Here is a 72,089-nt window from a genome sequence, read left to right as displayed (position 1 = left end):
ATATATAATCACAATGCACTGTTGCACCTCACTACAGCTGCCCCCCTCTCTAACCTGGGATGATGCTGCCACTGCTGCTGGCTGGGAGGGCGGACCCGGCAGAGGAATGAGAGGAGAGAGTGCTGGCCACTACCGCCGACGCATGCACTCCTGCTCTGGGCTTCCCGGGGCCACCACTGCTGTAGTGACTCAAGACAGCTCCAAAATTAGTAACTGCCGAATCCCGCTGCCGCTTCCCCCTGCTGCCACTTCCCCCCGCCATGTATGGGTGATTGGACCAGCGAATCCAGCACTGGATCCACTGCCAATCACAGCTGTCTCACTGACAGGGCATGCTTGAAAGCCCATCACTTTCAGCGAGGACCTTGTATAAGTGCTGCTTTCCCTTCTTTTGCTAATGGGATTTTACAGCCCAGCATTTGGCCCTGCCCCCCTGCTTCATCCCTGTTCCCACTGTCTATGGTAGGCACTTGCTATAAGTGCCTCCCAAACGAGATTACTAGACTAAAATGATTAGAATAATATAAAGAGGATACATATGACACAGAATATGTGTCTTATGTATCTTCTTTGTATTATTTTAATCATTAATGACAGGGGAAGCACTGCCTTCCATGACTGCATGTCTCTGGCTGCAACATAACAGGCTATTCAGAGATCATAATTCAATTGACTAGATCTCTATTATTGGATTAAAACCTGTTAATGAAATAATAATTTTTATATTTTCACTACTGCTTAATCAGAATAAAAATTATCCCATCGATATACCTAATCTGAATTAAGACTAGGATATTAAAATTTCAACTATGATTGAATAGGAGATAAATAACTCTGAAGGGACTAGATAGAAGTGTCTGTTCTTCCAATTATTATACAAAAAATTAGGAAATAAAGAATAGTACGTGTATCCTGAGCAAAGAATTTATTTTTTATAATTTCAGGCTGGCAAACACCCTATAGCATGTCTAAATAAAGATTTATTTTAAACTAACAATAATAAATGTTAAATTTTAATACTAACACATTATACATCACGAAAAGAGTTCACCACCAAGGAAACATTCTTAGGTTGAGACCCACTAGTAGTCTTACCGAACCGCCGAACCTGAATACTGTATTTTGCTTTCAGCACACCTCCAACCAAATGTATCCATTTTAGTTTTTATACTAAGATAATTTTTTCTAGATATTGGTTGGTTACCATCTAACATTATTTTCTATATATACCAGTGCATAGACTTTTACGTCAAGTACCTCTCCCACAGTTGTATATCTATACACCAGGGATTTTCATTACAAATTACTAACATTTCTCCTCTTTATTATGGAGAGATAAATGGGTGAGACTTAATTAAATTCAGAATCCTGCATAGACCTTGTGCTCTTGAGGGTTAGTCATTCCACAATTTAAACTGTGTTATTGGGCATTACAGTTAAAACATAGTTAAGACTGAGGAGATAATGTAATAGAGTGTGAGAACCAGGAAGTGCGGGACTTCATCACAGTATTTTTAAAGTAGCAATTAGTTACACAGCAAAACAAGGTTGGTTTTGCTGTGTACCAGATTGGCACTTTAAAAACTTTGAAACAGACAAGAATTATTCATACACAACACATGCTCTTTTAGGAGGGAAACTGAACAAAAGATGTCCCTTTTGTTCGAGCTGGGCATATTCAGGATACAGTATATATATATATATATATATATATACATATATAAATAATTATATGGTGTAAGTGTTGATGAGAATTAATCTATTTACATTTTTATTATTATTTTTTAATTCTTCAACTTCAATACACTCTTGAAATTCAATTTGAAATTGGTAAACCCTTATTCATAGCATCTTCAATGAAAATTCAAATAGTAAAGCCTTCTATTACTTGGGAAGATGATACAGGATCTGCGTAAAAAATAAATATATATATATATATATATATATATATATATATATATTTCTATTTAATATAGAAGGCACTCACCAGACTTGTAATGAATATGCAAAAAATTGTTTATCAAATTTCACATCAGCAGCTTAATCATGGTTGGTCGACGTTTCGGTCCCAAACCGGACCTTTTTCCAGACCAGTGTGTACAATCGTCAGAATCACAAACCAAATGACCCTCAGTGTGGAACAACAAGTACCCCCACAGGGCCCGCCCATTAATCCATCTACCAATTACAATCCAAGATGCTATATCAGCCAGATTATATACTTGGTAAAAACATATAGCTCATCTCACCTCTCAAAGATGCAAATCAGCCTTTCTATATGCAACGCATAAAAGTAGTATAGTTGCGCTAACCTCATTCCCTATTTGGAATAGATCAACAGGTGGAACGCAAGCCGCCGGTGACCCGCATGGGACTTCCGCCATCTCTAATTACCATACCATCACTTCCGACTACGTCGTTCAGCACTGGGTAACCAGTGGAATGCACGCCGCAGATGACCCGCAAGGCGCTTCCGCATCTCATAATAAAATGTTGTCACTTCCGGATGTTCATGTGAATACCGTAGCACAGCGTGAACACGCCACATATTACCAAATATAACTTCAAGTATTAGTATAATTTACATAACGCTAAAAATGAGTGGCTATAGCTGTGTTTACAATAATGTATCACCCAATCAGAGCTTTATAAGTAAGGCCGCCCAAGTGGGTATCAGTAATTCCACACTGGTTTAGAACAGCATAATGGAAACTTGGTATCCAATACATATATAGACATACAAATAATATATTACTAAATAACATATTATTATTAAAAATTCCTATTGTTGGACTGAATCACTGGATAGCCATGGTGGACAACCCTGTCATGGAAATAGTCCCTGAATAATCAGAGATCACAAGTTTGAAATTATTAGAACACAATGTCCAATATACTCAAAGAAAAATACTTAAATGATTCTGTTCATTCAGCCCTCTTGGTGACACAGTTCCCAGATAGTGTATCCAATAGGCTTCTCTTTTTAGGAGTAGTAAACCTCTGTCTCCCCCCCGTACGGTATTCACATGAACATCCGGAAGTGGCAACATTTTATTATGAGATGCGGGTCATCTGCGGCGTGCGTTCCACTGGTTACCCAGTGCTGAACGACGTAGTCGGAAGTGATGGTATGGTAATTAGAGATGGCGGAAGTCCCATGCGGGTCACCGGCGGCATGCGTTCCACCTGTTGATCTATTCCAAATATGGAATGAGGTGAGCGCAACTATACTACTTTTATGCGTTGCATATAGAAAGGCTGATTTGCATCTTTGAGAGGTGAGATGAGCTATATGTGTTTACCAAGTATATAATCTAGCTGATATAGCATCTTGGATTGTAATTGGTAGATGGATAAACGGGCGGGCCCTGGGGGGGTACTTGTAGTTCCACACTGAGGGTCATTTGGTTTGTGATTCTGACGATTGTACACACTGGTCTGGAAAAAGGTCCGGTTTGGGACCGAAACGTCGACCAACCATGATTAAGCTGCTGATGTGAAATTTGATAAACAATTTTTTGCATATTCATTACAAGTCTGGTGAGTGCCTTCTATATTAAATAGAAATATATAACGGGACCTTGTGGACACAAGCTTTCTCCCTGGAATTTTGGCACCCCAGTAGATGATATTGGATATACAGTGAGTGCCACTTCATTTGTTCCGATATATATATATATATATATATATATATATATATATTTAAGGTTAGCCCATGTTCAGTGGCGGATCTTGCCACGGGCAAGCAGGACTTTTGCCCGGGGCGCCGCCTTCCGGAGGGCGCTGGCGCCATCCGGAGGGCGCCGCACCATGGCAAGATCCGCCACTGCTGCCCGCTGTGTCCCCGTCCGCCTCCGCTGCCCGCTGCCGTCCCCGTCCCTATCCCCGTCCCCGTCCGCCTCCTGAAGGGAACTAGACGCTATGCGTCTAGTTTCCCTTCCTGGAGAGTAACTTTGCTGAGCGGTGCGCAATGACGTCATCGCGCACCGCACAGCAAAGGTCCTCTCTACGAAGGGAACTAGACGCATAGCGTCTAGTTTCCCTTCGTGGAGAGGACCTTTTGCTGTGCGGTGCGCGATGACGTCATCGCGCACCGCTCAGCATTCAAGCGGCGCTTTTAATGTACAGGGGGCGTAATTGACCATGCCCCCTGTATTAGGCCACGACCCATTTCCTGCCCGGGGCGCAGAGCGCCCCTGAACCGGCCCTGCCCATGTTTCCAAATTACATGATATGCTTATTATTTAGTTATTGAAGTTCCTATTTAGTATTTTACATTTATGTTAGTTAATGTTATTCTATTGATATCTCTACAATACTTATTATGTACAGTTATTGTTATTGTTATGATATAACTATTTTTGTAATTACATTGTACTATCTACATTACATTATACATATATATTCAATATGAGCCGGTTCGGTTCTCAGAGAACTCCACCAAACATCCTGTTCTGAGACAGAATCCGACTCTGGCTCAGGACTTCCTGCCAGACTCGGAAACCAGAATGAGGCAAAACACCATAATCCTGCTATTGGATTCTCATGGGTTTTGGATTCCATATAAGCAGCCGCACGCCACCCCCATTTTCACTCCAGACTTGGAGAGTGAGGGAGATAGACCTCTGTCTCTCTGCGGGTGATGGTGTTGGCTGGGGTCAGTGTGTGCTCTATAGGGGTGCTGTTCTTGACACTGTGGTGTATCTGTGTTGTTATGGGTGCTGTCTTGGCTGTTACTGGTGTTTCATGTGCTGTTAGGGGTGCTGCAGCTGTACATGGGTGTTGCTGTCCTGGCTGTCACTGTGATGTACAGGGGGAAGGGACACTATACTCCTGTATACTGTGAAAATGCAGGGGTTCTGGCTGTAAAAAATCTGGGGTGCAGTGAAAATAAATGTACACTGGCCCTGTCTTGTATGTTGTAAAAATTCAGGGGTGTAGTGAAAATAAATATACACTGACCCTATATTTTATGCTGTAAAAATTCAGGGGTGCTGTTGTTAAAATAAATGTACTCTGTCCTTGTATTGTATGCTGTAAAAAATCTGGGGTGCTGTGAAAATAAATGTACACTTGCCCTGTTTTATATGCTGTAAAAATTCTGGGGTGCAGTGAAAATCAACGTACACTGGCCATGTCTTGTATGCTGTAAAAAATCTGGGGTGCAATTAAGTAAATGTACACTGGCCCTGTCTTGTATGCTGTAAAAATTATGGGGCGCAGTGAACATAAAAGTACACTGGCCCTGTCTTGTATGCTGTAAAAAATATGGGTTGCTGCTGTTAAAATAAATGTTCACTGGCCTTGTCTTGTATGCTTTAAAAATTCTGGGGTGCAGTGAAAATTAATGTACACTGGCCCTGTCTTGTATGCTGTAAAATTTATGGGGTGCAGTGAAAAATAAATGTACACTGGCCCTGTCTTGCATGCTGTAAAAATTCTGAGGTGAAGTGAAAATAAATGTACACTAACCCTGTCTTGTATGCTGTAAAATACAGGGGTTCTATTGTTAAAATAAATGTACACTGGTCCTGTATGCTGTAAAATACAGGGGTGCTTCTGTTAAAATAAAATAACACTGGTCCTGTATGATGTAAAAGTACAGGGCTGCTGTTAAAATAAAAGTACAGGGGTGCAGTTGTTAAAATAAAAGTACACTGGTCCTGGATGCTGTAAAAATATAGAGGTGCTGTTGTTAAAAGAACACTGGTCCTGTATGCTGTAAAAATACAGGGGTGCTGTTGTTAAAATAAAAGTACACTTGTCCTGTATGCTGTAAAAATACAGGGGTGCTGTTGTTAAAATAAAAGTACACTGGCCCTGTATGCTGTAAAATACAGGGGTGCACTGAAAATAAATGTATACTGGAACTGTCTTGTATGCTGTAAAATTACAGGGGTGTTGTGAAAATACAAGGGTGCTGGCACTGTCAGCGGTTGCGATGTCTAGCCCTGACCTTCACAATACTGTGTGGAAAGAGGAGGCTCCTACCACCATTTGCATACCCTCTGCAAGTGTTGGGTGGGGCACTGCCACTCCGGTTGCTGATATTGAGATTGAGGATGTCACTGTAGATGTAAACCAGGATGAGGAGGATATTGGTGTAGCTGGCACTGAGGAGGATGTTGGCAATGAGGATACTGATGGTGATGTGGTTTGTTTGAATAATGCAGCAGTGGAGACTGTTGTTGGCCATGGGATGAAAAAGCCCACTGTCATGCCTGAGCAAAATACCAAAAAGCCACCTCTTTGGTGTGGAATTATTTCTCCACAAATCTGGACAACAGGTGTCAAGCCATCTGTTGCCTTTGTCAATCGATAATAAGTAGGGGTAAGGACATTAACCACCTAGGAACATCCTCCTTTATAAGTCACCTGCAGCGCACTCATCATAAGTCATTATCAAGTTCAGAAACTTTGGGTAATAGCATAAGCAGTTCACTGACACCTAAATGATGTGGTTTGCTTGAATATTATTTGTTATGATTCAGAGTAGATACCTGGGCAGCAGTCTAGATATGAGATGGGTATAGTGGGTTGACCTGATATGTGGAATAACTGCAATGACTGTGCTACTAAGGCAACCAGTTAGTACAAGGTGGCGCTCACATGATTACACTTGCTGAGCAGTCCTTTAGCCTCCTGCAATGCTTGGCTTCACCTTTAGCAGCCACCTTGCAAAGGGTGAATTAGGTCCTCCCCATACTCAGATGCCCCCAGGACTTATGGATGGAGAAGGTGAGAATAGGAGGCTGGGCAAGAGTAAAACACAAGTGTAGAGAGATGCTCACTGAATACTACCTTGATAAAGCTGTCTAATTCACAAGCTGGGATAAGTAACAGAATGTTCATGAGTGCAACAATGCACAGGGTGGTATTAGCAACTTAAAATAGACTGTATATGAATGCAACAATGCATAAGATGGTATTAGCAACTAAACACAAACTGTATATGAATGCAACAATGCATAGGGTGGTATAAGCAACTAAGAACAAGCATTTAATAACTTAGCAGTGAGTTCATTAAGGAAAGAGGCAGAGTAAGGCAAGGTACAGATAACAAGTTTACTTAGCTGCAGGAGTCCCCTGGATTCCAGGCAAGGCAGGACAAAGCAAGACAAACCAAGGTAATGCTGGAGCTGTCTGAATGTTCTTCCAAGCTAGGTCTCACATACACAGTCAAGAACTCAGGTGACACAGGTAATGAACTCATGATTCTGTCAGGACAAGGGTATACAGGATTCAAACCAAACTGGGTATCACAAGTAATGTAATAGCACCAACTGCACAGGTTCAAAATACTACCATAGGACAGTGACCAGACACAGGTACAATCAGGAACAAGAAGCTATAACCGGTCTTAGGTGAAGGGCAAGATGGGTAATAAAGGGAGCGAGCCCCAATCAGTATGGCTGGAAAAGAACAAGCCTCCAAAACACTGATTACATGCAGCTGGAAAACCAGACACAAGGTAATAGGCTAATTATCTGACAGGTGAAACTGCACAAACCACACATACAGGAGACAGGCTGTAATTACACAGAACACAGACAGGAATGAGCCACAATGGTGGCTCATGACATTGCTTCTCCGTGAGGATGTAAACACTGAAGGGGGGGCCGGAATCTGAGGATGAGGATGACATCTTGCCTCTGTAGAGCTAGTTTGTGCAAGGAGAGACTAATTGCTTCTTTTTTGGTGGGGGCCCAAACAAAACAATCATTTTAGCCAAAGTCGTGTGGCAGACTCTGTCACTGGAATTATTGTTTTGTTAAAGTGTGTATGTCCTGTTTATACAACATAAGGGTGGTTGGGAGGGCCCAAGGACAATTCTATCTTGCATATCTTTTCTTTACCACATCATTCCAGGGGTGCTGCCCTATATTGGGTGCTGCCCCACTGCCATTTAAGTCCAGGAGTGCAGTTGCCTGTCTGCTGTGCTGTGTAATTCTCCAGGGGTGCTGTCTATGCTGTATAAGTCCAGGGGTGCTGCCATATAATTCCAGGGATGCTGCTGTACTTGATCCTAGGTTTAAATGAAAGCCTAGAGCAGATATGAAACAAGTTTCAACATCACAAACAGATTTGTGAAAACAGCCGCAAAAGTGGAAATGGAAATTGCTATTTTGACGAAGTGTTTTTTTAATACAGTGGGGAGAGACCACATTTGTGGCCAAAGTCAGTGTGACTCAGAAGAGACTGAATCATAGTCAAGCGCAACTGCTAGAGAGGTAAAAGTGAGATTTTTCTGCCGGAGCATTAGCGAGAGGTTCTTCTCATTTATTTAATGTTAGGGACTCACTGAAATGAATGGCTCCAATTAGTCAACCTTAATTTTGATTTTTTTTTTAATGTTCCACATTTTGGGATTATTTATTTAGAAGATGTGCATTTGTTGTACAGGGTTCTTTTCCTAAGGGCTGCGTAGGGTTATCACAAGACTTTGTGGTTTTAGAAGGACAGAGTGCCAGTGATCTTGCATTGCATCAGCTTTCCATTGCACTGCAGCACTAGATGGGCCAGGAGCTCCTGTGAGGCACAAACAGTTACTGAATAAGGCACCGTATGGAGTCTCATGGTGGCTTACAGCCAGGAAAATGTCTGGCTTGCCAGGCTGAGGCATTCTGTGGGCACAGAGGTTAGCATTGCTTCCTCCTACAGTCCTACTTTTAGTATGAAATGATTTTCGACTGTAGAGTGGTAAGCTCTACTAGGGCAGGGGCTCAGTAACAAAAAAATCACTGCACAGTTCTGCTTAGTACTGTACCGAACCCAGCTGAACTAAACTTGACTCATCCATGGCTGCTAAAACATCTAAGGGGCTGCTTTATTTAAAATTTAAATATGAAAAAAATAAGACACACAGGTATGCTCACATGCGTGTAACTGGGACACACACATATGCTCACGTGTGTAACTGGGAGCTGAGAAAAGCAAAAATAAGGCATCTGCCACAAAACATGTAAATAAAAATGCAATTAAAAAAATGGGGGGAAAAAGAAACCCACGAGATTTTTCACAAAATAAGTCTCCAGAATCCATGAAGGGGACAATATCCAATCTTGATCCTGTAGTATACACCAGTATATTTGCATCCCAGCATTAAATCCGAGATTATCTTAATTCCTAAACATAGAGAAGGGGGTACAAATTTAGAGGCTTTGGTCCCTAGTTTTTCATTTTGTCCAGTAATGTGGTAATTACTGTATATATTTGCTTGGTTGAAGTCCTTTCCATTCCACACCAATATAGGAGTGGAGGTGAAAGCCTGTGTGTTGTTCCGCTCTAACTTTTAATCACCTTCTTGACACTGTCCTCTTCCTCTTGACTCTTCTCATAATGTGAAAAGTCATCAAAGAAGGAGGTGGTATGTTTGTAGCTAGCTATGATTCGGAGAAGATTGGCAAGCTTTTTCCATAAGGACCATTTGTCGCTGAAATGATGGGTTTATTAAACTGTGTATGTCCTGTTTAAACAACATAAGGGTGAGTGGGAGAGCCGGGTGGGTGGGATGACCCAAGACAATTCCATTTTGCACCTCTTTTTTTTTTCTTTGCATTATGTGCTCTTTGGGGCCTAGTTTTTAAAACTGCCATCCTGTCTGCCACTGCAGTGCCACTCCTAGATGATCCAGATGTTTGTGCCGCCCACTTGTGTCGCTTAGCTTAGTCATCCGGCTACAGTACCTCGGTGCAACCTCTTGGTCTAAAAACAATATTGTGAGGTGTGAGGTGTTCAGAATAGACTGGAAGTGAGTGGAAATTAATGTTATTGTGGTTAATAATACTGTAGGATCAAAATTACCCCCAAATTCTGTGATTTTAGCCGTTTCTATGTTTTTTTCAAAAATCATCCAGATCCAAAACCAAAACCCGAAAGGGTGGTTTTGGCAAAACCAATCCATATCCAAAACCAAAACACAAAACCAAAAAGTGTCCACCACAAATCTCTAATATATATGTATAGCCTGTATTTCAAGGGAATTATGTATTGTTATTACAGTACTGTAGTTTGTATTTGTAAGGAGACAACTCTGTTTTTGTATTTTGTATTATTTATAGTTGATGGAAAAATGCAATACAAATTACTTATTTGAAATAGCCATCTTTTGCAGTCTAATATTAGTATTACATATTATTAAGTCAGTGTTAGCACCATTGTTTATAACTTTATACTTATAATTACTTCCCCAATTACAATTTATCCATTCAGACAATACTACTGTCAAAATAACACTGTTCGAGAGAGTGTCATAATTTATATGCAGTTCATTCATAGCTACCATTTATCATTGTACAACAGATCATCCCATTTATAACAGATTTTAATCACTTAATTTTCCCTATTCAGCAATATTGTCACTAAATAATATTTATGTTTGTAGCAACTTTCACATGGGGTTCATTCATAAACACTGTACTTAATTCCCTCATTATCAATTACTGTTATATATTGAGTTAACAACATGCCCTAACTATTATGATCCTCTTTTTAGCAATAATAGTACTAAACCAATGGTTCCCAAATTGTGTAACATGACACTCTGGGGTGCCTTGGGACACTTGCATGGGTGCTTTTGATTGGTGGTCCAGAACCAATTCAAATTATTTATGATCAGTTTAATAGGCAAAACCAATGCTGGTGGCTGCCAATTATAGGATATGTGGACAATCAGAATCTTGTCCCTCACCCCACAATTGAACCTAAGAATGACACAATGACAGAATGTCCTGGTTTAAAGGGATAGAATGGTAAGCCTACATACTGTATAGCAGGGGTGTCAAACTCAAATTCATCGGGGGCCGCATCAGCAGTTTGGTCCCCATCAAAGGGCCGGTTGTATCTGTAGGTCTATCCAAAATTTAACGCTCCACCTGCCTTATATGTGCCCAGCCATCTGCCCCCTTTTGAAGTGCCCAGCCATGTGCCCCCTTTTATAGTGCCCAGCCATGTGCCCCCTTTTATAGTGCACAGGTCCCCATTTTACACATTGCGGCAGGCACAGGTCCCCATTTTACACATTGCGGCAGGCACAGGTCCCCATTTTACACATAGCGGCAGGTACAGGTCCCCATTTTACACATTGTGGCAGGCACAGGTCCCCATTTTACACATAGCGGCAGGTACAGGTCCCCATTTTACACATTGTGGCAGGCACAGGTCCCCATTTTACACATTGTGGCAGGCACAGGTCCCCATTTTACACATAGCGGCAGATACAGGTCCCCATTTTACACATTGTGGCAGGCACAGGTCCCCATTTTACACATTGTGGCAGGCACAGGTCCCCATTTTACACATTGTGGCAGGCACAGGTCCCCATTTTACACATTGTGGCAGGCACAGGTCCCCATTTTACACATTGTGGCAGGCACAGGTCCCCATTTTACACATTGTGGCAGGCACAGGTCCCCATTTTACACATAGCGGCAGGTACAGGTCCCCATTTTACACATTGTGGCACGCACAGGTCCCCATTTTACACATTGTGGCAGGCACAGGTCCCCATTTTACACATTGTGGCAGGCACAGGTCCCCATTTTACACATTGTGGCAGGCACAGGTCCCCATTTTACACATTGTGGCAGGCACAGGTCCCCATTTTACACATTGTGGCAGGCACAGGTCCCCATTTTACACATTGCGGCAGGTGGTGGAAGGAGGGAGAGAGAGAGAAAGAGAGGAAGGGAGAGGGGCTGACTTACATTTGAAGCGGTTCTCGCCGCTCTTCAGCCGCCTCTCCCTCCTCGTCTGCGCGGCTCCCTTCTCCCTCCTCCGACGGGGTTTCGTTGAATGACGCGTTTGCGCCGTGACGTCACGACGCAATCGCGTCATTCCGCGAAACCCCGCCCCCCCCCGAGCTGGGCACTCGGGAGAAGGGGGTTTCATGGCGACGGCACCGCGGGCCATCAGACGAGGTCTGGCGGGCCGGATTTGGCCCGCGGGCCTTGTCTTTGACACCCCTGCTGTATAGTGTGTGTGTGTGTGTGTGTGTGTGTGTGTATATATATATATACACACACACGCACTATAAACCAAACATGTGAGTACAGTGCATGACAATTCAGCAATACTTAATTGTTTGTTTAGGGTTGTTCCTTTTGTATTTATATGATCTTCAGTCTTCCTTTCAAGGACATATAGCATGGTTTTGATGCATATGTCTAAGTTAATTTTCATCCTCCTTTTTTCAATGATTATTTAATTTGTAGTACAGAGTCTGCGACAATCAGGAAAATATTTTTACAAATGAAAGGCCTTTTTGTTTGGGTTGGGAGTAGATGTTCTGTAGATAATATATCCTTATACATATTTAATGTCATCTGTGAACACTTACAGGAAACATAAGACAATCTTATCCTAAGTCCTTTTTAACTTCTGTGTAGCAAGACACTATCTTACATGTTTCTTACCCTCCCTTCCTACATTGTAAATGAATGTGGCCAGACAGTGCTGAACCCAATCGACATTTAGCACTTTAAATTCAGGCAGCTAATGCTCCTGAATTAAAAAAAAAAAAATCAATCTGCCCAGAAGGGGAGAGTGTACAGCCTTAGGATCACACACTGCATTATTTCACATTGATGTTGATTTACAGTGATGCATACAGTACAACAGATGGGATTTAAAAGGAACACTGCAGAGTATACACTCTGAAATAGAGACAGATTTTGTAATAAGAATCAAAATTACAATATGCACATTTATTTGCTTATATTTTTAGACACAGCATCTGTAAAATGCCAATAATACCATGGGGTAAATTTACTAAGGTGGAGATTTTTAGAACTGGTGATGTTGCCCATAGCAACCAATCAGATTATATCTATTATCTGCTAGAAGCAGCTAGATAAATGGTAAGTAGAATCTGATTGATTGCCATGGGCAAAATCACCAGTTCTAAAAATCTCCCACCTTAGTAAATTTACCCCCATACGTTTAAAAAAAGAGTAATATCACAAACAGGTTCACCAGTACTTGTTTACTAGATAGCAAAAAATATCAAACTGATATTTGGGATCTAGAACAAAAAATAATAAAAGCCAATTATAAAGTATATAATAACAGGACCTACCTTAGGTTACATACAGTGCATATTAAAAATCTAAAAGTTGCATTAGTTATGTATCCCATGAGAGATCCAATACTGTACAGTTTTTTAAACTTTAAAAAAAAAATGTATTTACAGTATTGAAGAACAATGATAACATTTCACAGCAGAGATAGGGAACACAGTACAGGAGATGTGGTGGCATATTTAGGATGAAAGGTAAAAGTGATTCCTAAGAAAGACTCTGGACATCAGGGCCATAAGCACTTACACAAAGACACATACTGTAGAATTTAACTGCAGATAAGAACCACTTGGCCCCTCTAGTCTTCCCCCTAAGCACTTGCCTGGCACTAATGTATATGATACCACTGCAGCCAGGAGTGTGTTTCCTGGCCAGATCATATCACATACGTCCGGCAAGCCCCGCTGATTTCAGTTCTGTTATGGAGGAAATATGTTCTGCACAAGTGCAGTGCTGACTTTTTCTTGCTGCCACCTGGGAGTGATATTGTGGCCTGTGACTGCCGATATCACTCCCGACATAACGCTCCAGAATACCATACGAGATGAAACTAAAAAGAGCGAGGAGGGGAACATTGTCACCCCCAGCACAACTATGCTGACCTCTGTGTGTGTGCAAAGCTTATGCAGCAGGGGGGATAGATAATCAGTCCCCCCCTGACCCACGCGCCACTGTGCTCTGCTATAAGTTTTGAGGGCAGGGCTTTGTTGGGGGAAGTAAAAGGGGGTTCATCTTTTGGAACTGGGGGTAAAGTAGGGGGGTGGGATTGCTGCCCTATTATAGTTTTTTTATTGACTTGGGGGATATATTTAAATTAATAAAAGACCTGTATAGTGACAAATAAGGGGGTCACTAATCAGTGTGTGCCCAATGACACTGGAAGTAAGGGTGGAGACTGTGTCGCTAGAATTTATAATGACTAGGTGGGTGGGTCTCGATAATGCAGTGGATCTTTTTCCACTGGGTGGCTTTTTTTCATGGGTGGGTGGGAAGTAATTTTACATTGGAGGCTTATGGACATGGGGAATATGTGGGTGCAAAACAGTTTTTATTTTAAATACAATATTTACATATATTATTAAATTACTTTTTAATCTTTATTAAATAAAAAATGACAATTTCTGAGCTGTTCTTGGGGGAAAAAAATATTGGTTAATGGTAAAACTTACATTTAGGTTGAGAGACAAGTCCCATATGTGGTTAAGTTCTTAAAGATTGGACAGGTCCCAATATTGTACATCTCTGGAAGGTAGCTGTACATTAATTTGTTAACTTTCCCTAATCACTTATCCTATCATATAGAAAACACTTTATTTCCAGTGCCTTGGTATCAAACTTTGGACCAAAATCTTTTGAAATTGAGCCTTTACAATAATGCCAGTTCATGAATATAATTTATTAGCGTGCAATCCAAAGGTCTTGAGGTTACAAATACATATTTTTATTAAGTATTTTATATTTTTGCTAGAGATGAGCGGGTTCGGTTCGTCAAGATCTGAACCCCCCCGAACTTCACCTATTTTTCACGGGTCCGAGGCAGCCTCGGATCTTCCCGCCTTGCTCGGTTAACTCGAACGAGGATGAACGTCATCATCCCGCTGTCGGATTCTCGCGAGATTTGTATTCCATATAAAGAGCCGCGCGTCGCCGCCATTTTCACTCGTGCATTGGAGATTGAACGGAGAGGACGTGGCTATGTTCTCTGCCTGAAAAGCTCCATATCTGTGCTCAGTGTGCTGCAAATATCTGTGCTCAATGTGCTGCAAATATCTACGTTCTCTGCCTGAGAAGCTCCATATCTGTGCTCAGTGTGCTGCAAATATCTACGTTCTCTGCCTGAAAAGCTCCATATCTGTGCTAAGTGTTCTGCAAATATCTGTGCTCAGTGTTCTGCAAATATCTGTGCTCAGTGTGCTGCAAATATCTGTGCTCAGTGTGCTGCAAATATCTACGTTCTCTGCCTGAAAAGCTCCATATCTGTGCTCAGTGTGCTGCAAATATCTGTGCTCAGTGTGCTGCATTGTGGGGACCACCAGTATATAATTATAGTAGTACAGTACAGTAGGCCATTGCTGTATCTTGCAGCTCCATGTCAGACTCAGTTCTAGACAGTATCCTGATCACCAGTGCTCAATATCTGCTGCATTGTTGTGTGATCAGTATATATTATATATATTATATATAGTAGTACAGTGCAGCATTTTGGTGACCACCAGTATAGTAGTACAGTACAGTAGTCCATTGCTGTATCTTGCAGCTCCGTGTCACTTCAAGTATCCATATCTGTGCTGCATTGTTTGTGAGCAGTATAGTAGTACAGTGCAGCATTTTGGGGACCACCAGTATATATATATATAGTAGTACAGTACAGTAGTCCATTGCTGTATCTTGCAGCTCTGTGTCACTTCAAGTATCCATAACTGTGCTGCATTGTTTGTGAGCAGTATAGTAGTACAGTGCAGCATTTTGGGGACCACCAGTATATATATATAGTACAGTACAGTAGTCCATTGCTGTATCTTGCAGCTCTGTGTCACTTCAAGTATCCATAACTGTGCTGCATTGTTTGTGAGCAGTATAGTAGTACATTGCAGCAATTTGGGGACCACCAGTATACATATATAGTAGTACAGTACAGTAGTCCATTGCTGTATCTTGCAGCTCCGTGTCACTTCAAGCATCCATATCTGTGCTGCATTGTTTGTGAGCAGTATAGTAGTACATTGCAGCATTTTGGGGACCACCAGTATATATATATATATATATATATATATAGTAGTACAGTAGTCCATTGCTGTATCTTGCAGCTCTGTGTCACTTCAAGTATCCATATCTGTGCTGTATTGTTTGTGAGCAGTATAGTAGTACATTGCAGCATTTTGGGGAATACCAGTATATATATAGTAGTACAGTACAGTAGTCCATTGCTGTATCTTGCAGCTCCGTATCACTTCAAGTATCCATATCTGTGCTGCATTGTTTGTGAGCAGTATAGTAGTACAGTGCAGCATTTTGGGGACCACCAGTATATATATAGTAGTACAGTACAGTAGTCCATTGCTGTATCTTGCAGCTCCGTGTCACTTCAAGTAGCCATATCTGTGCTGCATTGTTGTGAGCAGTATATATAGTAGTACAGTGCAGCATTTTGGTGACTGACTAACAGTATACAGTAGTACAGTACAGTAGTCCATTGCTGTATCTTGCAGCTCCATGTCACTTCAAGTATCCATATCTGTGCTGCATTGTTGTGAGCAGTATATATAGTAGTACAGTGCAGCATTTTGGTGACCAACAGTATATAGTTGTACAGTACAGTAGGCCATTGCTATTGATATAATAATATTACAGGCATATAATTCCACACATTAAAAAATGGAGAACAAAACTGTGGAGGGTGAAATAGGGAAAGATCAAGATCCACTTCCACCTAGTGCTGAAGCTGCTGCCACTAGTCATGGCAGAAACGATTAAATGCCATCAACATCGTCTGCCAAGGCCGATGCCCAATGTCATAGTAGAGAGCATGTAAAATCCCAAAAACAAAAGTTCAGTAAAATAACCCAAAAATCTAAATTAAAAGTGTCTGAGGAGAACCGTAAACTTGCCAATATGCCATTTACGACACGGAGTGGCAAGGAACGGCTGAGGCCCTGGCCTATGTTCATGGCTAGTGGTTCAGCTTCACATGAGGATGGAAGCACTCATCCTCCTGCTAGAAAAATGAAAAGAGTTAAGCTGGCAAAAGCACAGCAAAGAACTGTGCGTTCTCCTAAATCACAAATCCCCAAAAAGAGTCTAATTGTGTCGGCGGTTGCGATGCCTGACCTTCCCAACACTGGACGGGAAGAGGTGGCTCCTTCCACTATTTGCACGCACCCTGCAAGTGCTGGAAGGAGCACCCACAGTCCAGTTCCTCATAGCCAAACTGAAGATGTCACTGTTGAAGTACACCAGGATGAGGATATGGGTGTTGCTGGCGCTAAGGAGGAAATTGACAAGGAGGATTCTGATGGTGAGGTGGTTTGTTTAAGTCAGGCACCCGGGGAGACACCTGTTGTCCGTGGGATGAATATGGCCATTGACATGCCTGGTCAAATTACAAAAAAAAATCACCTCTTCCGTGTGGAATTATTTTAACAGAAATGCGGACAACAGGTGTCAAGACTTGTGTTGCCTTTGTCAAGCTGTAATAAGTAGGGGTAAGGATGTTAACCACCTAGGAACATCCTCCCTTATACGTCACCTGGATCGCAATCATCAGAAGTCATTGACAAGTTCAAAAACTTTGGGTGACAGCGGAAGCAGTCCACTGACGACAACTAAATATCTTCTTCTTCTTGTACCCAAGCTCCTGCAAACTACACCACCAACTCCCTCAATGTCAATGTCCTCATTAGACTGGAATGCCAATAGTCCTGCAGGCCATGTCACTGGCAAGTCTGACGAGTCTTCTCCTGCCTGGGATTCCTCCGATCCTTGAGTGTAATGCCTACTGCTGCTGGCGCTGCTGTTGTTGCTGCTGGGAGTCGATCGTCATCCCAGAGGGGAAGTCGGAAGACCACTTGTACTACTTCCAGTAAGCAATTGACTGTCCAACAGTCCTTTGCGAGGAAGATGAAATATCACAGCAGTCATCCTGTTGCAAAGCGGATAACTCAGGCCTTGACAGCTGTGTTGGTGTTAGACGTGTGTCCGGTATCCACCGTTAATTTACAGGATTTCTTTAGGTAGTGTGTCCCAGGTACCAAATCCCATCTAGGTTCCACTTCTCTAGGCAGGTGATACAGAGAATGTACACAGACGTCAAAAAAAGATTCACCAGTGTCCTAAAAAATTGTACCCAATGTCCACTTAACCACGGACATGTGGACAAGTGGAGCAGGGCAGACTCAGGATTATATGACTGTGACAGCCCACTGGGTAGATGTATTGCCTCCCGCAGCAACAACAGCAGCGGCAGCACTAGTAGCAGCATTTCGCAAACGCCAACTCGTTCCTAAGCAGGCTACGCTTTGTATCACTGCTTTCCATAAGAGGCACACAGCTGTCAACCTCTTATGGAAACTGAGGAACATCATCGCAGATTGGCTTACCCCAATTGGACTCTCCTGGGGATTTGTGACATCGGACAACGCCACCAATATTGTGCGTGCATTACATGTGGGCAAATTGCAGCACGTCCCATGTTTTGCACATACAATAAATTTGGTGGTGCATAATTTTTTTTTAAATGACAGGGGCATGCAAGAGATGCTGTCGGTGGCCCGAAGAATTGCGGGCCACTTTCGGCATTCAGCCACCGTGTGCCAAAGATTGGAGCACCATCAACACTCCTGAACCTGCCCCTCCATCTGCTGAAGCAAGAGGTGGTAACGAGGTAGAATTCAACCCTCTATATGCTTCAGAGGATGGAGGAGCAGCAAAAGGCCATTCAAGCCTATACATCTGCCTACGATATAGGCAAAGGAGGGGGAATGCACCTGACTCAAGAGCAGTGGAGAAAGATTTCAACGTTGTACAAGGTTCTGCAACCCTTTGAACTTGCCACACGTGAAGTCAGTTCAGACACTGCCAGCCTGAGTCAGGTCATTCCCCTCAACAGGCTTTTGCAGAAGCAGCTGGAGAGATTTAAGGAGGAGCTAAAACAGAGCGATTCTGCTAGGCATGTGGGACTTGTGGATGGAGGTCTTAATTCGCTTAACCAGGATTCACGGGTGGTCAATCTGTTGAAATCAGAGCACTACATTTTGGCCACCGTGCTCGATCCTAGATTTAAAACCTACGTTGTATCTCTCTTTCTGGCAGACACAAGTCTGCAGAGGTTCAAAGACCTGCTGGTGAGAAAATTGTCAACTCAAGTGGAACGTGACCCGTCAACAGCTCCTCCTTCACATTCTCCCGCAACTGGGGCTGCGAGGATAAGGATAAGAATTACGAGCCCACCCGCTGGCACCGATGCAGGGCAGACAGGAGCGAGTGCTGACATCTGGTCCGGCCTGAAGGACCTGCCAACGATTATTGACATGTCGTCTACTGTCACTGCATATGATTCTGTCACCATTGAAAGAATGGTGGAGGATTATATGAGTGACCGCATCCAAGTAGGCACATCAGACAGTCCGTACGTATACTGGCAGGAAAAAGAGGCAATTTGGAGGCCCTTGCACAAACTGGCTTTATTTTACCTAAGTTGCCCCCCCCCTCCCCCTCCAGTGTGTACTCCGAAAGAGTGTTTAGTGCAGCTGGTCACCTTGTCAGCGATCGGCGTACGAGGTTACTTCCAGAAAATGTGGAGAAGATGATGTTCATCAAAATTAATTATAATCAATTCCTCCGTGGAGACATTCACCAGCAATTGCCTCCAGAAAGTACACAGGGACCTGTGATGGTGGATTCCAGTGGGGACGAATTAATAATCTGTGAGGAGGGGGATGTACACAGTGAAAGGGGTGAGGAATTGGAGGATGATGATGATGATGAGGTCGACATCTTGCCTCTGTAGAGCCAGTTTGAGCAAGGGGAGATTGATTGCTTCTTTTTTTGGTGGGGGCCCAAACCATAAAGTCATTTCAGCCACAGTCATGTGGCAGACCCTGTGGCTGAAATGATGGGTTTGTAAAAGTGTGCATGTCCTGTTTATACAACATAAGGGTGGGAGGGTACCTCTTTTTTATTATTTATATTTGCATCATGTGATGTTTGGGGACAATTTTTTGGAGTGCCATCCTGTCTGACACTGCAGTGCCACTCCTAGATGGGCCAGGTGTTTGTGCCACACACTTGTGATGCTTAGCTTAGTCATTCAGCTACCTCATTGCACCCTTTTTTTTCTTTGCATTATGTGTTCTTTGGGGCATTAGTTTTTAAAACTGCCATCCTGCCTGACACTGCAGTGCCACTCCTAGATGGGCCAGGTGTTTGTGCCGCCCACTTTGGTCGCTTAGCTTAGTCATCCAGCAACCTTGGTGCAAATTTTAGTACTAAAAATAATATTGTGAGGTGTTCAGAATAGACTGGAAATGAGTGGAAATTATGGTTATTGAGGTTAATAATACTATAGGATCAAAATTACCCCCAAATTCTATGATTTAAGCTGTTTTTGAGGGTTTTTTGAAAAAAAAAAACACCTGAATCCAAAACACACCCGAATCCGACAAAAAATTTTCAGGGAGGTTTTGCCAAAATGTGTCCGAATCCAAAACATGGCCGCGGAACCGAATCCAAAACCAAAACACAAAACCCGAAAAATTTCCAGTGCACATCTCTGATTTTTGGGTATTGCCCCTATACAGTATATAATAAGCAAAACCTGCATTCAAAACATGTAGACTGTAATACTAAATGTATCTTCTGAATTTTGGTGCTGATAGATTACAATCAAAATGAAATATTTTTCCATGGTATCCCCAAATACCAAAAAATAACATATGGATATTTTTAGTCTTATTCATTAGGACAAATAAATCCCATATACTGTAGATCTCTAGCCCACCCATGGCTAATGCAATGACATTGTACAGTGACATACAGTAACTGCAAAATTTGGAATATCAGTTTCAAATGTGCTAATACCCTTCAGAAGCATAGGATGTCAACTGGGTGTGTATGAATTATGGTGGCACCTGCATTTGTGTGCAAGAAATTGTGTCACAGCAGAGTATATATATATAGGCATTTGTAGTTATAACACATTTAAAGTCTCTTTGATGTTGCTGTGTCTGTGGGTTTGTGTAGGAGCACGATGAAGGCATTAGCACAGCACAAATGTTGCAAGGAATTGGACAACAATGGGGACAATGCAATTGCGTACATCTTCATGTCCCAAAATGCACATCACTCAAGGGAAAACTTGCAATGTTGGCACTACCATAAATGGCAGATAAGTGCACTGCTGGGCATTGTAGTGATTGATTGATTGATTGATTGATTGATTGATTGATTGATTATTTATTTATTTATTAACATTTTCGTATAAAGTGCAGCAAATTTCATTGTGCTTTACAATTGGAAACAACAATGATAAAACAAAACTGGATAATAACAAACAGTCACAGAGGTAGGAAGGTTCTGCTCACAAGATGACAATCTATAGGGAAATAGGCATTGATACACAAGGGTACGTGCTACCTATTGCATAGTTTACACAAGATTGCAAAGGTTCCTGGTGGGCTGTATGATATGGTCACCCAGCAATGATGAACCGGGGTCAGGAGAAAGGGAAAGTGAAGAAAATATGTGAGGATATGAGTGGACTGTATGGGATATACCTGGATAGGAAAGCTCAAGGTTATGTGAGTGGTTCAGGATCTTTATAAGCTTGCTTGAAGAGATGCATTTTCAGGGAACGCTTGAAGGTATGGAGACTAGAGGAGAGTCTTGTTGTGCATGGTAGGGTATTCCACAGAGTGGGTGCAGTCAGAAGACAGTCCTGCAATTGTGGGGGTGTTCCTTGTGGAGTAGGCACATCAGTGCTAAGACAAGGCTTCATTTTTTATATGAAAATGTATTAAACTAAAAATTGGATAAACAGCAATTTTAAAGTGCACACATGGATGTAACTGTGATTGATTTAGAATCAGGCCCTACAGTAGATGTCTTGGATAGTGAACTGGATTTTAGAGCACAGTAAAGCAAAGAATTTAGAGAGGCAAGAAAGGAAGAACAAAGTTGCCATGGCATTAGATGCATATTTGGATAAATAGTTTGGGATAGTGTTTTAAAAACAATCCGTGTTTTGCAGAAAGGCACACTGCCTGAAAAATGGGGTGAGGATGGGTGACAGAGGATGTATTGATACTTTTAATAGGACACAGTAAATATATAAGAGAAATCCTGCAGTACTCTTGAATAGTCCAGAGTTCACAGCAGACATAGGGGGATATGTACTAAGCAGTGAAAAGAGCAGAGAAGTGAGACAGTGGAGAAGTTACCCACGGCAACCAATCAGCATTGAAGTAACATTTATAATTTGCATACTTTAAAATTTTACAGAGCAGTTGATTGGTTGCCATTGGCAACTTCTCCACTGGCTCATTTCTCCATGCTGATCACTGCTTAGTACATTCCCCCAATAGAGTTATAGAGAGCAACTGCAATTTGGGAGAGGCAGCAGAGGTAGTCAGGGGAGGCGTTAGCAGTAGGAAAATACAGCCAAGACTAGGGGAGGGAGAAGATTGAGTAAAAAAAAGAGAAAGATCTGTGGAGAAAGAGAGAGGAAAGGAGAAAGAGATACCATGGGGGTGGGAAAAGAGAAAGAGAAAAAAAAGAAACACAAAAACCCAGGCAATGCCAAGGACAACAGCTAGTCTATACTAAATAGAGATTTGTGGCGGGCACTTTTTTCGTGTTTTGTGTTCTGGTTTTTGTTCTGGTTCCATACTCCTGTTTTGGATCTCGATTGGTTTTGCCAATACCACCTTTCGTGTTTTGGTTTTGGATCTGGATAATTAAAAAAACAAACCATGAAAACAGCTATAATCACATAATTTGGAGGTAATTTTGAGCATATGGTATTATTAGCCTCAATAACATTCATTTCCACTCATTTCCAGTCTATTCTGAACACCTCACACCTCCCAATATTGTTTTTAGGCCAAAAGGTTGTACAGAGGTGGCTGGATGACTAAGCTAACCAACACAAGTGTGCGGCACTAACACCTGGCCCATCTAGGAGTGGCACTGCAGTGTCAGATAGGATGGCACTTAAAAAACTAGGCCCCAAACAGCACATCATGCAAAGAGGTGCAATGAGGTAGCTGTATTAATAAGCTAAGCAACACAAGTGTGCGGCACAAACAACATGGGACATTCTGGAATTTGCCCAGATGTAATACACGCACAATACTGGTGGCACAGGAGAGCGTACCCCTAAACCACACACACACACACACACGGCAAAGCCTGTAAAATTAATTTGGATAATAATGACCCTTTTATTTGGAGCTATTATAATAATATGCAGCACAGGCGAGCATACCACTACACCACACAGGGCAAACACTGTAAAAATGTATTTGGATAATAATATAAGTAATGTATATAACCCTTTTATTTGGAGTAAATTATATACAGCACAAGACACCACCACTGGACTGATGCAGCACAAGACAGCACCACTGGACTGGACTTATACGGCAGTACCGCTGGACTTATACGGCAGTACCACTGGACATATACGGCAGTATCCCTTTACTGGATTTATATACCAATACCGCTGGAATTATATGTCAGTATCACTGGAATTATATGGCAGTATAACTGGAATTATATGGCAGTATCACTGGAATTATATGGCAGTACCACTGGAATTATACAGTAGTAACAATGGACATATACGGCAGTATCACTGGCCTGGATTTATACACCAGTACCACTGGAATTATACGCCAGTATCACTGGAATTATACGGCAGTATCACTGGAATTATACGCCAGTACCACAGGAATTATACGCCAGTACCACAGGAATTATACGCCAGTACCACTGGAATTATACGCCAGTACCACTGGAATTATACAGCAGTACCACTGGAATTATATGGCAGTACCACTGGACATATACGGCAGTATCACTGGACTGGATTGATTTTTTACACCAGTACCGCTGGAATTATATGCCAGTACCACTGGAATTATACAGCAGTATCACTGGATTTATACGGCAGTACCACTGGACATACATACGGCAGTATCACTGGACATATACGGCAGTATCACTGCACTGGATTTATACGCCAGTACCGCTGGAATTATACGCCAGTACCACTGGAATTATACGGCAGTATCACTGGATTTATATGGCAGTATAGCTGGATTTATACCGCAGTATCACTGGACATATACGGCAGTATCACTGGACATATACGGCAATACCACTGGACATGTACAGCAGCAAAGGGACACCCCCACTGGACTGATGCAGGACAACACAGCACCACTGCAATAGACTGGACTTATACAGCAGCACTGGACATATGGCAGCAGAGGACACCATCACTGTGACTGGACTGATGCAGCACAATATATCACCATTGGACTGATGCAGCACAAGACAGCACCACTGGACTGGACTTATACAGCAGCACTGGCCATATGGCAGCAGAGGACACAACCACTGTGACTGGACTGATACAGCACAAGACACTACCACTGAACTGATGCAGGACACTGAGGACAAATACATGTCCTCTCTCTACACTCTCCAATGCCGGAGTGATATCCAAACCCCGCAAGATTCTAACAGACGGATGATGACGTTTTGCCTCATTCTGGTTTCCGAGTCAGGCGGGGAAACATGAGCCTGACTTGGATCCGGGCTCGGGTAGTGAAGTTCCGGGGGGGTTCTGTTCTCAGGAAACCAAACCCGCTCATCTATAATACTAATGTATATTTCTCTAGGATTATAAAAATTAAGTAATTGTGGTGTGACACACTGCTAACTTACAGTGTGCAGCCACTAAAAGGTTCCTACCTTTCTATGCCTGGCTGTGGTCAGTATTCTGAGGCATACAGGTGAGATACCATCTGCCCCTTGAATCTGGGACAGTGAACCTCAGCTCCCCAATTTATCTGTATTTAACTTCCAACAGTGGGTTCAGCTCCCTGTTTGCTATCTGTCTGCTGCTGTCTGTATCACCAGCTTTGATACTGGGCATCTTCACAATGAGGTACTGCCCAGAACAGTACAAGGGGACAGTGCACGGTGAGACCAAGAGGTGGTACAAGGGGGAGGGAAAGAGGAGAAAAGAGATACATCCTATGAGAGATTGAAAAAGAAAGGCAGCCCAGAATAGAGATAGAAGGAGATATAGAGAAGTGAACAGAGCATGTGAATGGAAGCTGAGTATGAAAGAGAGAGAGAGACCTGGCCCAGAATAAGAGTCCTTCCAGAAAAGAATGCAAAAGAGACAACACAAGGTAGTCTATATCCCCGAGGGTGATGCATAATCTATGTCCCTGGAGGGATCAGGTAGTCTGTCTTCATGGACGGAGAGAGAGAAGGGGTTGTTGGTACTCTTTGTGTATGGTCAGGTGGAGGCTGTTGCACACCCCTTTCTCCTTAGTCTGCACATCCAATGGCAGAGGATGCTACAGTACATGTGGAAAAGTGCCCTGCCACTGCTAGCCCTTGCTAGCAAATAATCACAGTGCCTATGTAGCATGAAACCACTAGCTTTCTCTAGAAACAGAAAGATTGTTATATTTGCCGACAGATACTTGTTTTAAGATCTCTACTAGTTTATTTTATGTCTTATCTGGTACTCCTCATTCCAACCATGTCACACCTCTAATGGCTGCATAAAAAAAATGGCAGCTGACAATACTGCTCCCAACCAACAGCCAGAAGCACTTTCTCCTCCTTTTTGTTTTCAATTGTTTTTCCCCTACAGTATGTATCAAGTGTTCAAACACCTCTTAGATTATGAATCTATCTATCAGGCCTTTTTATCAAATGGAGACAAAAAGATACAATTTCTATTGTCACTCATTACAGTTATAAAAATTTGTGATATTCATCTCTCCATTGATACTGGCTTGCAAAATTAAGCAAATACTTACTGCACAGGTGGCTACTTATGGTCTCTTTTGAACATGTTGGTCACACATGTGTAAAACCCCTGGCTTGGCGGGTATGTCCAAGTGGTTGAAGAGGTATCACAGATGTTAGGTGGCTATTTGACAAACCTTTTTCCTTAAGTGTTCTTCCCCATACCTTGTCTGTAGTACCTTGCTCAGAGAGGTAGGATATATTGATACGCAACAGGAATGAGACAGCAATTCCATCAGGATGTCTTTTTATCACAATACCAATTGGTGAATTCTTATATGCCACCATTAGTCACACCTTTGCAAATTTCACGAATCCTATGGCAGGAGCAATTTCTTCATCTGACCACATGATGTGAACATAGCCCCCTGGAAAAGTGGCTAGAATTCACATAAAGGGTGTGTGGCCTTGTGCAAGTCCCCATCTACATCACTTTGGGGGCATGGCCTCATGGGAAACCCCTGGCTTCATAACTCTGGAGGCATAACCAGCATCTCCGGAGATGCTGGTCTGCCCCCGGACACTCTGGCTGCACTGCTGGCTCATTCTCAGTGACAGGAGCCAGGTGCTGCAAGATAATGGGGTCTATTCATGAAGCAGTTAAAAGTGTGGAGATGTAAGCCAGTGGAGAAGTTGCCCATGGCGACCAATCAGCTGCTAAATATAAATTTGATAGAATGCATTTTATAAATGTTACCTCAACACTGATTGGTTGCCATAGACAACTTTTCCACTGGTTCACTTCTCCACTCACTTTTCACTGCTTCCTGAATAGACCCCTATGTCACTATCACAGAATGAGGATGTTTGTGATCCATGTCGGGACCCTTGGGCACAGCTGAACTAAGCATATGAGTGAAACTGGGTGGTCTTAATACTGGCCTGCTCATGAAGTGGATGGATGAAGTGTACAGATGCTAGGGAAGTCAGAGACAATCCTGGCAATGCTGAATGACAACCTAACCCAAGATCAATAGCAGGAAAATGGACTGTAATCCCAGCAGCATATTCCCAAACCTGGATAGGTGATGTATCGACTGCTTGGGAAACTCAGAGCAGCATAGTACTGGGCCTGGACTAGGTCTTCTAGTACACAATACCAGCAAGGAAATAGGAATGGCAGGGTGATGACTAAAAGGTTCTACGACCATGAGACCTAAACCTTCCACACTAGCAGGGAACAATAATGGAATTAGAGACTCAAAGATGAAGAGAAAACACAGTTCCTAGGATACCCAACACCACAACCTGGAGGACCTGAGAACCAGAGACTCTCCTAACCCTGTAATCAGATGCCAGAGATACAGGAGCAGCCCTTAGCTGAGATCCAAAGCAGAGGAGTCACTCCAAGCACCAGCTTGCGGAAAAACCAGAGACAGCTCAGCAAGAAATTAAAGCACCACATGCAATACACTTGTAGTGTATATCCTTGGTAGATGGTATGCAGGAACAACTTTGCATCACCGTAGAGAATGCTATAGTAGACTGGATGTAAGTACACATTGTTAGTATAAAGCAATGGACTGTGCTGGACCTGGTAACAGAAGACTGATACAGAGGCAGGATACAATAGGAACACAGGGACACTAAAAAAAGTATCCACAGGTATGACAGGAATGATATTCTGGTAACAGAGACCTGTGATCAGTAACTATCCCAGAGGGAAGAGGATAGCAGGTCAGATCAAGAGTAATGTTCACTGGTGATTGGTGTCAGGTGATCACTGCTGCAGCTCTGAGGTTGGCTTAGTGAATCACTAGGGGGAATTCAAATGGCCGCAGCTATGACTCTGGATGGTTTGTTTACAAACATGTCAGAAATCTTATTGAGTGCTTGGAGACTTGTAGACAACACTAATATGACAGCGCTGGGTATGGTATGCAGAGCTAATATCTCGATTCATGACAGTCACACTGTAGCACCTGTATCACAGTTAATGGGGAGAAGCTAATAGTCCAGGGGGTGACACCCAGGTGCAGTCTGCATCCCCCTTGTGAGACCTCTGCCACAAAGTCACCACCCAGGAATGCCCATCACTTTTCTGACACCTTTCTGATACCATCTGTTTCATTTGCAACACCACCTTTGCGATACACTGTGTAACGATAGCATTGTAAGGGTTTTCATAAATTTTTGAGCATGTGCAGCTGCAAATAATTGCTCAACTACAGTATGTACACATTGGCATTTATTGGCAGTTATATATAGAGCACACATATTCTACAGCGCTATACAGAGAATATTTGCCCATATACATCAGTCCCTGCCCCAGTGGAGCTTACAATCTATTTTCTGAAATATATACACACACACTAGGATTCATAACAGTAGTGATGTGCACCGGAAATTTTTTGTGTTTTGGTTTTGGATTCGGTTCAGCGGCTGTGTTTTGGATTCGGACGCGTTTTGGCAAAACCTCCCTGAAATTTTTTTGTCAGATTCGGGTGTGTTTTGGATTCGGGTGTTTTTTTACAAAAAACCCTCAAAAACAGCTTAAATCATAGAATTTGGGGGTCATTTTGATCCCATAGTATTATTAACCTCAATAACCATAATTTACACTCATTTTCAGTCTATTCTGAACACCTCACACCTCACAATATTATTTTTAGTCTTAAAATTTGCACCGAGGTCGCTGGATGGCTAAGCTAAGCGACACAAGTGGCCGACACAAACACCTGGCCCATCTAGGAGTGGCACTGCAGTGTCAGGCAGGATGGCACTTCAAAAAAATAGTCCCCAGACAGCACATGATGCAAAGAAAAAAAGAGGCGCACCAAGGTCGCTGTGTGACTAAGCTAAGCAACACAAGTGGCCGACACAAACACCTGGCCCATCTAGGAGTGGCACTGCATTGTCAGGCAGGATGGCACTTCAAAAAAATAGTCCCCAAACAGCACATGATGCAAAGAAAAAAAGAGGCGCACCAAGGTCGCTGTGTGACTAAGCTAAGCGACACAAGTGGCCGACACAAACACCTGGCCCATCTAGGAGTGGCACTGCAGTGTCAGGCAGGATGGCACTTCAAAAAAACTGTCCCCAAACAGCACATGATGCAAAGAAAAAAAGAGGTGCACCAAAGTCGCTGTGTGACTATGCTAAGCGACCCAAGTGGCCGACACAAATACCTGGCCCATCTAGGAGTGGCACTGCAGTGTCAGGCAGGATGGCACTTCAAAAAAATAGTCCCCAAACAGCACATGATGCAAAGAAAAAAAGAGGCGCACCAAGATCGCTGTGTGACTAAGCTAAGCGACACAAGTGGCCGACACAAACACCTGGCCCATCTTGGAGTGGCACTGCAGTGTCAGGCAGGATGGCACTTCAAAAAAATTGTCCCCAAACAGCCCATGATGCAAAGAAAAAAAGAGGCGCACCAAGGTCGCTGTGTGACTAAGCTAAGCGACACAAGTGGCCGACACAAACACCTGGCCCATCTAGGAGTGGCACTGCAGTGTCAGGCAGAATGGCACTTCAAAAAAATTGTCCCCAAACAGCACATGATGCAAAGAAAAATGAAAGAAAAAAGAGGTGCAAGATGGAATTGTCCTTGGGCCCTCCCACCCACCCTTATGTTGTATAAACAGGACATGCACACTTTAACGAACCCATCATTTCAGCGACAGGGTCTGCCACACGACTGTGACTGAAATGACTGGTTGGTTTGGGCCCCCACCAAAAAAAGAAGCAATCTATCTCTCCTTGCACAAACTGGCTCTTCAGAGGCAAGATGTCCACCTCATCATCATCCTCCGATTCCTCACCCCTTTCACTGTGTACATCCCCCTCCTCACAGATTATTTATTCGTCCCCACTGGAATCCACCATCTCGGTCCCTGTGTACTTTCTGGAGGCAATTGCTGCTGGTGAATGTCTCCACGGAGGAATTGATTATAATTAATTTTGATGAACATCATCTTCTCCACATTTTCTGGAAGTAACCTTGTACGCCGATTGCTGACAAGGTGAGCGGCTGCACTAAACACTCTTTCGGAGTACACACTGGAGGGAGGGCAACTTAGGTAGAATAAAGCAAGTTTGTGCAAGGGCCTCCAAATTGCCTCTTTTTCCTGCCAGTATACGCACGGACTGTCTGACGTGCCTACTTGGATGCGGTCACTCATATAATCCTCCACCATTCCTTCAATGGTGACAGAATCATATGCAGCGACAGTAGACGACATGTCAGTAATCGTTGGCAGGTCCTTCAGTCCGGACCTGATGTCAGCACTCGCTCCAGACTGCCCTGCATCACCGCCAATGGAATTCTTAGCCTTTTCCTCGCACCCCCAGTTGCGGGAGAATGTGAAGGAGGAGATGTTGACGGGTCACGTTCCGCTTGACTTGACAATTTTCTCACCAGCAGGTCTTTGAACCTCTGCAGACTTGTGTCTGCCGGAAAGAGAGATACAACGTAGGTTTTAAATCTAGGATCGAGCGCGGTGGCCAAAATGTAGTGCTCTGATTTCAACAGATTAACCACCCATGAATCCTGGTTAAGCGAATTAAGGGCTCCATGCACAAGTCCCACATGCCTAGCGGAATCGCTCTGTTTTAGCTCCTCCTTCAATGTCTCCAGTTTCTTCTGCAAAAGCCTGATGAGGGGAATGACCTGACTCAGGCTGGCAGTGTCTGAACTGACTTCACGTGTGGCAAGTTCAAAGGGTTGCAGAACCTTGCACAACGTTGAAATCATTCTCCACTGCGCTTGAGTCAGGTGCATTCCCCCTCCTTTGCCTATATCGTGGGCAGATGTATTGGCTTGAATGGCCTTTTGCTGCTCCTCCATCCTCTGAAGCATATAGAGGGTTGAATTCCACCTCGTTACCACCTCTTACTTCAGATGATGGCAGGGCAGGTTCAGGAATGTTTGGTGGTGCTCCAGTCTTCGGTACGCGGTGGCTGAATGCCGAAAGTGGCCCGCAATTCTTCGGGCCACCGACAGCATCTCTTGCACGCCCCTGTCGTTTTTTAAATAATTCTGCACCACCAAATTCAATGTATGTACAAAACATGGGACGTGCTGGAATTTGCCCAGATGTAATGCATGCACAATATTGGTGGCATTGTCCGATGTCACAAATCCCCAGGAGAGTCCATTTGGGGTAAGCCATTCTGCGATGATGTTCCTCAGTTTCCGTAAGAGGTTGTAAGCTGTGTGCCTCTTCTGGAAAGCGGTGATACAAAGCGTAGCCTGCCTAGGAACGAGTTGGCATTTGCGAGATGCTGCTACTGGTGCCGCCGCTGCTGTTCTTGCTGCGGGAGGCAATACATCTACCCAGTGGGCTGTCACAGTCATATAGTCCTGAGTCTGCCCTGCTCCACTTGTCCACATGTCCATGGTTAAGTGGACATTGGGTACAACTGCATTTTTTAGGACACTGATTACTCTTTTTCTGAGGTCTGTGTACATTTTCGGTATCGCCTGCCTAGAGAAATGGAATTTAGATGGTATTTGGTACCGGGGACACAGTACATCAATCAAGTCTGTAGTTGCCTCTGAATTAACGGTGGATACCGGAACCACGTTTCTCACCGCCCAGGCTGCCAAGGCCTGAGTTATCCGCTTTGCAGCAGGATGACTGCTGTGATATTTCATCTTCCTCGCAAAGGACTGTTGGACAGTCAATTGCTTACTGGAAGTAGTACAAGTGGTCTTCCGACTTCCCCTCTGGGATGACGATCGACTCCCAGCAGCAACAAAAGCAGCGCCAGCACCAGTAGGCGTTACACTCAAGGATGCATCGGAGGAATCCCAGGCAGGAGAGGACTCGTCAGACTTGCCAGTGACATGGCCTGCAGGACTATTGGCTTTCCAGTGTAAGGAGGAAATTGACACTGAGAGAGTTGGTGGTGTGGTTTGCAGGACCTTGGTTACAAGAGGAAGAAGGGATTTAGTTGTCAGTGGACTTCTTCCGCTGTCACCCAAAGTTTTTGAACTTGTCACTGACTTCTGATGAATGCGGTCCAGGTGACGTATAAGGGATGATGTTCCTAGGTGGTTAACGTCCTTACCCCTACTTATTACAGCTTGACAAAGGCAACACACGGCTTGACACCTGTTGTCCGCATTTGTGTTGAAATAATTCCACACCGAAGAGCTGATTTTTTTTGTATTTTGACCAGGCATGTCAATGGCCATATTCGTCCCACGGACAACAGGTGTCTCCCCGGGTACCTGATTTAAACAAACCACCTCACCATCAGAACCCTCCTTGTCAATTTCCTCCTCAGCGCCAGCAACACCCATATCCTCATCCTGGTGTACTTCAACAGTGACATCTTCAATTTGACTATCAGGAACTGGACTGCGGGTGCTCCTTCCAGCACTTGCAGGGGGCGTGCAAATGGTGGAAGGCGCAAGCTCTTCCCATCCACTGTTGGGAAGGACAGGCATCGCAGCCGACACAATTGGACTATCCTTGGGGATTTGTGATTTAGAAGAACGCACAGTTCTTTGCTGTGCTTTTGCCAGCTTAAGTCTTTTCATTTTTCTAGCGAGAGGATGAGTGCTTCCATCCTCATGTGAATCTGAACCACTAGCCATGAACATAGGCTAGGGCCTCAGCCGTTCCTTGCCACTCCGTGTCGTAAATGGCATATTGGCAAGTTTACGCTTCTCATCAGATGCTTTCAATTTTGATTTTTGGGTCATTTTACTGAACTTTTGTTTTTTGGATTTTACATGCTCTCTACTATGACATTGGGCATCGGCCTTGGCAGACGACGTTGATGGCATTTCATCGTCTCGGCCATGACTAGTGGCAGCAGCTTCAGCACGAGGTGGAAGTGGATCTTGATCTTTCCCTATTTTAACCTCCACATTTTTGTTCTCAATTTTTTAATGTGTGGAATTATATGCCAGTATCAATAGCAATGGCCTACTACTATATATACTGCGCACAACTGAAATGCACCACAGGTATGGATGGATAGTATACATGACGACACAGAGCTAGGTAGAGCAGTGGCCTACTGTACCGTAATGCTATATATTATATACTGGTGGTCAGCAAACTGTGCAAAACTGAAATGCACCACAGGTATGAATGGATAGTATACTTGACGACACAGAGATAGGTACAGCAGTGGCCTACTGTACCGTACTGCTATATATTATATACTGGTGGTCAGCATCTGTGCAAAACTGAAATGCACCACAGGTATGGATGGATAGTATACTTGACGACACAGAGGTAGGTACAGCAGTGGCCTACTGTAGCGTACTGCTTTATATTATATACTGGTGGTCAGCAAACTGTGCAAAACTGAAATGCACCACAGGTATGGATGGATAGTATACTTGACGACACAGAGGTAGGTTGAGCAGTGGCCTACTGTACCATACTGCTATGTATTATATACTGGTGGTCAGCAAACTGTGCAAAACTGAAATGCACCACAGGTATGGATGGATAGTATACTTGACGACACAGAGGTAGGTACAGCAGTGGCCTACTGTACCGTAATGCTATATATTATATACTGGTGGTCAGCAAACTGTGCATATCTGAAATGCACCACAGGTATGGATGGATAGTATACTTGACGACACAGAGGTAGGTACAGCAGTGGCCTACTGTACCGTACTGCTATATATTATATATTGGTGGTCAGCAAACTGTGCAAAACTGAAATGCACCACAGATATGGATGGATAGTATACTTGACGACACAGAGGTAGGTAGAGCAGTGGCCTACTGTACCGTACTGCTATATATTATATATACTGGTGGTCAGCAAACTGTGCAAAACTGAAATGCACCACAGGTATGGATGGATAGTATACTTGATGACACAGAGGTAGGTACAGCAGTGGCCTACTGTACCGTACTGCTATATATTATATACTGGTGGTCAGCAAACTGTACAAAACTGAAATGCACCACAGGTATGGATGGATAGTATACTTGACGACACAGAGGTAGGTACAGCAGTGGCCTACTGTACCGTACTGCTATATATTATATACTGGTGGTCAGCAAACTGTGCAAAACTGAAATGCACCACAGGTATGGATGGATAGTATACTTGACGACACAGAGGTAGGTAGAGCAGTGGCCTACTGTACCATACTGCTATATATTATATATTGGTGGTCAGCAAACTGTGCAAAACTGAAATGCACCACAGGTATGGATGGATAGTATACTTGAGGACACAGAGGTAGGTACAGCAGTGGCCTACTGTACCGTACTGCTATATATTATATACTGGTGGTAAGCAAACTGTGCAAAACTGAAATGCACCACAGGTATGGATGGATAGTATACTTGACGACACAGAGGTAGGTACAGCAGTGGCCTACTGTACCGTACTGCTATATATTATATACTGGTGGTCAGCAAACTGTGCAAAACTGAAATGCACCACAGGTATGGATGGATAGTATGCTTGACGACACAGAGGTAGGTACAGCAGTGGCCTACTGTACCGTAATGCTATATATTATATACTGGTGGTCAGCAAACTATGCACAACTGAAATGCACCACAGGTATGGATGGATAGTATACTTGACGACACAGAGGTAGGTACAGCAGTGGCCTACTGTACCGTAATGCTATATATTATATACTGGTGGTCAGCAAACTGTGCAAAACTGAAATGCACCACAGGTATGGATGGATAGTATACTTGATGACACAGAGGTAGGTACAGCAGTGGCCTACTGTACCGTACTGCTATATATTATATACTGGTGGTCAGCAATCTGTGCAAAACTGAAATGCACCACAGGTATGGATGGATAGTATACTTGACGACACAGAGGTAGGTACAGCAGTGGCCTACTGTACCGTACTGCTATATATTATATACTGGTGGTCAGCAAACTGTGCAAAACTGAAATGCACCACAGGTATGGATGGATAGTATACTTGACGACACAGAGGTAGGTAGAGCAGTGGCCTACTGTACCATACTGCTATATATTATATACTGGTGGTCAGCAAACTGTGCAAAACTGAAATGCACCACAGGTATGGATGGATAGTATACTTGACGACACAGAGGTAGGTACAGCAGTGGCCTACTGTACCGTACTGCTATATATTATATACTGGTGGTAAGCAAACTGTGCAAAACTGAAATGCACCACAGGTATGGATGGATAGTATGCTTGACGACACAGAGGTAGGTACAGCAGTGGCCTACTGTACCGTAATGCTATATATTATATACTGGTGGTCTGCAAACTATGCACAACTGAAATGCACCACAGGTATGGATGGATAGTATACTTGACGACACAGAGGTAGGTACAGCAGTGGCCTACTGTACCGTAACGCTATATATTATATACTGGTGGTCAGCAAACTGTGCAAAACTGAAATGCACCACAGGTATGGATGGATAGTATACTTGATGACACAGAGGTAGGTAGAGCAGTGGCCTACTGTACCGTACTGCTATATATTATATACTGGTGGTCAGCAAACTGTGCAAAACTGAAATGCACCACAGGTATGGATGGATAGTATACTTGACGACACAGAGATAGGTAGAGCAGTGGCCTACTGTTCCGTACTGCTATATATTATATATACTGGTGGTCAGCAAACTGTGCAAAACTGAAATGCAACACAGGTATGGATGGATAGTATATTTGACGACACAAAGGTAGGTACAGCAGTGGCCTACTATACCGTACTCCTATATATTATATACTGGTGGTCAGCAAACTGTGCAAAACTGAAATGCACCACAGGTATGGATGGATAGTATACTTGACGACACAGAGGTAGGTACAGCAGTGGCCTTCTGTACCGTACTCCTATATATTATATACTGGTGGTCAGCAAAATTATGCACTGTACTCCTACTATATACTGTCTACAATGCAGCACAGATATATAGTGTTTTTCAGGCAGACAACGTATACTGGTGGTCACTGGTCAGCAAAACTCTGCACTGTACTCCTCCTATATAATATTATACTGGTGGTCCCCAGTCCCCACAATAAAGCAGCACACTGAGCACAGATATGGAGTGTTTTTCAGGCAGACAACGTATACTGGTGGTCACTGTCAGCAAAACTCTGCACTGTACTCCTGCTATATGATACAGCTGCTCCCCAGTCCCCACAATTAAGCAGTGTGAGCACAGATATATGCAGCACACTGAGCACAGATAAGGAGCGTTTTTTTCAGGCAGAAAACGGATAAAACTGGTGGTCACTGATCAGCAAAACTCTGCACTGTACTCCTCCTATATTAATATACAGCTGCCCCCCAGTCCCCACAATTAAGCAATAAGTAAAGCAAGCACAAATATTTGCATCAACAATACACGGAGAGGACGCCAGCCACGTCCTCTCCCTAACATTTCCAATGCACGAGTGAAAATGGTGGCGACACGTGGCTGCTTATATAGAATCCGAATCTCGCGAGAATCCGACAGCGGGATGATGACGTTCGGGCGCGCTCGGGTTAACCGAACCATACGGGAGAATCCGAGTATGCCTCGGACCCGTGTAAAAAGTGTGAAGTTCGGGGGGGTTCGGTTTCCGAGGAACCGAACCCGCTCATCACTACATAACAGTATATTTTGGATTGCGGAAGAAAACTGGAGCACCCGAAGGAAAATCAAACAAACATGGGGAGAATATCCAGACAGTTATGGCCATGGTGGGAATCAAACCCATGACCTCAGTGCTGTGAGGCAGTAATGCTAACCATTACACCATCCGTACTGCCCAGTTGCATGCAGATTGCATGCAGCTTTTAATCAGGCCCTTTATGTTATGCAGTCATATGTGAGAAGTAGGAGGTCTGAATCACTGGTATTGTGGGAAAGCACAGGATAAGACTGCCGAGCCCCAAAATCCCTCTCTTAGACCAGACTGTGAGAACTGACTTAATGCAGTGTGATTTGTAGACTTTTCCAGAGCCAGCCTGGAAAGATAATGTTTTTTTTTTTTTTCATATGTAGTACAAATTATGAGTATTTGTAAAGTACTGTATATAAGTACTTATTATATTAATATTTTGGAAAATGACAACATCAGCTGACAAATTAAGAAAAACATCTACTATAGCAAATGAGAATGGTGGTACTTGGAAGCTTTCAACACATAGACTAAATGTGTCAAAAAATTCATTTACACCCAAATAGAAGCTGTATGATGCAGTTGGTACTGTATGTAATATAAACAGAAACTAATACATATACATCAGATTTATACTTTCCTAATTGCAATAATTCTTTCTAACCCATTAAAAAATAATTAATTTTTTTTTGTAATTTGCACCAGCATACAAATAATATTTATGATCATAATACAGAATGATAATATAGAATACAGTACCACAGTAGCATACTTTTATTACCCATACAGTCAAGTTTTATGCAATAATATTTGTGCTGCCTTCGACATTAACCATTTATATGCATGGCAGTTTTTATTTAAAGAGAGTTATGGTAAAACAAAAGCAATCCATGTTTTTTTAAAAGTTATTTAATAATATATATCCTGCCTCGATATAAAATATAGGACGTTTGCCCTTACCATTGGCAATAAATCAGATCCTCACTTGAAAGCCAGTGCAACAAAAAAAACAGCCTCTCTGGCTATAAAACAAGGGGTCCAATTCAGAGGCGATCGCCACACTCTGAAGCCTTTTGGGGACTACGCGTGCGAAAGCATCTCACTATTGCGATCGCCTCTGCCTGATTGACAGGCAGAGGTGATCATTGTGCGGGAGAGGGCGCGCCAACGGCGTTAGAATTAGAGATGAGCGCCGGAAATTTTTCGGGTTTTGTGTTTTGGTTTTGGGTTCGGTTCCGCGGCCGTGTTTTGGGTTCGACCGCGTTTTGGCAAAACCTCACCGAATTTTTTTTGTCGGATTCGGGTGTGTTTTGGATTCGGGTGTTTTTTTCCAAAAAACCTAAAAAACAGCTTAAATCATAGAATTTGGCGGTCATTTTGATCCCAAAGTATTATTAACCTCAAAAACCATAATTTCCACTCATTTTCAGTCTATTCTGAATACCTCACACCTCACAATATTATTTTTAGTCCTAAAATTTGCACCGAGGTCGCTGTGTGAGTAAGATAAGCGACCCTAGTGGCCGACACAAACACCGGGCCCATCTAGGAGTGTCACTGCAGTGTCACGCAGGATGTCCCTTCCAAAAAACCCTCCCCAAACAGCACATGACGCAAAGAAAAAAAGAGGCGCAATGAGGTAGCTGTGTGAGTAAGATTAGCGACCCTAGTGGCTGACACAAACACCGGGCCCATCTAGGAGTGGCACTGCAGTGTCACGCAGGATGTCCCTTCCAAAAAACCCTCCCCAAACAGCACATGACGCAAAGAAAAAAAGAGGCGCAATGAGGTAGCTGTGTGAGTAAGATAAGCGACCCTAGTGGCCGACACAAACACCGGGCCCATCTAGGAGTGGCACTGCAGTGTCACGCAGGATGTCCCTTCCAAAAAACCCTCCCCAAACAGCACATGACGCAAAGAAAAAAAGAGGCGCAATGAGGTAGCTGACTGTGTGAGTAAGATAAGCGACCCTAGTGGCCGACACAAACACCGGGCCCATCTAGGAGTGGCACTGCAGTGTCACGCAGGATGTCCCTTCCAAAAAACCCTCCCCAAACAGCACATGACGCAAAGAAAAAAAGAGGCGCAATGAGGTAGCTGACTGTGTGAGTAAGATAAGCGACCCTAGTGGCCGACACAAACACCGAGCCCATCTAGGAGTGGCACTGCAGTGTCACGCAGGATGTCCCTTCTAAAAAACCCTCCCCAAACAGCACATGACGCAAAGAAAAAAAGAGGCGCAATGAGGTAGCTGACTGTGTGAGTAAGATAAGCGACCCTAGTGGCCGACACAAACACCGGGCCCATCTAGGAGTGGCACTGCAGTGTCACGCAGGATGTCCCTTCCAAAAAACCCTCCCCAAACAGCACATGACGCAAAGAAAAAAAGAGGCGCAATGAGGTAGCTGACTGTGTGAGTAAGATAAGCGACCCTAGTGGCCGACACAAACACCGGGCCCATCTAGGAGTGGCACTGCAGTGTCACGCAGGATGTCCCTTCCAAAAAACCCTCCCCAAACAGCACATGACGCAAAGAAAAAGAAAAGAAAAAAGAGGTGCAAGATGGAATTGTCCTTGGGCCCTCCCACCCACCCTTATGTTGTATAAACAGGACATGCACACTTTAACCAACCCATCATTTCAGTGACAGGGTCTGCCACACGACTGTGACTGATATGACGGGTTGGTTTGGACCCCCACCAAAAAAGAAGCAATTAATCTCTCCTTGCACAAACTGGCTCTACAGAGGCAAGATGTCCACCTCATCATCATCCTCCGATATATCACCGTGTACATCCCCCTCCTCACAGATTATCAATTCGTCCCCACTGGAATCCACCATCTCAGCTCCCTGTGTACTTTGTGGAGGCAATTGCTGCTGGTCAATGTCTCCACGGAGGAATTGATTATAATTCATTTTAATGAACATCATCTTCTCCACATTTTCTGGATGTAACCTCGTACGCCGATTGCTGACAAGGTGAGCGGCGGCACTAAACACTCTTTCGGAGTAGAAAACAAAAGATTTTAGATTCCGTGCGCACTAGACTGAAGTGCAGCTACACAATACACATATGTGTGAATCCACTACACACAAAGAATGAATACAAGATACAGAAAAAAGTGCATTCACAGTAGCGCTCTCCAACCACCAATGGGGAAATTTCAACACCAGGAGTGAAGCAAGTATTAAGGAAAACTGATTCACCCTGGAAGAAATGGAGGGATTCTTCACCCTCCCTTCGCTTAGGTCTGTGTCAATGGCAGCAATCTCTCCTCTCTCTTGATCGCAGACCTACTAAGGAACAACTCCAGAACCTCAGACAAGAACGTAATGGGTCAGGATGTGTCTACTTCTCACCACGCATCCTAGATCAAAAATCAAAGATAAAAACAGGCACATAAAATCAACTCCTATGGACATATCACCAAGATGACATCCTCCCTCCTCCAGGAACTCCTGTAACACCAGCTGGACACGGTGTGTATGGAAGCCCGGTTCCGGATCCACAGCTTCCACGAAAAGACAGGAAGAATCCTTCAGAGTAGATGGTGAACAAGTCCACGGGTTGTAAGGCACAAGACAAAGCTCAACGCGTATCGGACACACAGTCCTTCATCAGGAGCATGCATTCGCTTGTTGCCATACCATATTTATTCCCTATACACAGCTGGAGATGATTACCGCTAACCGGCAGTTTCCAGTTTCTTCATTTCCGTTTTGGTCACCTGACCGGAAACGGAAACTACGTTTGCGGTTCACATGCGTTCCACGCGGCATTTCCCACCGCAGCTGCATTCCACTCCACATCTTTATGCGGTTCACGGACTTCCGGACTTAGAAACAGTCTCTCTGTTACAATCCTTTAGTGAACAGTCCAAAATGTCCAGTAAATACCACAAGCCCCATTTGGAGCAAAGTCATGAAGGAGAAAAAGAGAAAAAAATGTATTTACCAGATAACTTAAAACATTAACAATACAGCCAATTTAAAATAAATTAAAAAAGTGTATCTTTAAGGAAGAGGAAGAGTATATAACAACATATTGGGGAGAGAAAAATGGCAGAGGAGGAGGGAAATTATTCCAAAAAACATTTTAATTCGAAGTCACCGTTTAGACCCCTGGGTACCAGGGTGCCCAAACGGTGAATCCACTGCATCTCCGCCCTCGCCAGTCTCCTCTCTAGGTCTCTTGTCCTCCATTTAGGTATAACTGTCTGGATGCCACAGAAAGACTTTAGAAAACATTCCTTTGACTCATGAACTTTTTTGAAGTGGGCTGAAACAGTGTGGGTTTCTAGACCCTTTCGTATGTTGTAGACATGTTCAGCCCACCTCACCTTCACACATCTCCCTGTCCTTCCAACATAAGATAGACCACACGTACACTCTAGGATGTATACCACATTTTTAGTGTGGCATGTGATGAATTCCCTGATAGGAAAGGATTTCCCATTTACCATAAATTCTGTGGTTTTTCTCGTTGGTGATTTTACGGTCTTACACATAAGGCAGTCACCACAGCGGTGAAAGCCCTTGGTCCTTATGCTTTGTCTTAGATCTGTTTCTAGACTACTCCTTACTAGCTGGTTCTTTAGAGAGGGGGCTCTTCTATACACAAAAGAGGGGCCTTCTGGTAGTAAGGAGCCTAAGACTGGATCCTGTTTGAGTATGTTCCAGTTCTCACGAAAGACCCGTTCTATACCTTTGAAAGACTGGTTATATTGGCTAATAAAAGCCCACTTATATTTCTCATCTTTGGGACTCACATTTATTTTGGTTTTTAGTAAGGTTTCTCTCTCTACTTTAGAAATCTTACTTCTAGCTTGAGCTAATGCGTTTGAAGAGTAGCCTTTTTTCAAAAATCTACTTGCTACTTCATCAAGCTGTTGTTCACACTCTTGTACATCAGTGCAATTCCTTTTTATCCTTGCAAATTGGCTGAATGGAATACCATCCAGCCAATTTGCATGGTGCTGGCTCGTACGATCTATGAAACTATTTGAATCTGTCATCTTCCTATATGTCCTGGTATGGACTCTCCCATTGGAGACATAGATGCACAGATCCAGAAAAGACACTTCTTTCCTATCACTTGTAAAAACCAGTTGGATAGACATGTCATTTAGATTTAGATCTTCACAGAAGGCATTTAAAGAATCATCATCCCCTCGCCAGACGAACAGGACGTCGTCTATATAGCGCTGCCAGGACACTAGGCCCGCCACCAGTCCATCGCCACGCCAAATCCGATGGTCCTCCCAGTACGCCATAAACAAGTTTGCGTAACTGGGGGCGAACCTAGTGCCCATGGCAGTGCCGACCCGCTGCAAGTAGAAAGTCCCATCAAAATAAAAATAATTGTTTAATAGGATAAACTTGATGCTATCCAAAATAAAGTTTTTTATTTTTCCACTGAGAGAACTCAACTCTAAAAAATAAGAAACTGCTAAAAGTCCTTTCTCAAGGTCTATAATAGTGTACAGAGTACATACGTCAGCTGTACATAAAATGTCCCCCTCCTCCCAATTATATGAACCAATCCTTTTCAAGGTGTCACCTGTGTCCTTCAAATATGCTTTTGTTTTTTGCACCAGGGGTTGTAAATGATAATCCACCATAGCAGACAGATTACTAGTAAGACTGTTACACCCTGATACAATAGGTCGTCCAGGTGGGTGGAGGGGGTCCTTATGTATCTTAGGGAGGACATACAGTGTGGGGATAGAAGGTGTAGTTATGTTTAGAAACTCAAATTCTTTTTTGGTAATAACATTATCTCCTAACGCCTTGGTACTCAAATCCACCAGTGCTTTTGATATTCTACTTGTGGGATCAGATTTGAGTTTTAAGTAGGTTTTACCATCATTTAGTTGTCTATAAATCTCCTGCATGTATGCCTCCCTTTTCATCAGAACCACCCCCCCACCCTTGTCTGCTGGCTTGATAATGAGGTCCTTATCGTTTTTCAGGTTTTGAATCGCCTCAAATTCCTTTTTAGTTAAATTAGGCCTTATATTCTTACTTTTGGCACTTTTTTCAACAACTTTTTCAATTCCATCACAGACCACTTTATTAAAGACCTCAAGGCAATTTCCTCTGGCCTGGATTGGATAGAACGTGGAAGGGGGTCTAAAGGAGGAAATTTCCGTGACTACTTCCTCTTGAATAGGTTCCTTGTTTTTTTCCTCTTTTATTTCAAAGAACCGTTTGATGGTTAATTTACGCACAAATTTTTGTACGTCAAGGAAGATATCAAAAGAATTGGGTTTATTTGAGGGCGCAAATTTCAATCCCTTTTGTAAAACCCCTATTTCATGTACATCGAGTGGTCTGTCAGAGAGGTTAAAAATCTTCCCCTCCAACGGATCCTCTTCTCCAGAGTTTCCTTCAGTCCGACTCTGTTCATTGCACTTTGGGGTTTTCTTAAACTTACGGCTTTTTCCTGCTCTTTTACCCCTTTTAGTGGGTTTAATGGGCTTTTTAGATGGCAGTAACCCTACCATCGATTCCTCTGAGTCCTTTGACCCCACTCTAAAAAAGATGGAGAAGGAACATCCTGTTCAAGGTCTCGAATGGGCTTGAACCTATTTGCAGTATTCATTCCTGGAGATCTATTTTCAAACCTTACTGTTCTCTTATTATTCCTTGTGTTGTACCATCTCTTTGACTGGCCCATTGTAACATTGGGATTGTCCTCTGTCCTTTCCTGGTCTCTATTTCTCGGGTACCTATTTTCAGAATCTTTCCTCTTATATCCCATTGTTCTGTCCCTTCTCCTCCACGGGACAAAATTCCCATTTGGAGAGGGTTGGGCACTTTCCATATTCATATTTGGGCCCTGATGGGGAGGTCTTATTTTTCTTTTTTTATTTATGGCTAATGGCAACTCATCACTTTCCTCTTGTTCTACTACAGTTTCTACTTTCTCTGCTTCTTTCGTTGATCTTGCATTAGTATCTCTTTTTAGTTTTTTCAACTTTCTATCTTTAAGTTCCTTAGTGTTTTTATTCATTTTTTGTAATAAGACCTTCTCTCGAGTCTGAAAATCTTCTGACTCTTTATAGGGATGTACCAAGGTTTGCATCGTATTAATCTCTTCATTTAATTTATTCATGTTCCTTTTCCTTTCCCTGATTATTAAATCCATCAGAGCCACAGAACATGAATTTAATATGGTTTCCCATTCACTAATGAACTCTGGTTCAGATGTACCAAAAGAGGGGGGTTTTAAAATTTTAAGGCCTTTTGGTATGAGGTGGGCGGACTGGTAGTACTCTAGGGTTATCACCTCCCACCACATCCTGTTTTCCTTAAGCATAAGAACTTCTAATTTTTTAAAAAGTGAGGATAAATCCTCATCACAAAGCTCTACCCCTTTATTTACCTCTTTAAATGTATCTTGAATAAGTACATTTCTATTTTCCCTATAACTAAACATGGTTGCAGCACAGTTCTAAAAAAATGGATAAAGTACAGACAGAAAACAAAAGATTTTAGATTCCGTGCGCACTAGACTGAGTGTCCGATACGCGTTGAGCTTTGTCTTGTGCCTTACAACCCGTGGACTTGTTCACCATCTACTCTGAAGGATTCTTCCTGTCTTTTCGTGGAAGCTGTGGATCCGGAACCGGGCTTCCATACACACCGTGTCCAGCTGGTGTTACAGGAGTTCCTGGAGGAGGGAGGATGTCATCTTGGTGATATGTCCATAGGAGTTGATTTTATGTGCCTGTTTTTATCTTTGATTTTTTATCTAGGATGCGTGGTGAGAAGTAGACACATCCTGACCCATTACGTTCTTGTCTGAGGTTCTGGAGTTGTTCCTTAGTAGGTCTGCGATCAAGAGAGAGGAGAGATTGCTGCCATTGACACAGACCTAAGCGAAGGGAGGGTGAAGAATCCCTCCATTTCTTCCAGGGTGAATCAGTTTTCCTTAATACTTGCTTCACTCCTGGTGTTGAAATTTCCCCATTGGTGGTTGGAGAGCGCTACTGTGAATGCACTTTTTTCTGTATCTTGTATTCATTCTTTGTGTGTAGTGGATTCACACATATGTGTATTGTGTAGCTGCACTTCAGTCTAGTGCGCACGGAATCTAAAATCTTTTGTTTTCTGTCTGTACTTTATCCATTTTTTTAGAACTGTGCTGCAACCATGTTTAGTTATAGTGAAAATAGAAATGTACTTATTCAAGATACATTTAAAGAGGTAAATAAAGGGGTAGAGCTTTGTGATGAGGATTTATCCTCACTTTTTAAAAAATTAGAAGTTCTTATGCTTAAGGAAAACAGGATGTGGTGGGAGGTGATAACCCTAGAGTACTACCAGTCCGCCCACCTCATACCAAAAGGCCTTAAAATTTTAAAACCCCCCTCTTTTGGTACATCTGAACCAGAGTTCATTAGTGAATGGGAAACCATATTAAATTCATGTTCTGTGGCTCTGATGGATTTAATAATCAGGGAAAGGAAAAGGAACATGAATAAATTAAATGAAGAGATTAATACGATGCAAACCTTGGTACATCCCTATAAAGAGTCAGAAGATTTTCAGACTCGAGAGAAGGTCTTATTACAAAAAATGAATAAAAACACTAAGGAACTTAAAGATAGAAAGTTGAAAAAACTAAAAAGAGATACTAATGCAAGATCAACGAAAGAAGCAGAGAAAGTAGAAACTGTAGTAGAACAAGAGGAAAGTGATGAGTTGCCATTAGCCATAAATAAAAAAAGAAAAATAAGACCTCCCCATCAGGGCCCAAATATGAATATGGAAAGTGCCCAACCCTCTCCAAATGGGAATTTTGTCCCGTGGAGGAGAAGGGACAGAACAATGGGATATAAGAGGAAAGATTCTGAAAATAGGTACCCGAGAAATAGAGACCAGGAAAGGACAGAGGACAATCCCAATGTTACAATGGGCCAGTCAAAGAGATGGTACAACACAAGGAATAATAAGAGAACAGTAAGGTTTGAAAATAGATCTCCAGGAATGAATACTGCAAATAGGTTCAAGCCCATTCGAGACCTTGAACAGGATGTTCCTTCTCCATCTTTTTTAGAGTGGGGTCAAAGGACTCAGAGGAATCGATGGTAGGGTTACTGCCATCTAAAAAGCCCATTAAACCCACTAAAAGGGGTAAAAGAGCAGGAAAAAGCCGTAAGTTTAAGAAAACCCCAAAGTGCAATGAACAGAGTCGGACTGAAGGAAACTCTGGAGAAGAGGATCCGTTGGAGGGGAAGATTTTTAACCTCTCTGACAGACCACTCGATGTACATGAAATAGGGGTTTTACAAAAGGGATTGAAATTTGCGCCCTCAAATAAACCCAATTCTTTTGATATCTTCCTTGACGTACAAAAATTTGTGCGTAAATTAACCATCAAACGGTTCTTTGAAATAAAAGAGGAAAAAAACAAGGAACCTATTCAAGAGGAAGTAGTCACGGAAATTTCCTCCTTTAGACCCCCTTCCACGTTCTATCCAATCCAGGCCAGAGGAAATTGCCTTGAGGTCTTTAATAAAGTGGTCTGTGATGGAATTGAAAAAGTTGTTGAAAAAAGTGCCAAAAGTAAGAATATAAGGCCTAATTTAACTAAAAAGGAATTTGAGGCGATTCAAAACCTGAAAAACGATAAGGACCTCATTATCAAGCCAGCAGACAAGGGTGGGGGGGTGGTCCTGATGAAAAGGGAGGCATACATGCAGGAGATTTATAGACAACTAAATGATGGTAAAACCTACTTAAAACTCAAATCTGATCCCACAAGTAGAATATCAAAAGCACTGGTGGATTTGAGTACCAAGGCGTTAGGAGATAATGTTATTACCAAAAAAGAATTTGAGTTTCTAAACATAACTACACCTTCTATCCCCACACTGTATGTCCTCCCTAAGATACATAAGGACCCCCTCCACCCACCTGGACGACCTATTGTATCAGGGTGTAACAGTCTTACTAGTAATCTGTCTGCTATGGTGGATTATCATTTACAACCCCTGGTGCAAAAAACAAAAGCATATTTGAAGGACACAGGTGACACCTTGAAAAGGATTGGTTCATATAATTGGGAGGAGGGGGACATTTTATGTACAGCTGACGTATGTACTCTGTACACTATTATAGACCTTGAGAAAGGACTTTTAGCAGTTTCTTATTTTTTAGAGTTGAGTTCTCTCAGTGGAAAAATAAAAAACTTTATTTTGGATAGCATCAAGTTTATCCTATTAAACAATTATTTTTATTTTGATGGGACTTTCTACTTGCAGCGGGTCGGCACTGCCATGGGCACTAGGTTCGCCCCCAGTTACGCAAACTTGTTTATGGCGTACTGGGAGGACCATCGGATTTGGCGTGGCGATGGACTGGTGGCGGGCCTAGTGTCCTGGCAGCGCTATATAGACGACGTCCTGTTCGTCTGGCGAGGGGATGATGATTCTTTAAATGCCTTCTGTGAAGATCTAAATCTAAATGACATGTCTATCCAACTGGTTTTTACAAGTGATAGGAAAGAAGTGTCTTTTCTGGATCTGTGCATCTATGTCTCCAATGGGAGAGTCCATACCAGGACATATAGGAAGATGACAGATTCAAATAGTTTCATAGATCGTACGAGCCAGCACCATGCAAATTGGCTGGATGGTATTCCATTCAGCCAATTTGCAAGGATAAAAAGGAATTGCACTGATGTACAAGAGTGTGAACAACAGCTTGATGAAGTAGCAAGTAGATTTTTGAAAAAAGGCTACTCTTCAAACGCATTAGCTCAAGCTAGAAGTAAGATTTCTAAAGTAGAGAGAGAAACCTTACTAAAAACCAAAATAAATGTGAGTCCCAAAGATGAGAAATATAAGTGGGCTTTTATTAGCCAATATAACCAGTCTTTCAAAGGTATAGAACGGGTCTTTCGTGAGAACTGGAACATACTCAAACAGGATCCAGTCTTAGGCTCCTTACTACCAGAAGGCCCCTCTTTTGTGTATAGAAGAGCCCCCTCTCTAAAGAACCAGCTAGTAAGGAGTAGTCTAGAAACAGATCTAAGACAAAGCATAAGGACCAAGGGCTTTCACCGCTGTGGTGACTGCCTTATGTGTAAGACCGTAAAATCACCAACGAGAAAAACCACAGAATTTATGGTAAATGGGAAATCCTTTCCTATCAGGGAATTCATCACATGCCACACTAAAAATGTGGTATACATCCTAGAGTGTACGTGTGGTCTATCTTATGTTGGAAGGACAGGGAGATGTGTGAAGGTGAGGTGGGCTGAACATGTCTACAACATACGAAAGGGTCTAGAAACCCACACTGTTTCAGCCCACTTCAAAAAAGTTCATGAGTCAAAGGAATGTTTTCTAAAGTCTTTCTGTGGCATCCAGACAGTTATACCTAAATGGAGGACAAGAGACCTAGAGAGGAGACTGGCGAGGGCGGAGATGCAGTGGATTCACCGTTTGGGCACCCTGGTACCCAGGGGTCTAAACGGTGACTTCGAATTAAAATGTTTTTTGGAATAATTTCCCTCCTCCTCTGCCATTTTTCTCTCCCCAATATGTTGTTATATACTCTTCCTCTTCCTTAAAGATACACTTTTTTAATTTATTTTAAATTGGCTGTATTGTTAATGTTTTAAGTTATCTGGTAAATACATTTTTTTCTCTTTTTCTCCTTCATGACTTTGCTCCAAATGGGGCTTGTGGTATTTACTGGACATTTTGGACTGTTCACTAAAGGATTGTAACAGAGAGACTGTTTCTAAGTCCGGAAGTCCGTGAACCGCATAAAGATGTGGAGTGGAATGCAGCTGCGGTGGGAAATGCCGCGTGGAACGCATGTGAACCGCAAACGTAGTTTCCGTTTCCGGTCAGGTGACCAAAACGGAAATGAAGAAACTGGAAACTGCCGGTTAGCGGTAATCATCTCCAGCTGTGTATAGGGAATAAATATGGTATGGCAACAAGCGAATGCATGCTCCTGATGAAGGACTGTGTGTCCGATACGCGTTGAGCTTTGTCTTGTGCCTTACAACCCGTGGACTTGTTCACCATCTACTCTGAAGGATTCTTCCTGTCTTTTCGTGGAAGCTGTGGATCCGGAACCGGGCTTCCATACACACCGTGTCCAGCTGGTGTTACAGGAGTTCCTGGAGGAGGGAGGATGTCATCTTGGTGATATGTCCATAGGAGTTGATTTTATGTGCCTGTTTTTATCTTTGATTTTTGATCTAGGATGCGTGGTGAGAAGTAGACACATCCTGACCCATTACGTTCTTGTCTGAGGTTCTGGAGTTGTTCCTTAGTAGGTCTGCGATCAAGAGAGAGGAGAGATTGCTGCCATTGACACAGACCTAAGCGAAGGGAGGGTGAAGAATCCCTCCATTTCTTCCAGGGTGAATCAGTTTTCCTTAATACTTGCTTCACTCCTGGTGTTGAAATTTCCCCATTGGTGGTTGGAGAGCGCTACTGTGAATGCACTTTTTTCTGTATCTTGTATTCACTCTTTCGGAGTACACACTTGTGGGAGGGCAACTTAGGTAGAATAAAGCCAGTTTGTGCAAGGGCCTCCAAATTGCCTCTTTTTCCTGCCAGTATAAGTACGGACTGTGTGACGTGCCTACTTGGATGCGGTCACTCATATAATCCTCCACCATTCTTTCAATGGTGAGAGAATCATATGCAGTGACAGTAGACGACATGTCCGTAATCGTTGTCAGGTCCTTCAGTCCGGACCAGATGTCAGCATCAGCAGTCGCTCCAGACTGCCCTGCATCACCGCCAGCGGGTGGGCTCGGAATTCTGAGCCTTTTCCTCGCACCCCCAGTTGCGGGAGAATGTGAAGGAGGAGATGTTGTTGACAGGTCGCGTTCCGCTTGACTTGACAATTTACTCACCAGCAGGTGTTTGAACCCCAGCAGACTTGTGTCTGCCGGAAAGAGAGATCCAAGGTAGGCTTTAAATCTAGGATCGAGCACGGTGGCCAAAATGTAGTGCTCTGATTTCAACAGATTGACCACCCGTGAATCCTTGTTAAGCGAATTAAGGGCTCCATCCACAAGTCCCACATGCCTAGCGGAATCGCTCCGTGTTAGCTCCTCCTTCAATGTCTCCAGCTTCTTCTGCAAAAGCCTGATGAGGGGAATGACCTGACTCAGGCTGGCAGTGTCTTAACTGACTTCACGTGTGGCAAGTTCAAAGGGCATCAGAACCTTGCACAACGTTGAAATCATTCTCCACTGCGCTTGAGACAGGTGCATCCCACCTCCTATATCGTGCTCAATTGTATAGGCTTGAATGGCCTTTTGCTGCTCCTCCAACCTCTGAAGCATATACAGGGTTGAATTCCACCTCGTTACCACTTCTTGCTTCAGATGATGGCAGGGCAGGTTCAGTAATTTTTGGTGGTGCTCCAGTTTTCTGTACGTGGTGCCTGTACGCCGAAAGTGTCCCGCAATTCTTCTGGCCACCGACAGCATCTCTTGCACGCCCCTGTCGTTTTTTAAAAAATTCTGCACCACCAAATTCAAGGTATGTGCAAAACATGGGACGTGCTGGAATTGGCCCAGATTTAATGCACACACAATATTGCTGGCGTTGTCCGATGCCACAAATCCACAGGAGAGTCCAATTGGGGTAAGCCATTCCGCGATGATCTTCCTCAGTTGCCGTAAGAGGTTTTCAGCTGTGTGCGTATTCTGGAAACCGGTGATACAAAGCGTAGCCTGCCTAGGAAAGAGTTGGCGTTTGCGAGATGCTGCTACTGGTGCCGCCGCTGCTGTTCTTGCGGCGGGAGTCCATACATCTACCCAGTGGGCTGTCACAGTCATATAGTCCTGACCCTGCCCTGCTCCACTTGTCCACATGTCCGTGGTTAAGTGGACATTGGGTACAGCTGCATTTTTTAGGACACTGGTGACTCTTTTTCTGAGGTCTGTGTACATTTTCGGTATCGCCTGCCTAGAGAAATGGAACCTAGATGGTATTTGGTACCGGGGACACAGTACCTCCAACAAGTCTCTAGTTGGCTCTGCAGTAATGATGGATACCGGAACCACGTTTCTCACCACCCAGGATGTCAAGGCCTCAGTTATCCGCTTTGCAGTAGGATGACTGCTGTGATATTTCATCTTCCTCGCAAAGGACTGTTGGACAGTCAATTGCTTGGTGGAAGTAGTAAAAGTGGTCTTACGACTTCCCCTCTGGGATGACCATCGACTCCCAGCAGCAACAACAGCAGCGCCAGCAGCAGTAGGCGTTACACGCAAGGATGCATCGGAGGAATCCCAGGCAGGAGAGGACTCGTCAGAATTGCCAGTGACATGGCCTGCAGGACTATTGGCATTCCTGGGGAAGGAGGAAATTGACACTGAGGGAGTTGGTGGGGTGGTTTGCGTGAGCTTGGTTACAAGAGGAAGGGATTTACTGGTCAGTGGACTGCTTCCGCTGTCGGCCCAAGTTTTTGAACTTGTCACTGACTTATTATGAATGCGCTGCAGGTGACGTATAAGGGAGGATGTTCCGAGGTGGTTAACGTCCTTACCCCTACTTATTACAGCTTGACAAAGGGAACACACGGCTTGACACCTGTTGTCCGCATTTCTGGTGAAATACTTCCACACCGAAGAGCTGATTTTTTTGGTATTTTCACCAGGCATGTCAACGACCATATTCCTACCACGGACAACAGGTGTCTCCCCGGGTGCCTGACTTAAACAAACCACCTCACCATCAGAATCCTCCTGGTCAATTTCCTCCCCAGCGCCAGCAACACCCATATCCTCCTCATCCTGGTGGACTTCAACACTGACATCTTCAATCTGACTATCAGGAACTGGACTGCGGGTGCTCCTTCCATCACTTGCAGGGGGCGTGCAAATGGTGGAAGGCGCATGCTCTTCACGTCCAGTGTTGGGAAGGTCAGGCATCGCAACCGACACAATTGGAGTCGGACTCTCCTTGTGGATTTGGGATTTCGAAGAACGCACAGTTCTTTGCGGTGCTACTGCTTTTGCCAGCTTTAGTCTTTTCATTTTTCTAGCGAGAGGCTGAGTGCTTCCATCCTCATGTGAAGCTGAACCACTAGCCATGAACATAGGCCAGGGCCTCAGCCGTTCCTTGCCACTCCGTGTGGTAAATGGCATATTGGCAAGTTTACGCTTCTCCTCCGACAATTTTATTTTAGGTTTTGGAGTCCTTTTTTTACTGATATTTGGTGTTTTGGATTTGACATGCTCTGTACTATGACATTGGGCATCGGCCTTGGCAGACGACGTTGCTGGCATTTCATCGTCTCGGCCATGACTAGTGGCAGCAGCTTCAGCACGAGGTGGAAGTGGATCTTGATCTTTCCCTAATTTTGGAACCTCAACATTTTTGTTCTCCATATTTTAATAGGCACAACTAAAAGGCACCTCAGGTAAACAATGGAGATGGATGGATTGGATACTAGTATACAATTATGGACGGACTGCCGAGTGCCGACACAGAGGTAGCCACAGCCGTGAACTACCGCACTGTACTGTGTCTGTTGCTAATATAGACTGGTTGATAAAGAGATAGTATACTCGTAACTAGTATGTATGTATAAAGAAAGAAAAAAAAACCACGGTTAGGTGGTATATACAATTATGGACGGGCTGCCGAGTGCCGACACAGAGGTAGCCACAGCCGTGAACTACCGCACTGTACTGTGTCTGCTGCTAATATATAGACTGGTTGATAAAGAGATAGTATACTCGTACCTAGTATGTATGTATAAAGAAAGAAAAAAAAACCACGGTTAGGTGGTATATACAATTATGGACGGGCTGCCGAGTGCCGACACAGAGGTAGCCACAGCCGTGAACTACCGCACTGTACTGTGTCTGCTGCTAATATATAGACTGGTTGATAAAGAGATAGTATACTCGTAACTAGTATGTATGTATAAAGAAAGAAAAAAAAACCACGGTTAGGTGGTATATACAATTATGGACGGGCTGCCGAGTGCCGACACAGAGGTAGCCACAGCCGTGAACTACCGCACTGTACTGTGTCTGCTGCTAATATAGACTGGTTGATAAAGAGATAGTATACTCGTAACTAGTATGACTATAAAGAAAGAAAAAAAAACCACGGTTAGGTGGTATATACAATTATGGACGGGCTGCCGAGTGCCGACACAGAGGTAGCCACAGCCGTGAACTACCGTACTGTACTGTGTCTGCAGCTAATATAGACTGGTTGATAAAGAGAAGATGTCTATGTAACTATGTATGTATAAAGAAGAATGAAAAAAAACCACGGTTAGGTGGTATACAATTATGGACGGACTGCCTGCCAAGTGCAGACACAGAGGTAGCCACAGCCATGAACTACCGTACTGTACTGTGTCTGCAGCTAATATAGACTGGTTGATAAAGAGAAGATGTCTATGTAACTATGTATGTATAAAGAAGAATGAAAAAAATCCACGGTTAGGTGGTATTACAATTATGGACGGACTGCCTGCCGGGTGCAGAGACACAGAGGTAGCCACAGCCGTGAACTACCGTACTGTGTCTGCTGCGACTGGATGATAAATGATATAAAAAATATATATATATCACTACTGCAGCCGGACAGGTATATATTATATATTATATAATGACGGACCTGCTGGACACTGTCTGTCAGCAGAATGAGTTTTATTTTTATAGAATAAAAAAAAAAAAACACACAAGTGAAGTCACACGACGAGTGTTTAACTTTTTCAGGCAATCACAATATAAGTATACTACTAACTATACTGGTGGTCAGTGTGGTCAGGTCACTGGTCAGTCACACTGGCAGTGGCACTCCTGCAGCAAAAGTGTGCACTGTTTAATTTTAATATAATATGTACTCCTGGCTCCTGCTATAACCTATAACTGGCACTGCAGTAGTGCTCCCCAGTCTCCCCCACAATTATAAGCTGTGTGAGCTGAGCAGTCAGACAGATATATAATATATATAGATGATGCAGCACACTGGCCTGAGCCTGAGCAGTGCACTGCACAGTGCACACAGATATGGTATGTGACTGACTGAGTTACTGTGTGTATCGCTTTTTTCAGGCAGAGAACGGATATATTAAATAAACTGCACTGTGTGTCTGGTGGTCACTCACTATATAATATATTATGTACTCCTGGCTCCTGCTATAACCTATAACTGGCACTGCAGTAGTGCTCCCCAGTCTCCCCCACAATTATAAGCTGTGTGAGCTGAGCAGTCAGACAGATATATATAATATTATATATAGATAATAGATGATGCAGCACACTGGCCTGAGCCTGAGCAGTGCACACAGATATGGTATGTGACTGACTGAGTCACTGTGTGTATCGCTTTTTTCAGGCAGAGAACGGATATATTAAATAAACTGCACTGTGTGTCTGGTGGTCACTCACTATATAATATATTATGTACTCCTGGCTCCTGCTATAACCTATAACTGGCACTGCAGTAGTGCTCCCCAGTCTCCCCCACAATTATAAGCTGTGTGAGCTGAGCAGTCAGACAGATATATATAATATTATATATAGATAATAGATGATGCAGCACACTGGCCTGAGCCTGAGCAGTGCACACAGATATGGTATGTGACTGAGTCACTGTGTGCTGTGTATCGCTTTTTTCAGGCAGAGAACGGATTATAAAGTAAACTGCACTGTCCTCACTAGTAAACTCTCTCCACTCAGTCACTACACTTCTACAGTAACAGTACTCCTCCTAGTCAGCTCCAGTAAATCTCTCTCAGTCTCTTATAATCTAAATGGAGAGGACGCCAGCCACGTCCTCTCCCTATCAATCTCAATGCACGTGTGAAAATGGCGGCGACGCGCGGCTCCTTATATAGAATCCGAGTCTCGCGAGAATCCGACAGCGTCATGATGACGTTCGGGCGCGCTCGGGTTAACCGAGCAAGGCGGGAAGATCCGAGTCGCTCGGACCCGTGAAAAAAAACATGAAGTTCGGGCGGGTTCGGATTCAGAGAAACCGAACCCGCTCATCTCTAGTTAGAATGTCAACTCGCTGTTGCTGGGGCGAGCCGCGGTGGCTGCGTGACATCACACACAGCCGCTGCGACCCAGAACATGGCAGGTAGCCGCTTGCCAGTGCAGCCAGGCTATGCCATGCTTTCGCACATGTATGTGTGTGTGTGTGTGTGTGGGGGGGGGGGGGCAGGGTATGGCATGCGAGGTGGACTAGCCCTGTGCTGGGCATCCCCACGCATGTCAGAGAATCTGATCGTAGATGTGCTAATTTTAGCACATCTACGATCAGCTCTGAATCCCAAGGTCCATGACACTGTACACAGATTCAGGGCACATGCACTTTTACACAGAATTTGCCATGTGACATTGGTCCCCCACAAAGTGTCAGGCTCTAAAGTAACTGCAGCAATTACTTACTTGGTTTCAAGGACCAGTATCACCTCCAATGTGAGCAATTAAGCATATAAGTTCCCAACCACTACAGTGACTCCACTTAGCAACCTACCTTTCTCTGCCTAGCAACACCCTATACATTTTTTAAGACTTTTATGAGACCAAGGGGTAAATGTAAGAGGGTGTGAGAAGCTGAGGTGAGGGAGTTTGTGTGAGAATGCCTGTATTTTTAAAGGAGGAATCATTTATAAGGCGAAACCAGGTTGGTTTTGCCTTGTAAATGATTTCCACTTTAAAAATATGGCCATTCGCACTAGAGATGAGCGGGTTCGGTTTCTCTGAAACCGAACCCGCACGAACTTCATGTTTTTTTTCACGGGTCCGAGCAGACTCGGATCCTCCCGCCTTGCTCGGTTAACCCGAGCGCGCCCGAACGTCATCATGACGCTGTCGGATTCTCGCGAGACTCGGATTCTATATAAGGAGCCGCGCGTCGCCGCCATTTTCACACGTGCATTGAGATTGATAGGGAGAGGACGTGGCTGGCGTCCTCTCCATTAGAAATTAGATTAGAAGAGAGAGAGAGATTGTGCAGAGTCAGACAGAGTTTACCACAGTGACCAGTGCAGTTGTTGTTAGTTAACTTTTATTTATTTTAATATAATATATCCGTTCTCTGCTATATCCGTTCTCTGCCTGAAAAAAAACGATACACAGCAGCAGCCAGTCACACAGTGTGACTCAGTCTGTGTGCACTCAGCTCAGCCCAGTGTGCTGCACATCAATGTATAAAAGGCAAAGCTTATAATAATTGTGGGGGAGACTGGGGAGCACTGCAGGTTGTTATAGCAGGAGCCCCCAGGAGTACATAATATTATATTAATTTAAAATTAAACAGTGCACACTTTTGCTGCAGGAGTGCTACTGCCAGTGTGACTAGTGGTGACCAGTGCCTGACCACCAGTATAGTAGTATATTGTTGTATGTATTGTATACTATCTCTTTATCAACCAGTCTATATTAGCAGCAGACACAGTACAGTGCGGTAGTTCACGGCTGTGGCTACCTCTGTGTCGGCAGTCGGAACTCGGCAGGCAGTCCGTCCATCCATAATTGTATTACAATATATACCACCTAACCGTGGTATTTTTTTTTCTTTCTTTATACCGTCGTCATAGTGTCATACTAGTTGTTACGAGTATACTACTATCTCTTTATCAACCAGTGTACAGTGCGGTAGTTCACGGCTGTGGCTACCTCTGTGTCGGCAGTTGGCAGGCAGTCCGTCCATCCATAATTGTATTATTATTATAATATATACCACCTAACCGTGGTTTTTTTTTCATTCTTTATACCGTCATAGTGTCATACTAGTTGTTACGAGTATACTACTATCTCTTTATCAACCAGTGTACAGTGCGGTAGTTCACGGCTGTGGCTACCTCTGTGTCGGCAGTCGGCAGGCAGTCAGTCCATCCATAATTGTATTATTATTATAATATATACCACCTAACCGTGGTTTTTTTTTCATTCTTTATACCGTCGTCATAGTGTCATACTAGTTGTTACGAGTATACTACTATCTCTTTATCAACCAGTGTACAGTGCGGTAGTTCACGGCTGTGGCTACCTCTGTGTCGGCAGTCGGCAGGCAGTCCGTCCATCCATAATTGTATTATTATTATAATATATACCACCTAACTGTGGTATTTTTTTTTCTTTCTTTATACCGTCATCATAGTGTCATACTAGTTGTTACGAGTATACTACTATCTCTTTATCAACCAGTGTACAGTGCGGTAGTTCACGGCTGTGGCTACCTCTGTGTCGGCAGTCGGCAGGCAGTCCGTCCATCCATAATTGTATTATTATTATAATATATACCACCTAACCGTGGTTTTTTTTTCATTCTTTATACCGTCGTCATAGTGTCATACTAGTTGTTACGAGTATACTACTATCTCTTTATCAACCAGTGTACAGTGCGGTAGTTCACGGCTGTGGCTACCTCTGTGTCGGCAGTCGGCAGGCAGTCCGTCCATCCATAATTGTATTATTATTATAATATATACCACCTAACTGTGGTATTTTTTTTTCTTTCTTTATACCGTCGTCATAGTGTCATACTAGTTGTTACGAGTATACTACTATCTCTTTATCAACCAGTGTACAGTGCGGTAGTTCACGGCTGTGGCTACCTCTGTGTCGGCAGTCGGCAGGCAGTCCGTCCATCCATAATTGTATTATTATTATAATATATACCACCTAACCGTGGTTTTTTTTTCATTCTTTATACCGTCGTCATAGTGTCATACTAGTTGTTACGAGTATACTACTATCTCTTTATCAACCAGTGTACAGTGCGGTAGTTCACGGCTGTGGCTACCTCTGTGTCGGCAGTCGGCAGGCAGTCCGTCCATCCATAATTGTATTATTATTATAATATATACCACCTAACTGTGGTATTTTTTTTTTTTTCTTTATACCGTCGTCATAGTGTCATACTAGTTGTTACGAGTATACTACTATCTCTTTATCAACCAGTGTACAGTGCGGTAGTTCACGGATGTGGCTACCTCTGTGTCGGCAGTCGGCAGGCAGTCCGTCCATCCATAATTGTATTATTATTATAATATATACCACCTAACCGTGGTTTTTTTTTCATTCTTTATACCGTCGTCATAGTGTCATACTAGTTGTTACGAGTATACTACTATCTCTTTATCAACCAGTGTACAGTGCGGTAGTTCACGGCTGTGGCTACCTCTGTGTCGGCAGTCGGCAGGCAGTCCGTCCATCCATAATTGTATTATTATTATAATATATACCACCTAACTGTGGTATTTTTTTTTCTTTCTTTATACCGTCGTCATAGTGTCATACTAGTTGTTACGAGTATACTACTATCTCTTTATCAACCAGTGTACAGTGCGGTAGTTCACGGCTGTGGCTACCTCTGTGTCGGCAGTCGGCAGGCAGTCCGTCCATCCATAATTGTATTATTATTATAATATATACCACCTAACCGTGGTTTTTTTTTTCATTCTTTATACCGTCGTCATAGTGTCATACTAGTTGTTACGAGTATACTACTATCTCTTTATCAACCAGTGTACAGTGCGGTAGTTCACGGCTGTGGCTACCTCTGTGTCGGCAGTCGGCAGGCAGTCCGTCCATCCATAATTGTATTATTATTATAATATATACCACCTAACTGTGGTATTTTTTTTTCTTTCTTTATACCGTCGTCATAGTGTCATACTAGTTGTTACGAGTATACTACTATCTCTTTATCAACCAGTGTACAGTGCGGTAGTTCACGGCTGTGGCTACCTCTGTGTCGGCAGTCGGCAGGCAGTCCGTCCATCCATAATTGTATTATTATTATAATATATACCACCTAACCGTGGTTTGTTTATACCACCTAACCGTGGCAGTCCGTCCATAATTGTATACTAGTATCCAATCCATCCATCTCCATTGTTTACCTGAGGTGCCTTTTAGTTCTGCCTATAAAATATGGAGAACAAAAAAGTTGAGGTTCCAAAATTAGGGAAAGATCAAGATCCACTTCCACCTCGTGCTGAAGCTGCTGCCACTAGTCATGGCCGAGACGATGAAATGCCAGCAACGTCGTCTGCCAAGGCCGATGCCCAATGTCATAGTACAGAGCATGTCAAATCCAAAACACCAAATATCAGAAAAAAAAGGACTCCAAAACCTAAACTAAAATTGTCGGAGGAGAAGCGTAAACTTGCCAATATGCCATTTACCACACGGAGTGGCAAGGAACGGCTGAGGCCCTGGCCTATGTTCATGGCTAGTGGTTCAGCTTCACATGAGGATGGAAGCACTCAGCCTCTCGCTAGAAAAATGAAACGACTCAAGCTGGCAAAAGCACAGCAAAGAACTGTGCGTTCTTCGAAATCCCAAATCCACAAGGAGAGTCCAATTGTGTCGGTTGCGATGCCTGACCTTCCCAACACTGGATGTGAAGAGCATGCGCCTTCCACCATTTGCACGCCCCCTGCAAGTGCTGGAAGGAGCACCCGCAGTCCAGTTCCTGATAGTGAGATTGAAGATGTCAGTGTTGAAGTCCACCAGGATGAGGAGGATATGGGTGTTGCTGGCGCTGGGGAGGAAATTGACAAGGAGGATTCTGATGGTGAGGTGGTTTGTTTAAGTCAGGCACCCGGGGAGACACCTGTTGTCCGTGGGACGAATATTGCCGTTGACATGCCAGGTGAAAATACCAAAAAAATCAGCTCTTCGGTGTGGAGGTATTTCACCAGAAATGCGGACAACAGGTGTCAAGCCGTGTGTTCCCTTTGTCAAGCTGTAATAAGTAGGGGTAAGGACGTTAACCACCTCGGAACATCCTCCCTTATACGTCACCTGCAGCGCATTCATAATAAGTCAGTGACAAGTTCAAAAACTTTGGGTGACAGCGGAAGCACTCCACTGACCAGTAAATCCCTTCCTCTTGTAACCAAGCTCACGCAAACCACCCCACCAACTCCCTCAGTGTCAATTTCCTCCTTCCCCAGGAATGCCAATAGTCCTGCAGGCCATGTCACTGGCAATTCTGACGATTCCTCTCCTGCCTGGGATTCCTCCGATGCATCCTTGCGTGTAACGCCTACTGCTGCTGGCGCTGCTGTTGTTGCTGCTGGGAGTCGATGGTCATCCCAGAGAGGAAGTCGTAAGACCACTTTTACTACTTCCACCAAGCAATTGACTGTCCAACAGTCATTTGCGAGGAAGATTAAATATCACAGCAGTCATCCTACTGCAAAGCGGATAACTGAGGCCTTGACATCCTGGGTGGTGAGAAACGTGGTTCCGGTATCCATCATTACTGCAGAGCCAACTAAAGACTTGTTGGAGGTACTGTGTCCCCGGTACCAAATACCATCTAGGTTCCATTTCTCTAGGGTTGCGATACCGAAAATGTACACAGACCTCAGAAAAAGAGTCACCAGTGTCCTAAAAAATGCAGCTGTACCCAATGTCCACTTAACCACGGACATGTGGACAAGTGGAGCAGGGCAGGGTCAGGACTATATGACTGTGACAGCCCACTGGGTAGATGTATGGACTCCCGCCGCAAGAACAGCAGCGGCGGCACCAGTAGCAGCATCTCGCAAACGCCAACTCGTTCCTAGGCAGGCTACGCTTTGTATCACCGGTTTCCAGAATACGCACACAGCTGAAAACCTCTTACGGCAACTGAGGAAGATCATCGCGGAATGGCTTACCCCAATTGGACTCTCCTGTGGATTTGTGGCATCGGACAATGCCAGCAATATTGTGCGTGCATTACATCTGGGCAAATTCCAGCACATCCCATGTTTTGCACATACCTTGAATTTGGTGGTGCAGAATTTTTTAAAAAACGACAGGGGCGTGCAAGAGATGCTGTCGGTGGCCAGAAAAATTGCGGGACACTTTCGGCGTACAGGCAGCACGTACAGAAGACTGGAGCACCACCAAAAACGCCTGAACCTGCCCTGCCATCATCTGAAGCAGGAGGTGGTAACGAGGTGGAATTGAACCCTCTATATGCTTCAGAGGTTGGAGGAGCAGCAAAAGGCCATTCAAGCCTATACAACTGACCACGATATAGGAGGTGGAATGCACCTGTCTCAAGCGCAGTGGAGAATGATTTCAACGTTGTGCAAGGTTCTGCAACCTTTTGAACTTGCCACACGTGAAGTCAGTTCAGACACTGCCAGCCTGAGTCAGGTCATTCCCCTCATCAGGCTTTTGCAGAAGAAGCTGGAGACATTGAAGGAGGAGCTAAGACAGAGCGATTCCGCTAGGCATGTGGGACTTGTGGATGGAGCCCTTAATTCGCTTAACAAGGATTCACGGGTGGTCAATCTGTTGAAATCAGAGCACTACATTTTGGCCACCGTGCTCGATCCTAGATTTAAAACCTACCTTGGATCTCTCTTTCCGGCGCACACAAGTCTGCTGGGTTTCAAAGACCTGCTGGTGAGAAAATTGTCAAGTCAAGCGGAACGCGACCTGTCAACATCTCCTCCTTCACATTCTCCCGCAACTGGGGGTGCGAGGAAAAGGCTCAGAATTCCGAGCCCACCCGCTGGCGGTGATGCAGGGCAGTCTGGAGCGACTGCTGATGCTGACATCTGGTCCGGACTGAAGGACCTGACAACCATTACGGACATGTCGTCTACTGTCACTGCATATGATTCTATCACCATTGATAGAATGGTGGAGGATTATATGAGTGACCGCATCCAAGTAGGCACGTCACACAGTCCGTACTTATACTGGCAGGAAAAAGAGGCAATTTGGAGGCCCTTGCACAAACTGGCTTTATTCTACCTAAGTTGCCCTCCCACAAGTGTGTACTCCGAAAGAGTGTTTAGTGCCGCCGCTCACCTTGTCAGCAATCGGCGTACGAGGTTACATCCAGAAAATGTGGAGAAGATGATGTTCATTAAAATGAATTATAATCAATTCCTCCGCGGAGACATTGACCAGCAGCAATTGCCTCCACAAAGTACACAGGGAGCTGACATGGTGGATTCCAGTGGGGACGAATTGATAATCTGTGAGGAGGGGGATGTACACGGTGATATATCGGAGGATGATGATGAGGTGGACATCTTGCCTCTGTAGAGCCAGTTTGTGCAAGGAGAGATTAATTGCTTCTTTTTTGGTGGGGGTCCAAACCAACCCGTCATTTCAGTCACAGTCGTGTGGCAGACCCTGTCACTGAAATGATGGGTTGGTTAAAGTGTGCATGTCCTGTTTTGTTTATACAACATAAGGGTGGGTGGGAAGGGCCCAAGGACAATTCCATCTTGCACCTCTTTTTTCTTTTATTTTTCTTTGCGTCATGTGCTGTTTGGGGAGGGTTTTTTGGAAGGGACATCCTGCGTGACACTGCAGTGCCACTCCTAGATGGGCCCGGTGTTTGTGTCGGCCACTAGGGTCGCTTATCTTTCTCACACAGTCAGCTACCTCATTGCGCCTCTTTTTTTCTTTGCGTCATGTGCTGTTTGGGGAGGGTTTTTTGGAAGGGACATCCTGCGTGACACTGCAGTGCCACTCCTAGATGGGCCCGGTGTTTGTGTCGGCCACTAGGGTCGCTTATCTTTCTCACACAGTCAGCTACCTCATTGCGCCTCTTTTTTTCTTTGCGTCATGTGCTGTTTGGGGAGGGTTTTTTGGAAGGGACATCCTGCGTGACACTGCAGTGCCACTCCTAGATGGGCCCGGTGTTTGTGTCGGCCACTAGGGTCGCTAATCTTACTCACACAGCTACCTCATTGCGCCTCTTTTTTTCTTTGCGTCATGTGCTGTTTGGGGAGGGTTTTTTGGAAGGGACATCCTGCGTGACACTGCAGTGCCACTCCTAGATGGGCCCGGTGTTTGTGTCGGCTACTAGGGTCGCTTATCTTTCTCACACAGTCAGCTACCTCATTGCGCCTCTTTTTTTCTTTGCGTCATGTGCTGTTTGGGGAGGGTTTTTTGGAAGGGACATCCTGCGTGACACTGCAGTGCCACTCCTAGATGGGCCCGGTGTTTGTGTCGGCCACTAGGGTCGCTTATCTTTCTCACACAGTCAGCTACCTCATTGCGCCTCTTTTTTTCTTTGCGTCATGTGCTGTTTGGGGAGGGTTTTTTGGAAGGGACATCCTGCGTGACACTGCAGTGCCACTCCTAGATGGGCCCGGTGTTTGTGTCGGCCACTAGGGTCGCTAATCTTACTCACACAGCTACCTCATTGCGCCTCTTTTTTTCTTTGCGTCATGTGCTGTTTGGGGAGGGTTTTTTGGAAGGGACATCCTGCGTGACACTGCAGTGCCACTCCTAGATGGGCCCGGTGTTTGTGTCGGCCACTAGGGTCGCTTATCTTACTCACACAGCGACCTCGGTGCAAATTTTAGGACTAAAAATAATATTGTGAGGTGTGATGTGTTCAGAATAGGCTGAAAATGAGTGTAAATTATGTTTTTTGAGGTTAATAATACTTTGGGATCAAAATTACCCCCAAATTCTATGATTTAAGCTGTTTTTTAGGGTTTTTTGAAAAAAACACCCGAATCCAAAACACACCCGAATCCGACAAAAAAAATTCGGTGAGGTTTTGCCAAAACGCGGTCGAACCCAAAACACGGCCGCGGAACCGAACCCAAAACCAAAACACAAAACCCGAAAAATTTCCGGCGCTCATCTCTAATTCGCACACAAACAACCGCACCTCTGGCTTTTCGCACCCTGTTACATTTAGCCCCATGTATCTCAATTGTAACTGACACTGGGGGTCATTCAGACCCGATCGCTGCTGTGCGTTTTCACTCAGCAGTGATTGGGTATGAAATGTGCATGCATATGCACCGCAATGCGCAGGCGCGAGGTCCCCCCAGTGATGGGGAGTGCAGGACAGCAACGCGATGGCCGAAGAAAGTGATCGTACCGGCAATCGCAAGAAGATTGAAAGGAAGAGGCCATTTGTGGGTGTCAACTGACCGTTTCCTCGGAGTGTCCGTAGAAACGCAGGCATGTCCAGCCGTTTGAAGGGCGGGTTTCTGATGTCAGCTCTGGGCCAGGTCATCGCACTGAAGAGTAAAGGGCCCCATACACTACAGCGATATGTCTGAGGCTGAAGTCGGAGGCAATTTCCCTTGAACTCTCCTGCTTCCCGGGAGTGGTTCCATGCGATTCCAAACGATTTGGTACATGTGTGACTTTTTTTGCATGCGATATATCACCTACGATATGTCACATGGCGACATATCGCAGGAGATTTATCACGCGGCGACATATCGCAGGCGATTTATCGCAATGCATTCACATGTACCATAACATATATCTGATGGGCTGGATTAGGGTGCTAGGGGGGCTGGCCCAAATAGGCATATAAATAGCAGCAGCCATAATCCCTGTGCACACTGCTGCTAAAAAATATGTGATTGGCTGGATTAGAGTGCTAGGGGGGCTGGCCCAAAGGCATATTATAACTAGCAGCAGCCATTAGCCCTGTGGACACTGATTGGCTGGATTGGTGCTAGGGGGGTGGGCCAAATAGGCATATAAATAGCAGCAGCCATTTTAGACATGTGCACACTGCTGCTCTGTGATTAGTGAGGCTAGTTTATACCTTCCGAGCGTTCCACATTGCTAGTGTGCTTTGCTTTGATTGGTTTTTCTGAACAAAGGGTTCTTTATCCTGTTCTGTGATGGATTCCTACAGGTATCAACTTCTGTTAGCCTATGGCTATCTGAAGCTGAAACGTGACAGGGATCTGAAACATAAGAGGCAGAGATCTGTTTGGAGCAAGGAGTGGCTGATGAAGAGGGGGACTCTCTCTCACATGTCGCTCCTGACCGAGATTAGGGAGAACAACCCTGAGGACTATCGGAACTACCTGCGAATGGATGAGGCTACCTTCCAGGAGTTGCTGGGCCTTGTGACTCCCTACATCGAGAGGCAGGACACCAAGATGCGGAGGACCATCACTGCTGAGGAGAAGCTGACTGCTACTTTGAGGTTCCTGGCTACAGGGCGGTCGTTGGAGGACATGAAGTTCGGGACCCTCATCTCCCCCCAGACTTTGGGTCGGATCATCCCTGACACTTGCAAGGCCATTGTGAAGGTGCTGCAGGACCAGTATTTAAAGGTAAATAAAATACACACCACACCTGTTTAGTTACTCTTAACCTGTTTATAGAAAAAAAAGTTGTTGTTTTTTTCTTTAAAACAACTGTGAAATTTATGCAATTATTTGCCAACATGGCACATAGAACTTTATGCAATTATTTGCCAACATGGCACATAGACATGTAAATACATCATATCACAATTTTTATATATATATATACATAATGAAATAATTAAAAGGATTAAATACAGTTTATTTTACTTTTAATTCTTAATAAATTTGGGGCGGTACTTTCACTCCTAAATTGGAGGGCTATATGGTGTTTTGGGCACAGATTTGATTGGGATAATACACACATGGTGTAAAGTTCAGAATGAATGGGCCCGGACCTACTATTATTCACCTACATCATGCATGTATCCTCCCCCAAAAATCTGCCCCAAAACACCATATAGCCTATACCACAACATATTTATTGGGATTTATAACTTTAAAACAACACCCTTAACAATGTTCTAATTCCCAATAAATATTGGGCAGTACTTTCACTCCTAAGATGGAGGGCTATATGGTGTTTTGGGTACAGATTTGATTGGGAGAATACACACATGATGTAAAGTGCAAAATGAATGGGCCCGGCCCCACTATTGTGCACCTACAGCATACGTGTATCCTTGTGTATCCTCCCCAAAAAATCTGCCCATAAAACACCATATAGCCTACACCGCAACATATTTATTGGGAATTATAAGAAGCCTACAAATTTTCAAACTGGGGCATGTCCTCCTCTGCCTCCAGCATAGCAGAGTACATGGCTGAAGAGCAGGTGGGTGGGGGAGTAGGCTGTGGTTGGGTGGGTAGAATGAGATGGGGTTGGGTGGTGCTTTGTTCAGCATCTTTAAATTGAGACGCTGAATCTGCTCCACTTGACCTGGGGGTAGGTTACGCATTGCAAAGGCCATAAATTCCCCAAATTTTGAGTAGTGGTCGGGAGAGGGCTGGGCAAGTTTTGACTTGATTTCCTCAAAAATTAGGTCTTCGTCCTCCTGGGTGGTGTTTTTTTTTTTTTTTTGGGGGGGGGGGCGGTTGTTATCTTCCAGGGGCGCGGCAGAGGAGCTGGTGATGCAGAGGTATCAGGGGTAGCTGGTGTTTCAGGAGTAGGACTTGGGGCTGGGATTCCTCCATATCCTGGATGATGCTAAGGTCTGGGGTGGCGGGGATCTCCACACTTCCAGTCTGTAGTAGATTAAAAAATACACTGTTTAAATATGTTTTAATTTTTTTTTCTATTTTTTTTATAGCTCCCTGCAAGTACATCAGAATGGCAAGCTGTGGCAGAGGAGTTTGCCACCACCTGGCATTTCCTTAACTGTGGGGGAGCGATAGATGGCAAGCACGTCCACATCAACCCTCCTGCAAACAGCGGATCCCTTTATTATAATTATAAAGGGTATTTCAGCATCGTGCTGATGGCAGTGGTGAATACCAACTATGAGTTCATCTTCATTGAAGTTGGCAAAAAACGGATGTGCATCAGACGGTGAGTCGCTGAAGAACACCACCTTCTACGAGCGGCTCACCACAAAGACCCTGAACTTGCCATCTAGGGAGTAAACCCAGCACGGCCTCAATTTTGTTATGAAGCCATACCCCCAAAGGCATCTGACAAGGGAGTAGCGCATCTACAGTTATAGGCTATCCTGGGCACGACAAAATGTAGAGAACACTTTTGGCATCCTGTCTAGCCACTTCCGCATATTCCTAATAGTGATGAGCGGGTTCGGTTCCTCGGAATCCGAACCCCCCCGAACTTCACCCATTTTACACGGGTCTGAGGCAGACTTGGATTCTCCCGTATGGCTCGGTTTACCCGAGCGCGCCCGAACGTCATCATCCCGCTGTCGGATTCTCACGAGATTCGGATTCTATATAAGGAGCCGCGCATCGCCGCCATTTTTCACTCGTGCATTGGAAATGATAGTGAGAGGACGTGGCTTGCGTCCTCTCACTTTGTTTCAGGGGGCTGCAAATATCTTTATTCTGGGGACCAGCAGTATTATAGGAGGAGTACAGTGCAGAGTTTTGCTGACCAGTGACCACCACTATTATACGTTGTCTGCCTGAAAAACACTCCATATCTGTGCTCAGTGTGCTGCATATATCTGTGCTCACACTGCTTTATTGTGGGGACTGGGGACCAGCAGTATTATATAGGAGGAGTACAGTGCAGAGTTTTGCTGACCAGTGACCACCAGTATTATACGTTATCTGCCTGAAAAATGCTCCATATCTGTCCTCAGTGTGCTGCATATATCTGTGCTCACACTGCTTTATTGTGGGGACTGGGGACCAGCAGTATTATATAGGAGGAGTACAGTGCAGAGTTTTGCTGACCAGTGACCACCAGTATTATACGTTCTCTGCCTGAAAAACGCTCCATATCTGTGCTCAGTGTGCTGCATATATCTGTGCTCACACTGCTTTATTGTGGGGACTGGGGACCAGCAGTATTATATAGGAGGAGTACAGTGCAGAGTTTTGCTGACCAGTGACCACCAGTACTATACGTTCTCTGCCTGAAAAACGCTCCATATCTGTGCTGTATTGTAGTATATAGTAGGAGTACAGTGCATAATTTTGCTGACCACCAGTATATAATATATAGGAGTACGGTAAAGTAGGCCACTGCTCTACCTACCTCTGTGTCGTCAAGTATACTATCCATCCATACCTGTGGTGCATTTCAGTTTTGCACAGTTTGCTGACCACCAATATATAATATATAGCAGTACGGTACAGTAGGCCACTGCTCTACCTACCTCTGTGTCGTCAAGTATACTATCCATCCATACCTGTGGTGCATTTCAGTTTTGCACAGTTTGCTGACCACCAATATATAATACATAGCAGTACGGTACAGTAGACCACTGCTCTACCTACCTCTGTGTCGTCAAGTATACTATCCATCCATACCTGTGGTGCATTTCAGTTTTGCACAGTTTGCTGACCACCAATATATAATACATAGCAGTACGGTACAGTAGGCCACTGCTCTACCTACCTCTGTGTCGTCAAGTATACTATCCATCCATACCTGTGGTGCATTTCAGTTTTGCACAGTTTGCTGACCACCAGTATATAATATATAGCAGTACGGTACAGTAGGCCACTGCTGTACCTACCTCTGTGTCATCAAGTATACTATCCATCCATACCTGTGGTGCATTTCAGTTTTGCACAGTTTGCTGACCAACAGTATATAATATATAGCAGTACGGTACAGTAGGCCACTGCTGCACCTACCTCTGTGTCGTCAAGTATACTATCCATCCATACCTGTGGTGCATTTCAGTTTTGCACAGTTTGCTGACCACCAGTATATGATATATAGCAGTACGGTACAGTAGGCCACTGCTCTACCTACCTCTGTGTCGTCAAGTATGCTATCCATCCATACCTGTGGTGCATTTCCGTTTTGCACAGTTTGCTGACCACCAGTATATAATATATAGCAGTACGGTACAGTAGGCCACTGCTGTACCTACCTCTGTGTCGTCAAGTATACTATCCATCCATACCTGTGGTGCATTTCAGTTTTGCACAGTTTGCTGACCACCAGTATATAATATATAGCAGTATGGTACAGTAAGCCAATGCTCTACCTACCTCTATGTCGTCAAGTATACTATCCATCCATACCTGTGGTGCATTTCAGTTGTGCGCAGTATATATAGTAGTAGGCCATTGCTATTGATACTGGCATATAATTCCACACATTAAAAAATGGAGAACAAAAATGTGGAGGGTAAAATAGGGAAAGATCAAGATCCACTTCCACCTCGTGCTGAAGCTGCTGCCACTAGTCATGGCCGAGACGATGAAATGCCATCAATGTCGTCTGCCAAGGCCGATGCCCAATGTCATAGTAGAGAGCATGTAAAATCCAAAAAACAAAAGTTCAGTAATATGACCCAAAAATCAAAATGAAAAGCGTCTGAGGAGAAGCGTAAATTTGCCAATATGCCATTTACGACACGGAGTGGCAAGGAATGGCTGAGGCCCTGGCCTATGTTCATGGCTAGTGGTTCAGCTTCACATGAGGATGGAAGCACTAATCCTCTCGCTAGAAAAATGAAAAGACTTAAGCTGGCAAAAGCACAGCAAAGAACTGTGCGTTCTTCTAAATCACAAATCCCCAAGGAGAGTCCAATTGTGTCGACTGTGATGCCTGACCTTCCCAACACTGGACGGGAAGAGGTGGCACCTTCCACCATTTGCATGGCCCCTGCAAGTGCTGGAAGGAGCACCCGCAGTCCAGTTCCTGATAGTCAAATTGAAGATGTCACTGTTGAAGTACACCAGGATGAGGATATGGGTGTTGCTGGCGCTGAGGAGGAAATTGACAAGGAGGATTGTGATGGTGAGGTGGTTTTTTTAAGTCAGGCACCCGGGGAGACACCTGTTGTCCGTGGGACGAATATGGCAATTGACATGCCTGTTCAAATTACAAAAAAAAATCACCTCTTCGGTGTGGAATTATTTTAACACAAATGCGGACAACAGGTGTCAAGCCGTGTGTTGCCTTTGTCAAGCTGAAATAAGTAGGGGTAAGGACGTTAACCACCTCGGAACATCCTCCCTTATATGTCACCCTCAGCGCATTCATCATAAGTCAGTGACAAGTTCAAAACCTTTGGATGACAGCGGAAGCAGTCCACTGACCATTAAATCCCTTCCTCTTGTAACCAAGGTCCTGCAAACCACACCACCAACTCCCTCAGTGTCAATTTCCTCCTTACACAGGAAAGCCAATAGTCCTGCAGGCCATGTCACTGGCAAGTCTGACGAGTCCTCTCCTGCCTGGGATTCCTCCGATGCATCCTTGAGTGTAATGCCTACTGCTGCTGGCGCTGCTGTTGTTGCTGCTGGGAGTCGATCGTCATCCCAGAGGGGAAGTCTGAAGACCACTTGTACTACTTCCAGTAAGCAATTGACTGTCCAACAGTCCTTTGCGAGGAAGATGAAATATCACAGCAGTCATCCTGCTGCAAAGCGGATAACTCAGGCCTTGGCAGCCTGGGCGGTGAGAAACGTGTTTCAGTTATCCACCGTTAATTCACAGGCAACTACAGACTTGATTGAGGTACTGTGTCCCCGGTACCAAATACCATCTAGGTTCCATCTGAAGCAAGAGGTGGTAACGAGGTGGAATTCAACCCTCTATATGCTTCAGAGGATGGAGGAGCAGCAAAAGGCCATTCAAGCCTATACATCTGCCTACGATATAGGCAAAGGAGGGGGAATGCACCTGACTCAAGCGCAGTGGAGAATGATTTCAACGTTGTGCAAGGTTCTGCAACCCTTTGAACTTGCCACACGTGAAGTCAGTTCAGACACTGCCAGCCTGAGTCAGGTCATTCCCCTCATCAGGCTTTTGCAGAAGAAGCTGGAGACATTGAAGGAGGAGCTAAAACAGATTGATTCCGCTAGGCATGTGGGACTTGTGGATGGAGCCCTTAATTCGCTTAACCAGGATTCACGGCTGGTCAATCTGTTGAAATCAGAGCACTACATTTTGGCCACCGTTCTCGATCCTAGATTTAAAACCTACGTTGGATCTCTCTTTCCGGCAGACACAAGTCTGCAGAGGTTCAAAGACCTGCTGGTGAGAAAATTGTCAAGTCAAGCGGAACATGACCCGTCAACAGCTGATCCTTCACATTCTCCCGCAACTGGGGGTGCGAGGAAAAGGCTAATAATTCCGAGCCCACCCACTGGCGGTGATGCAGGGCAGTCTGGAGCGAGTGCTGACATCTGGTCCGGCCTGAAGGACCTGCCAACGATTACTGACATGTCGTCTACTGTCACTGCATATGTTTCTCTCACCATTGAAAGAATGGTGGAGGATTATATGAGTGACCGCATCCAAGTAGGCACGTCAGACAGTCCGTTCGTATACTGGCAGGAAAAAGAGGCAATTTGGAGGCCCTTGCACAAACTGGCTTTATTTTACCTAAGTTGCCCCCCTCCAGTGTGTACTCCGAAAGAGTGTTTAGTGCAGCCGCTCACCTTGTCAGAAATCGGCGTACGAGGTTACTTCCAGAAAATGTGGAGAAGATGATGTTCATCAAAATTAATTATAATCAATTCCTCCGTGGAGACATTCACCAGAAATTGCCTCCAGAAAGTACACAGGGACCTGAGATGGTGGATTCCAGTGGGGATGAATTAATAATCTGTGAGGAGGGGGATGTACACAGTGAAAGGGGTGAGGAATCGGACGATGAGGAGGAGGTCGACATCTTGCCTCTGTAGAGCCAGTTTGTGCAAGGAGAGATTGATTGCTTCTTTTTTGGTGGGGGCCCAAACCAACCAGTCATTTCTGTCACAGTTGTGTGGCAGACCCTGTCGCTGAAATGATGGGTTTGTTAAAGTGTGCATGTCCTGTTTATACAACATAAGGGTGGGTGGGAGGGCCCAAGGACAATTCCATCTTGCACCTCTTTTTTCTTTCATTTTTCTTTGCATCATGTGCTGTTTGGGGACTATTTTTTTGAAGTGCCATCCTGCCTGACACTGCAGTGCCACTCCTAGATGGGCCAGGTGTTTGTGTCGGCCACTTGTGTCGCTTAGCTTAGCCATCCAGCGACCACAGTGCACCTCTTTTTTTCTTTGCATCATGTGCTGTATGGGGACTATTTTTTAAATCGACCATCCTGTCTGACACTGCAGTGCCACTCCTAGATGGGCCAGGTGTTTGTGTCGGCCACTTGGGTCGCTTAGCTTAGTCATCAAACGACCTTGGTGCAAATTTTAGGACTAAAAATAATATTGTGAGGTGTTCAGAAGAGACTGGAAATGAGTGGAAATTATGGTTATTGAGGTTAATAATACTATGGGATCAAAATGACCCCCAAATTCTATGATTTAAGCTGTTTTTGAGGGTTTTTTGTAAAAAACACCCAAATCCAAAACACACCCGAATCCGACAAAAAAATTTCAGGGAGGTTTTGCCAAAACGCGTCCGAATCCAAAACACGGCCGCGGAACCGAATCCAAAACCAAAACACAAAACCCGAAAAATGTCCGGTGCACATCACTAATTCCTAATGGCTATCAATTTGCAGGTGGAGAAGATAGATTGGGTGGTTACTGTGTGCTATGTCCTGCATAACTATTTGCGCAGAAAAACCACCCAGCATAGGACACTGCCCAGAGAAGCGCCAGGAGACCCAGACCCTGAACACCCAGACAAGACTTCACCATTTTCCTCTCTGGAACCACCTCCACTCCATTTTAGGTTGAGTCTACTGGCAAAATAGGTCAGGGATGAGTACCTGGCCTATTTTAACGGGGTGGGTGCAGTCGCTTGGCAGGAGGCACACATTTAATTAGTTTACTGTGTTGGATTTATGATGGAACTTGCAAAAACTTAAAAACGTATTAAAAAATTATACTTACAGATGCAGACAAAGATAGGTCACCTTCTTCAGGCTCTGGTGTGGCAGTCCGAGGGAGGGAGGTGAAACCTGTCCAGGTAGCCTCCTGGTCTAGGACAAACTCCGGCATGGGGTAGTACCAGAGCAAGGTCTTGTAAATCTGGGAAGAACCTGATCCAGACCTTTTGGACTGTTTCATTTTTTTGTGTTCTTTCAGGAACACAGTACGCAGGTTCTGTATCTTTTTCTTGACCCATTCTTTGTCAGCACCGGACACAAAGGGCCTGGAGTACTCCACTAGCTCCTCCAAGGCCGCATTTCGTCGTACTATGGGGGTCATTCCGAGTTGATCGCTAGCTGCCGTTGTTTGCAGCACAGTGATCAGGCAAAAAATTGGCACTTCTGCGCATGCGTATGGTGCACACTGCGCACGCACGTTGTACTTTCACA

The sequence above is a fragment of the Pseudophryne corroboree genome, chromosome 1 (genome assembly GCF_028390025.1).
Source record: "Pseudophryne corroboree isolate aPseCor3 chromosome 1, aPseCor3.hap2, whole genome shotgun sequence".
NCBI classification, from domain to species: domain Eukaryota; kingdom Metazoa; phylum Chordata; class Amphibia; order Anura; family Myobatrachidae; genus Pseudophryne; species Pseudophryne corroboree.
Note: the sequence above shows the minus strand (reverse complement) of the source record.